Here is a 72,089-nt window from a genome sequence, read left to right as displayed (position 1 = left end):
TGGAATCCTGTCTGTATGGCATGACAGTTGAAAGTCTGGCACACAATCTTGACAGCTGTTTTGAAGCGAAGACTGTGATGTGTGCTGCATCTGGAGGTGCTGAGGTTTGAGTTCAGACAGTGGAAAAGTCCAATTTCTCTTTTGGGATGACTGGGATAGATTTACTATATCTAAGCTATACTATTCAGGAAGGGGACTCCATAAGGATCTACTCAGGCAGATGCCTTTGCAAAATCAAAGCCAAACATTCTATGGCACATTTTGGGATACTGCAAAATAAGTGAAAACAAGCTCAATATTCATTTAGAGGACTCATGGAAATTGCCTATACTATTCTCAAATGGGAGCCAAAAGGCACACGTTTCCTGTTCAATTCTTCTTGTTATTATTATTTTTTTTAAATATGTTTTTGTTTAATTACTGTATGTCATTGTGAAATTGGATTCCAAATTCATAGCAGATTTTATGGACGACTGGAGAATTGCTAAAATTATAATAATATTAATCTCAGTCAAATCAAACCTCCTTAATTAAGATGAGGTGTGTCTTAAAGTAGGAGTGTGGAAGTGAAGTTTTTTTTTTTTTTAACTATCTGTTGAGATTTTTCATGAGATAATGATTATCCTTTATTAATGATTTAATGTCCAGTCCAGTTAAACACTCTTATTTCAAACATTTGTATCATTTAAAATCAGTACATCCTTAGAGTTACAAGAAATCTCTTGAATGAGAAGAAGAAAGAAAGCAAGCACTTGGATGCTTTGGTAATGGTTCACAGAATCACAGAATCACAGAACTGTAGGGGTTGGAAGGGACCTCCAGAGATCATGGAGTCCAACCCCCTGCCAAAGCAGCTCCCTAGCCCAGGTTGCACAGGTAGGCATCAGGTCCTGAATGTGTCCAGAGAAGGAGACTCCACCACCTCTCTGTGCAGCTGTGCCACTGCTCCGTCACTGCACTGTGAAGAAGTTCCCACGCACATTTGTGCACAACTTCCTATCCCTCAGTTTGTGGCCATTTCCCCTCATCTTATCACCACACACTGCTGAGAAGAGTTCAGCCTCATCTCTTTGCCTCCCGCTCCTTAGATATTTATAGATGTGGATCAGATCCCCTCTGAGTGTTCTTTTCTCAAGTCTGAACAGACCCAGATCTCTCAGCCTTTCCTCATAAGGGAGGTGCTTCATGCCCTTTATCATCTTTGATATTATAGAAAACCCAGACTTTTCTTAACTCTTGTACTTTAAGTGATGATTGCTACTGAGTGCTTCATTCTATAGCCATATCTGATCAGACTCCAGTTCAAGCTTTGCTTCATGTTTGTTGTTCACTTCCAGTTTCAAGTCTATATTTTCATTTGATGGCACTATAAATTCAGAAATCTTTGCCAGAATCAGTCAACTAAGAAAAAGGTAGTCATTCGCATAAACTTCCACTCTGGTTGTGTTTCAAAACATTCAGTAGAGCCTTAGATGGCCTTACAACACTACAGCCCTTTGTTGAAGACCCAGTGATGCATAGAAGTACAAAATGTAAGTGTTTGTATTTTTTGGGCAAAATTCTATCCAAATCGTTCCAGTCTAGAGAAACATGCAACCTCAAAAGAAGGAGTTTCTCCATTTGAAATAAAATACTAGAGTTGTTGTTGATGTACTCACTTTCCCCAGGCAAGCTCCATCTTCATATGGTTTTAATTGCGTTCTGACACTCTGTCTAATCAATCCATATTAAAGAAATGGCAAAAGAACTTGAGTTTAGTTTTGTGTATTTTAAAATTGCATATTTAAAGGATCTGAGTATGAGCCACGGAGTGATTTTAAATTAAATGAAAGCTGCTGGTAGGAAAAGAAAATTGAGAAAATCTCAAAGCTGCTCAGTCAGCTTCACTCACAGCACATCTTAAGTAGAAAAGCCTTGTTTATCATAAATTTGATATTCATTATGTGAGAACCCAGGGCATTCCTGGCATGCTATTTTTATGAAATGTTACTTCTTAACATGAGAAATGTCATCAAAACTTCCTAATTACTGTTTTAGCTCTATGAAATGTTCATTTTCTGCTTTCTCTGATCCATAGTAGAAAGACTAAGAGCACATCAGATTTCTAGAAGCTGGAGAGGTTTTACCTGTTGAACCAATGGCCCAGTGACAGTTAGATGGCCTGAAGTCTACTCAGTACCCAGATGATAAATGGTTTCTAGCAACTTTGTGGAAGCAATAGAAAGCAGATATGTTTAGCATGGAATAATAATACAATGAAAGCCTGAATTAAAATTTCCTTGTCATTTACAATGTAATTCTCTACATTTTTAATTATTTATATTTTGTGCACTCATAAATGCATACACTTATTTGTGGCAATCAGAAAGTTTCAGAACTACTGTCTATTCATCATGAATCTCGTGCATGGCCACAGAAAAGTAACTAAATCTTCTATATTTTGTGTAATTTGGATAGTTCTTTTGTGTGGATATACTCATTTGCTCTTACTCATGAAATCAAATAACTGGAGCACAATTGTAAAGAAAATTCCTTAGTTCTCTTGTTTGAAGTATATTCAGCTCTCTCAGTAGCTCTCATGGTCCTTACCAGAATTAAGTCAAGCTGAGTTACAAAGTTTGACAACATCTACCATTTTAAACTTAATCTGAAAGGAAAGCTTATGTCTGGTTAAACAGATAATATCATGATTTGTCAATTGACTCAGACTCACTTTAGTACTGAAGGCACTGTCTTGCAAGTGCTGAGCACTCACCTGTACTCAGACCTGAACGACCATCCTGAATCAGTTCAGGAAACAAGAGTACCTTCGCTATGTCTGATACACTCATACACCACAGCCCAGCACCTCTATCTCAGTAAAAAAAGGAAAAAGGAAACATATCCTCTCTCAGACTCAATATTTATGGTTTTATTCTCTTTTACTCAATACAGTCTACAGTGCAAATCCCAAACCAATAATCCCCTAATTAATCCCTTCACTGACACTTTCAGGGAGCCAACTGCCATTTCTGCCACTGAGTCATAGGTATTAGCCTTTATTAGGCTTGAGTACACATGATGCCTGGCTTGGGGTAGTCACATCTCTGTCATGAAAATTAATGAAAAAGTATTTTTAGATCATTTATTCATTCACTTACTTAACTTATTCACACATACGTTTAAACTTTCTTCATCTTCCATGTGCTGTGTCATTTTCCCTGATTACAAGGAGTGAACCAGAACGGCAGGAATACTGAATTCAATCTTTGGCTCTGATTTTGCACGGCTATCTCTCTGGGTAGGTCATTACGTAGTCCCTTTCCAGAATAAGGGACTTACATACTATAAGTCCTTCCCAGCAGTCCCAAAAGAGAAGTTGTACTTTTCCACTGTCTGTACTCCAACACCACCAGATGTAGCATCCATCATATTCTTAGTTTCAAAACAGCTGTCAGCAGTGTGTACGAGAATCTCCATGCCCTGGCATGGAAATTATATTTCACATGACATCCAAGCAGCAACATCAAATTAAAGGGATAATGGCAGACAGTGCTCCAAAAATATCTGAAGGATTGGTGGACGAATGCACCAGATCAGAGGCATCTTCAGTGACACTCTCTTCCATTTACCAACTCAACTTAAGTACCCATGGCTAGTATGGTCTTCCCCCCCCCACAAACATATTTCCCTTCTCTCATTGTAATTTTTGTATTGTTATACAATCCTTTCCTCTCAGGTCTGGTATGAGATTATGTTTATTCTTTCAATTCCACTTGCAGAAATTGTATCCAGGGTGGAGTTATTTCTTCAGTCATCTCCTAAAATCAGCTTCATTCTGCCTTCCCAGAAACTTACCACGTTGTTTAGAACAGCCACGCTGAGATAACACGCTCGTTCGTTACACAGCTGGAGGGAGACATTTACCATCCAAGGTGTGCCGTTCCAGTACAGCCTTCCAGCCAAAGTGGAAACAAACAACTGAATCAGGTCTAAAGTAGAGTTTGCTACTGAGCAGGAGTTACCTTCAGAATCACAGAATCACAGAACTGTAGGGGTTGGAAGGGACCTCCAGAGATTACGGAGTCCAACCCCCTGCCACAGCAGCTCCCTAGCCCAGGTTGCACAGGTAGGCGTCCAGGCGGGTCTTCAGTGAGATTACTTAAGGAGCTCCTTTGGGGTGTGTTTGCTGTGTTCCTGTTTTATTCATCTGTATAGTTCCTCAAGGGCAGAATCTGTCCTCACACTAAAATTCATTCTTGTTAAGCAAATGTGTATGGGCTACCTTTTCCAAAACAGAGTGGATGAGCCCAACTTTTTTACTAGACAGAGCACAGCACAGCCTATCACATCTCTTTTTGGTTGCTGACCCCTGCTGAATCTTCACAATATGCAAGGTGAAGTTTGCATGTTTCTGTGCAACACCATTTCCGTGTACTCCTTCGGCTGTATGCTTTGGGAGGCAGAAACTGAGGCCAGGAACTGCATTTTGGCAAAGCTATTTATGTGAGCTCTTGGGATCACTGTGCAGAGAGCCAAGCCTCACACCAAAGGTGCAAAATCTGCTCACGGTTCTGAGCTGTTCACTGTGGCCACAGAGAGCAGAGGGCTTGAAGGATGGTTTCCCAGTGAAACACTTAGCAACAAGAAAAATGCTCATTCTCAATAGTGGGATCAAGCACGTCCTTACCATGGGATTATTCAAGAGAAGTTTAAGAACAGCCAGGAAGGTTTCATAAGCAAGTGCTGAAGATGTCCTATATGGAGATTTCCAGCTTTCTTGCTAGACATACTCTTCTCCAGCAATACCCTCCTGAAGGAAGCAGCTACAGGTTCAGAATAACCTACTGACCAGTTTCCAACATTCTTTAATATAATTTTTGGACAGGATAGGCAAGTTTATGGCCCAATATAACCAATGTGGCTGCATTACCCAAGACAGTCTGGTCCTTTCCCATCAAATACTTTATTTTGGGATCCAATATATAATTATGTTCTGTTGTAGCTGCCAGTGGGAGTTGTTATTTTATGATTGCTGGTTGTATTTGCTTTGAAAAAATATCTTAAAAAGACAAATGCCTAAGATAGTTCTGCTGCAGCTGATGGATTTTTGACGGAGTTTCTGAGAACAGAGGGAGGGCCATTTCAGGCCATGGGCCAAAAAATACCTTATCCCCAAAAAATCAGAACAAGAATGGGGAGCAGCAGTGGATGCAATGAGCACACGCTGAGAAAAGTACTTTAAAACCCTTTCTGCAATGAACTGTTTTCTTAACTAGGCCTACTGTGAAAAATTTGCACTTCTTTCTCTTTTTTTGTCCCCTGAGAAAAGCATTACATATGTTTTAAACAGTGATAAATGGCTCAGTTGCCATAATGCCTTAGTCTTGATTGATTGCTATGTATATTGTATGTGGTAAGTTACACGCTATTTTCTGACACTTGTTTCCTGTTATTAGTCAAACTTCATTTCATCCGGAACAATGGCTGAATTGCCAGATGAAAGGTGAGGACTCTGGTAAAAAGGACAGCCCAGTCATGTTTTTGTGTCAGTGCTAATCAGGATGAAATTAATTTTGCACACTAATTAGCCAACATGAAATAAGGGAAGCTCATGGGGGACGTTTCATTAATCAATATTTCTGTTTTCATACTAGCAAGTTCTTCTAATGCTTAGCAAATAAATTCCATCTGATCTTCCACATAGGTTGCAGGGAAATGACAAAGGATGGCACCTGGACCTCTTTTCCCTTTCAGACTGACCCAGCCCGTGATGGCTGTGGTCTGATAATACTACTGGTGGTTGTGATGTCACGGCCACGCTCAGTGCCATCATCCTGTGAGCAATAGCCAATGTTCACAGAAGTCATGGCAAAAAGCACCATGAGCAGATTGTGCCTGATTTGACTGCAGGGCCTCATTTTTCCTGCTTTTTTGGGTTTTTGTTGTTGTTGTTGTTGGTTTCTATCCCATCTGAAAACTATGCTTTAGTTGAAGGATGATGAAAACTAAAGAAATAAATCAGAACCTATGGAACCGGCCAGACTTCATTCAGTCATGCTGAAATCACCTCTTGTAGCAGGTAAAGAAAGACACTGCAGGAAGCTTTTTGAGAGTTGTCTAAGCAACATGTGCCACCATGTAAGGGTTAATGCAGTCTGACACAGCCAGAGCGGTGACTGCAGACAAGGACAATTCTGCTGTGGATGTTGATGGAGTTACTCCTTTCCTGGGGTATGCTGGAAGTCACAAGGCCAAAGGCCAAGTGACTTCACTCTTCTCAGAAGAGACCATGACACATACCCTGGAATGTCACACTGAAATTGCAAAACCATCTGACATGGACTGAGACACCAGTGTGAGCCCTCAGACATTTCTCACTTCCGATCACTGATTTAATAACCTGGCACATCCCTCAGAGTGGTTGGAGATAAGCACTCAGCTATTACTTGTAGATCACGACAATACTATCATATAGTTTTACAACTTACTTAGGCTTTCTTAGGCCATAAGAACAGGCTTTTTTTTACCTGTTCAGATAATTCCAAGTGCCAGACTGTTTCTTGATGCCTTGATAAACACACTCATGTCTTTACCTGAAGGGGGATCCTTTCTTAGAACTGATGTTTTCAGGATTAAGTTACAGAAAAACTGCAGTCCATATGTGCTGTGCAAAGTAACTAAAGCCAAACACAGCCCAAAGTGTAATAACATCAAAAGAGCAGTAATTTGAAATCAGGTGGCTTGTTACAAACTGCAGTCTGTTTGGAGAAGAACTCCAATCCAGATCAATTTCCTCAGCCCTAGGAGGTTCAAAGGTTTCATTGCTTACACTTTGTACAGTGCTGTGAGTTCCTCACGTAGTGCTCTGTCATGCAGCAAGTCTATCTCATCTATCACCACAGAATGATATATCTGAAGGATAAAAGTGAGTAGCTAATGGCAAAGGTAAGAAGGCCACTTAGGAGCTTGGGTATTACTTAGGGACAGCATACAATGAGTACATAGTTATGTCTTTCATAAAGGTTTTGACTTTCAGTGAACACAAAGCACCATACCAAATAATTCAAATTAGCAGTTGCTCCACTTTGCACCAGCAGAGGATGATGCCTGTTTTATCTTTTCACTAAGATGACACACTTCCTTGTGAATTCAAAATCTGACCATTGCTAGGAAAAATAAATGCATTCCGTGATTTGTTTTTCCAAAGTCTTTCAGTCAACATGATGTTGTTGTTACTGAGAACGTAACACGTATCTATCTCCATGAGAAATAGAGAAATAAAGAAACAAAGGAAAGTGGAAGAGTACAAAGCTCCATGAAATCCAGGAGGATCTTCATTATAATAACTGATTAGCTGCAGAAAGCACTGCAATCCGTGCAAATGTAAAGGCCTCTGTAGGCTAAGTTATTGCATTTTCTGTTACGAGATTTTATTCAAAAGATACAGCCTGAATATTCTTCTGATTAGTAGATTAGTTTGTATAAATCCAATTTCTGTTCTGCCTGTGCCAGATGCCTAAATGCTGAGGCACATTTGTTTCACCTTTCTACCAAAACAGCAGCCTACAAGTGAGCAGCTAAAAAAAATCCTCAGCTCCAGCAGGCTGCTATGCCTCTGTGATTTCAGCACAAATATAAGGCAGCTGAGGCTCCCAGATGGCTCTTCTCCTCTGCTCTGCTACTGACTTTGAGTATTGTCAGTGAGTACTGACATTCTCAATTTCTTAATTTATGAAGAACTGGCTGCAGCTGTGCTGACCACCTTGCTCTGCTGTTTGCAGGATTAAGCAGCAGTAGGTGAAATATTCAAACGTCATAGTGGAATAAAGCACTAATAGTCTAGGGCAGTTTTCCTGTGGTATGAAAATGAGCATGTTAACGCTTTGGCTTCAAGTCAGCCTTCCAGTTAGAATGAAAAGAATGTGCACTGCCATCCTTCCTCTGAGGACACTCGAATGTATTCACCTCTGCTTAGAGAAAAGAAGCATGAAATAACCATAAATTGCTTCAGCAAATTACAGTCTAGACTTGCTGATTTGTTTTAACAACATGAGATATCAAACCCATATGCAAGCATTATTGTAAACTGCTGTTCCTAAATGTCTGTAAATGTATTGTCCTGTAGGCTGAGTATCACTGCAGCCAAGTAATTACTTAGATTTAATGTGGAATTTTTAACAGGAAAGGAGTATTCACTGTGTCACTTATAGCAGTCTGTTTTTTTTTCCTCTCCTGACATCTTTAGACGGAGAATTTGAGTCGTCGCTATCATTTGACAGAAATGCAGCTCACAGAAGATGAGAAAGCTGCTTGTGGTTAGATAACACCAACACAGACAATGAGCTGTGTACCTCTGAGAGAAAAATGAAACAGGAGTCAGGCTGCATTTAATTTTATGAATTTTTGTGGTAGTCTAAGTTTATCTTTATAATTCGTAGTACCCACAAGATGCACTCATTTCCTTCAGAACAGCAGCTATGGAGGGCAGGGAGGATTCCCCTTAAGGCTTTCCTACAACGGAGCTTTGCCTTCTTCTAGAAGATGGTGAAAGCTATTGGTGGCTACACGTGATTTCTTTCCTCTGATAGCATGCAGTGTCCAGCCAAGCACACGCACATCATGTACAGTGCAGTCACAAATTCATAACGATTCCCAGTGAAAACAAGATGTGCATGCAACTTCATCTTTCAGTGAGCCATGTTGTTTTACAAACCCCTTCTTTATAAAACAGATCAGTACGGTTACTGTAGCTTTTCACACCTAGGAATCTAAAGCTTACAGCATCTAGTTGGACTATACCTGTGACAGTGGCTTCTTTGACTGCGACTTAATGGTTGCATCACTGACAAGTTAATTTTGGAAATGAGAACTCCTAAATGTATAGAGAAATTACAGTGCTTAATTTCTGTTGTAAATGACTGGCTCACAGAGTTCAGAGACCTCTAAGCAGTGAAGTAAATGCAATACCAAACCAAAACTGATGTCATAGAATCACAGAATCATAGGGGTTGGAAGGGACCTCAAGAGATCATCGAGTCTAACCTCCCTGCCAAAGCAGGTTCCCTACACCAGGGAAGATTGTCTTAGAGACTTAGGTAAGACTGTCACAGAGAAATGTCACAAAATGAAAAATAATGAGTAGATCAGCGCCCTAAAAGTGAAATATAGCACTAGTGCGTTGTACATGTGGAACAACTGAAACTGAAAAATGACATTACGCCTACTGCCACACACTTCCCCTGCAGTGTCATAGATTTTGGACATGTTGCTCTCCTGGAATGCAGATGCAGAGTGAGGAGGATAGGATGAAACCTGCACAGAACCACCTCTCCAAATGCTCCCTGTGTGCCCTTAGCCCCTGTGGGATTTTCCACCCTCTCCCATAGGAAAAGGTAGTGGTTTTTCAGAGAAACTTGGTCTGAGCATTGTACTGCCACTTTCACATTCTTTTTGATACAATTGCTTTTTCAGTTTCAGCTTTCTCAATCTCAGCAGATAAATAATGTATGCTGTTCCCATGTCCTATGTGAGATCATGAGTGAGGAGGTGCTTCTTGACAGATGTCCAGCAAGTATTTTCAGAAGTGATTTTTCGGTCAAATGTAGCTGTTACAGCTGTCTAGTCAATTTAGCAGTGGCATCTCAGTTTTCAAACTTCAGCCAAGTTTCCCCATAGCTGTGACTAAACAAGTTCAGTTAGAACTTCATGAAAGGACATAAGAGCTCTTTTTATCTGCTTAGAATTACTCCAACACAATTTTTTTTGCCTTCAGAAAACACAAAAGTTGCATCGCCACATGGGAAAGAAAAGAAGACAAGAATTTTTTATAGTCTGAAGAGAAGTATGTAAAATGAAGGTAACACTCAGATATAAGTGCAGCGTAGATCTTTGCTTAGAATTACTGCAGGAATGTAGGTACAACTTCTTTTGACATCCCAAATTCCTTTCCTGCAGAAACAAAAGGCATTCGTGTTATAGGAGGAAGATGAAAAATGAGAAGAGCAAGATGATATCAATGGGATATAAATGCATACCACATACAATCTAGATCACTAAACTTTTAGTACAAAACATTAAGTTTCAGTCAAGTTGCTAAGAGTTCCTATCATTAACCATATACAAAAATGCAAGCAGGAAATCCACAGGCATTGCAAAACAAAAGTTACAAATATTTAGCTTGCCACCTCCTGCAGCCTAAGCTGTACATTTTTAAGGAATTTTAGAGATTCATTTAAAAGTTCTGAAAATGTTAATTTTCAGTTGTGATCTCTTCAGTGCACCACTGAATATCAACTATTTCATGAGGTCATACTTTCTTGTTTGTCATTTGATAGCAAAATATTTTAACTAAGCTGTCAGTAAGTATAAACCAAAATAAATTCTAAACTGAGTAAAAGGAAAGATGATACTGAAGCTAATGATAAATTCTGTTCTTCAGTAGAAACTTTCTCTTTCGTTCCAATTTTCAGAAGTGAACTATTTTTCAGGCAGCAGCCTGAACTACTCAGCAAAGAAATGATCCAGTTATAATGCTTTATACATGCTGGGGTTCTCAGTAGCTACTTTTCTTGACAACTTTTGCACATCTTTGTTTCAGAAATAGTGGAATAAGCTCTTGTTCTTTTCCACATAATGACTTTTGGGGTTTTTACCAGTGATACCTTTGAGAAGAATGTTGTGGTTGAAATTTTCAATTCCTGTACTAATCCATCTCTGGTACTCATTGTAGAACTACTGTGCAATTGAGGGAAAGACAGTAACAACTGTTATTTTAGCAGTCATCTATTTGCAAAGCAAAGTGCTGATGACTAAATAATGTTTTGCACATGTACTGATCCAGATTCTGCTTGTCTTTTGCAATCAAAGCTTTCATTGATATCTCTTCAACTGAGACTACAAGCATAGCCAATTCATTCCCCAAACACTGAAGGACAAGTTTTTTATTTTTCTAGAAATGAGTACTTTTCTACCCATTGAGTATGAATGTACTCACTCTGGCAATAATACGTAAAAATCTGTTCTCAGAAAGTGAGCATCTGAATGGCAGTACCCACAGCCATGAGCTTGTTTTACATTACCAGAGATGTACATGAAATTTCAGTAACCCTCTAAATTCTCTCTACCAGGAGTCTTCAACCAGGAAGCTGTCGCACCATGGCAAATGGGCTTGAGTTCACCCATTATTCATTCACTAGAGGAAACTTCACTGCAGAAGTATAACGAAGAATTTTCTCTCCTGATGTCCTGATGGTTGGTATTATATCTAGGGGTTTTGCAAACATTACCTCTCACTTTAGACACTGTGATGCCAGTTCTTTAGGTGTTCAGAGTGTAAATCACAGAATCACAGAATGTTCTGAGGTAGAAGGGACCATCAAGGATCATTGAGTCCGATCTTACACATAGGATCACCCAATACTCAGTATTTCTGAGGGCATTATTCAGATGCTTCTTGAACTCTGTCGGGCTTGTTGCTGCGACCACAGCCCCAAGGGACCTGTTCCCGTGTCTGACCACCCCCGAATGAAGAAACTTCCTAATGTCAAACCCAACCCTCACCTGATACAGCTCCATGCCGTTCCCTCGGGCCCTGTCGCTGTCGCAGAGCAGAGCTCAGCACTGCCCCTCCGCTCCCTATGAGAGCTCCAGCTGCCATCAGGCCTCCCCTCAGCTCCTCTGGACTTAACAAACTGAAGGACATCAGCTGCTTCTCATCCATCTTACCCTCTAGACCCTTCCCCCTCTTTGCAGCCCTCCTTTGGATGCTCTCTAATATTTTTATGTCCTTTTTGTATTGTGGTGTCCAAAACTATTCACAATACTCGACGTGAGGCCGTACCAGCACAAAGCAGGGTGGGACAGTCCCTTCCCTCTCCCAGTGACAGTGCTGGGCCTGATGCTCCCTGGAGTATGGCTGGCCCCTTTGGTGGCCACTGCTGACTCATGTTCAACTTGCTGTCAAAAAATTCCCTTCCATGAGGCTACTCCAAGCCTCTCATCCCCCAGCCTGTAAATTTATCCAAGTTTACTCCATTCCAGGGGCTGAATTCAGCACTTGCTCTTGTTGAACTTTATGAAGTTTGGTTGAACACCAACATATCGCTTGGTGATTTATCAAGATCTCTCTGGAAGGCCTCTCTATCCTCAAAAGAATTAACATCTCTCAGTTTAGTGTCACCTACAAACTTAGTGTACCTTCAAGTTCTGTGTTCAAGTCACTGATGAAAACGCTGAAGGGAACTGGCCCTAAAATGAAACTGTGCTAGTGAATGGCTGCCAGCTTGATGTAACCCCATTTGCTATAACCCTGAAAGTCCAGCCCATTGGGCCGTGCACTCATTGCATTATGTTTTTGTCTACCTAATGCTGGATGTTTTGTCAAGAAGGATACTGTGAGAAACAGTAAATGGTAATGCAGTGTAGTTTCTTCCACTTAACAGGGACTGACAGAATGTATATAATCACTGATTTTTTTCTCGCCTGTGAAACTCTGCTAAAGACATACACACAACTTCCTTGAGTTTCCTCAGTAAGCAATTTCAGCACATAATCTGTGTTCCTCTCTGGTCAGAGTTTCCATCTGCAGCTTACTTTCAGGAGCTGGAAGACAAGCAGTTGTGTCGCAAGGAAGGGCTGTTGACGTCAAAGCTGTGTCTGAGGCAGGTCTGGTGTGCAGCTTGAGATTATAACTTCCCTTCTACTTTGGTCCTTTGAGAAAAGTTGTAGTTAGAAAAAAGCCAGTTGATCATTTTATGCGGTTACAGAAGTGTTTGGATTCTCTACTAAGTCCGACTGCGTAGTCACTGACAATCATCTGGAGATTTTAAGATTTTAGATCTGAAGATGAGAGAAGCAGAAACGAAAAACTGACCATATGCAATTCATATTTGTGTCCTTCAAATATGTTAATTTTCACAGATCTTACACGAGAGTTGTATTTATTATCAACCTCTAAGGACACACCATGCATTTTTACATTCACTCTTGCCTTTTCCAAAACTTGCAGTTTCAAGAAACAGCAAATGAGTGATAACAAATAAGAGGAACTACTTAATTAAAAAAAGACAGCAGAATTTATCACTGGACTTAAAGGAAAAGAACTGCATTTCTTATTTATACTTACAGCACAATCTTATTAAAGCAGAGGGATGTTTTGTTTGTGTACTTGCTTGACCTTCTCCCAGTAACATCAACCTTTTTTTTTTTTTAACTTAGGATACAAAAATAAAAAATAAAACAGCAAGTGTATGAAAATACCTGGTTAGAGGGTATGTCCTTGCATTTCCAAGAAAGTGGATTGCAAATCTATACACTTGAACTTCGTGCTACTGGCCTTTCCCAGGAAGCTAGCAAGAGACAGAAGAACAGAGGACACTAGACACACCTTCAGATATATTTCAGAATAAAAAAAAAACCTTATTAGAAAGCTTGGGAAATATTTCCTCACTCTTATCAGTTTCTAAATGAAAAATGAAAGAGGCATACATCCATTTGCAAAGAAGTGTATATTGAAGTGCACTATATCAGCATCTCACACAATTTGTTCACATTTGCAAGTAAGCTGTTACAAAGTTAGGGCCACTTACAGCCTAGTGAGAAAGGTACAAAGGGCAGAGGTTAATCACGCCACATGTGGGAAGCATGTATGATCTCCTCCATAAGTGAATAGGTAATCCCTCAGCTGTACTAAGGATTAATGCAGGGAAACTGTTGGATACTTGAATGGACCTTGTTGGAAATTGGAAAATGCTTCACTGGAAGTGACAGGAAATTGCTGCATCGTAATGACATGGCCTCACTGTAGAAGAGGCAGGGAATTCAGATCCTGAGATCCATTTTCATAATCAATGGTATGATTACCGCTATTTCTGTTCTTGTGGGAATAAAACCTATGGGACTTTAGATTAGTCAAATGTCAAACTTTTAATTTCCAAAATAACACATTTCTTCTGAAAGCAGGAAACTTTAATTTGGTGAGAATCCTTCAACTAGGAGAACAACAGGTAGAGAGCAGAAAGAGGGAAAGGTGAGGGGTTCTGGTTTTGCTTTCATTTTTCTGGGAAAAGTAAGACAAGGAAAAGACAACAACTATTAAAACAAGGGAGGAAATCTGAAAAATGATAATGACAATATCTGCACATAGTGGTGGGTTGAACATTCAACACGAGTCTGTGTGGACTTGGGTCATGAGGTAGGCCCCAGAGAAGAAAAGATCCAGAAACATGGTCTGGAGTCCACTGTGAAGTTCAGAGTGGGAAGTAATGGAAGAGAGGAAAGGAAAACAATAAGACTGGCAGATACAGAGAAATGAGAAGACATGAAAAACTGATATCTGGATGGGAACAGTAATGCATCATATAGTCGTGGGAAGAAAAATTATTAGCATGTTTGCCTTATGGTGGAATGAAAAGGAGAAACAAAAGACGATACAGAAAGGAGAATCTGGCTCAAGAAAAAGAGAATAAATATGGTGGAGATAGTAAATGACAACAGGTTAATGGAAATTGTGATGATATTTAGGAGATCGTCAAAAAGAACAAAAGGTTGTATGATAATCAGAAAGCTGAAAGAATAGAAAAAATACATCTTAAGACCCACACTAAGAAAAAGCAGGTCTATTTTAGAGTAGCCCTTGGTTGTTATGGATTATTATACGCACAATGGATAAGAACAGAGGAGTAGGATTAACACATAAACAATGTTAATTTCAACCCTGAAAAAAAAAGTAGGTCAGTCAGCAACAGAATTCCTATAGGACAAGAAAAAGTCCAAAATCCATTGTTCACTTGTGGTTAAATGCTATGGCACAGTTCCTGGTACAATAGATGTCAAATAACTCTTATCACCTTAAATAAGAAAATCACAGAAGTGCTGTAAATCAAAGGAAAAAGACTAGTCATGGTATGAAGCAAACAACCACAGATCCATCAGAAGAAACTCCTGGAGTGTGAACCGAATGTTTGTGAGAAAGGCAGATGGTCAGAGAAGCTGAACAACTTTGGGGAATTTTCTAAAATGCTGGAGAGCAGAAGATCTGGAGCACAGTGACCAAAAGTGAGAAATCTTGAAAATACGTCACCCCAAGTGGTCTTCTGTCCCATAGTCAGTACATAAAATCTACCCATTGCTCTAGTATCAAACCACATAGATAGAAAGGCCAGCAAGAGATAATGACCTGAAGGCTACTCATGGCTAGCATCTCTTCTTGAAAAAACATTTTCATAATGAATGCAGCATGCCCTTCCTCCTGTTAGTACAGGTTTGTGATGCTATTTTAAGAGATGTTAACCTCTGAGCAATAAATCCCGAGGTACGGCTTGCAGACAATGTGACTTATCAACTGTGCTGTGGTCATAGAAGATACGAAATACTTGTTATGTGACCTTTCACCAACATAACCAGTGAATAAGTGAATGTAAGAGGTTCTCTAAGAGCATGGAGCAAGCTTATGAGCACCAGCCTGGGAGGCACTGGCAAGATATACATCTGTGTTTAGAGATAAGACACAAAGACCTTTGGAAAAGCTGAGGTCTTTATTCTCTCCCCCTAACAACATTTACAATAGGGTACAGGTGCCTCCTGTTATTTTGGGGATTTCATCAGATTTCCCGTGCCAGGACTTGAGAAGCCAAATAACAAAGTGCATCTACCTGATGCATAGCATTATAGCCCATAACAGCTGCTGGATGGTGGTGCATTATTTATGGGGAAGTCTGGACGTCAGGAGGCATGGTTTCCAGAGTCATTTGGATGTCAATATTACAAACACCATACATACAGTGGTGACCTGCTTTATCTGTTGCAACATATGGGAAAGTGGAGGTAATTTTTTTTATTGGAGTAATACGTGGATACTGATGAACTCATTAGCTGATCTGAAAATCTGGAAAGGGCTCCCCAAAGCAATGCAGGTCCAAGTTCAACAGACTAGGGAAATTAGGAAAGTCAGGCTGGAAATTTATTAGTGTATAATGATTACAAACTTTTCAGGATCACTTCATGGTCAATAGCATTTTTATAGCACCTTTGTTATTGAAATTCTTTACGTTGTTCTTTTTTTTTTTTTTCTGCTTACTTTTTCTGCCTCCACAAAAAAGCATGAGAAGGACAGAAAGTGTTTTACAAAAAGCAACAACACCTGCTTTATTACATGAAATGTAACACATCCAGCTCTTTCTCTTCTGCATATATACACCAAATAAATACAGCCCATATGGCATTCTGAGTATGTATGTGTTCACATTCATGCCACACATAGTTATCCTTTCAAGAAGTCACCTGCTAACTTCAGTGCTATTCCCTAGACTTTATGTACTCCTATCATGGCAGTGCTGTACTGAAGAAGATTCTGATCTGCAAGGCAGATGTTATCTCAGAGAACTTCTAAGTCTCAAAGTACATAAAACATTGATTCTTCTGTTGAATTGGATATTGATATAATTGGAGATTTCTGCCTGCAATTTGGAGATCACGAAACATGATTTCTGAGGCTTGTGTGTATTGCTTGGTGGTTTGTAATATTTCAGTAATGTCTTGAGGCTTTCTGTTTCATCGCAAATGCATTTGCAGCAATAAATAGTTCAACAAACACTGAATTTTATTAAACTGGCAAATACACGTGATAAAGAAAGCTAAACAAGCTCACAGTCAGCTGTGCCAAAAGCAAACAAGTGTTTTCTTTTAAATGCTAAAATAATGTGCAAATGAGATTCAGCACAGCTAAAATGCAGAATAATTCCAAAACTAAAGTGTGTATAAAATTAAACTTCAAGAGGAGAATGGTCACACCATGGAGCTACATTTCCAAACCAGAAGGGATTCATCATTTCACGATTAAGGAAATCCTTAGCCATTTTTTCCTGTCTTTGTCCATAGTGTATTGCTCCTTCAGTGTGTTTGACGTAACAGATAGACCAGAACATTTTGCTCTGAGCCAGACAAAAAGATCCTCCTCTTTTAAAGCTCTTGTTGGTTTATTCTACACCTGACTACAGTAACTGGTTGAGAACCAGCAAACAGTTGCACCAGCACAACTGAAGTGAGGCAGTGTTCTCAGAGATCATAGAATCATAGAGTCACCAAGGTTTGAAAAGACCTACAAGATCATCCAGTCCAACTGTTCACCTGTCACCAATAGCTCTCTATAAACCATGTTCCTCAGCACAACATCTAAATGTTCCTTGAACATCTCAAGGATCGATGACTCCACCACCTCCTTGGGCAGCCCACTCCAGCATCTGACCACTCTTTAGGAAAACGTCCAGCCTGAATCTCCCCTGGCGCAACTTGTGGCCATTCCCTCTTGTCCAATCACTGTTACATGAGAGAAGATGTCAACTCCTAGCTCACTACAACCTCCCTTCAGGTAGTTATAGGGAACTATGAGGTCTCCCCTCAGCCTACTCTTTTCCAGACTGAAAAATCCCAGCTCCCTCAGAGGGCCTCAGAAGATTTGTGTGCCAGACCCCTCAACAGGATCATTGCCCTTCTCTGGACATGCTCCATTGGCTTCAGCCCAGCAATCTAGCCTGTCCAGATCCCTGTATAAGGCCTTCCTAACCCCAGGCAGACTGGTACTTCCCACCAACTTGGCATCATCTGCAAACTTACTGATGGTGCACTCAATGCCCTCATCCAGGTCCTCAATAAAGATGTAGAATAGGACAGTACTGAGATACTGAGGTATAGACATTGAAGATGACTCAATAGATCTGCATGATAACAGGCATCTACGTACATCAGCCTTGCAGTCTAATCTTACACACAGCATAAATATGTTCTCCTCAAAGTGATGCCCTGTATTGTTTTTCCCCTTTGCTTTCTACTTTCCCTTCCCAAAATTTCTGCAGCAAACAATTGCAAAAGAAGAAAACAGCCTTAGTCTTGCAGCTGCTGAGGTTCAGGTCTCACGGAATGAGCACCAAGATAAATCCTCTGGCCATCTGCAGCAGCAATGGCATATTCAAGTTGATCAGCAGGCAGCTCACTCCACAAAACCCCAAGCGCTTCCTGTTAAAAATAAAAATAGCCCACCCTGTTTTTTTATTTTATTTTTTCAAATAACTGAATATTTTTCTCCTCCTTCTCCCTTCTATCCTATCTTCAACATTACAAATCTGCTGTTTGAATTTTATAGGTTTGTCATCTCTACACTTCTCTGTGAAGGGTGATTTCACAGATGAGCACTGGAAGGCAAAGCAACTGCAATCCTATCAGATGGTAAGTTGTATTTTTGTTTTTCATACAGATGGAATAGAAAGTCTCAGAAACATGATATCCACCTAATGTAATCATTCGTATTCTGTCTGGTCTTCTTCCTCTTCAGTGACACACTCCACAGTCCACTCAAGCAGTCTTTTGCTGCACTTAATTAGCTTTACCAGTTTCAACTTGGTGTCCCATCTTGGTGGATAATAATTTTTCTGTAAATGGGACACGGTAATGTCTTACATGAAAGATCTGTTTGAGCAGGGGCTCCGTTGCTCCATTGTTCTCTTTCAAGCTGATCACCTTGTTAGGAACAGAAGTTTTTCCTGGGTTTGGCGGCCCTTTATGCCAGTGAAGAACCTCCTTCAAAGATGTCCTTTTGCAAGTCTGGTGACTGCAAAATATATATATATGAACAATTAGGAATGATTTGTTTGTTTTGCCCAGAGAAACTTTGGATTTCCCATCCCTGGAAGAATATGGAGCTTTGAGCAACCTGGTCTAGTGGGGAGTGTCCCTGCCCATGGCAGGGGGTTTGGTACTAGATTATCCCTTCCAACCCAAATCATACTGTGATTATTGCCTTAACTCATAAATTAGATGTACAAAACTTTGCAAATGTCAACCGTGGTGAAAGAAAGGAAGACCATCACCACTGGAGAAGAGAGAAAACTCACAGGAACTTTGTGTTAAGAACTTTAATGACTCATTCCCTGAGAGAGATAGATGCTAATAGCATTGTTTCGTCTTTCTCATTTTCAATGGCTGTAGCAAGGCTCAAGCAAGGAAAAGAGATACTCCTCTAGGGAGAATTCATCTAACTAAACATAGGCATTTACAATGAAAACATCTGCATTTTGCTAGTCCTCTCTGTTCCCTTTATAGTTAATGGAAAGAACAAGTTGCTTTTAGGCTGTGATTTAGCTTAAGCCTTGCATACCTACTTTAGGATGAGATGCTCCCCACAAATACGTAATTTGCTCCAGTAGTGGATAAGTGGACCCTGAGATAAATAGCTCCTATGCAGACACCTACACTGTATGTACATAAAGTGAAGTGAGATAAACTCTACTGCTGCTGCTATTTAATGTGAATATTTTCCATGAAAGAACTCTCCTGATTTGCAAGCAAAATTATAGCCTTGTTTTGATTACTTTTTTTCTGAAGCTGCAGTCTATTAATACCCATGCAGATTGTAATGATGCATTGTATATTCTTTTCTAAATGTTATACAACAGCTCCAGTGTGTAACAATGTCATGGTAATTAGAATCACAGTTTTGATGATTATAAGGCATTTTCTGCCTGGCTTGTGCTTTTAAAATGCTATTTCTCTCATTTGGCAGCCATACTGCCAAGGATGTGGCAAAGCGGGGGAGATGTTAGGGCAGTGGGAAAGATGTGTAAATCACCTATGGAAGTTTCCATCCCAAATCAAAGCTAGTGACACACCATGAAAACCAGAATCCTCCTTACTTTCTTTTCATTATCAAGTCATGAGAAAACTTGCAGTCATTTTTCTTCTAAAATGAAGGAGGGCAGAAAATGAGATTGCTCTATAGCCAGGGATGCAGCTGAGGCTGCAATGCTGGAAGGGTTTGCAGAGAAACATGTAATGCAGCAGTTTCAAAGCATGTACTTGTGAGAGCCACAGTACTCTGCCATTGCAGTGTCCATGTTCCACTATTGTTCTTCAACGCTCTGTTTCTACCCCCAAAAAGATGCCTCAAGCTGAAGAACTGGATGAAACTATCAGCAGATTAGCATTCAGAGGGCTGGCAAGCAGCTATTGCAGCTCTTTGTAGTAGAGTTTGTAGTCAAGGCATTCTTGGCCCTATAATGAATTTCCTCTGATTTCCTGTTGACTTGTTTCATATGTTCAGTGCACTCATGGCTCTTCAGCTCAGTGGAATAAAAATGCAGCTGGGGAAGCTGCTGCAAGTACTGAAGTGCATTACTGCTGCTTTGACTGCAACAGTGGTGGGCACTATACCTCCTGAGCACTCCCTGTGCTTCAGGTACCGCATAATTCTAACCACTGACTTGTGTGACAGCAAGAGTTTGGGTGGGCTGGTAAAGCAGCAGCTAACTTGTGGTGTAGAAAGTTCATAAACACTGGCCAAGCTGCCCAGAACAGTCTGTCAGGAAAATGAGGAGTTAAATGATGGATAACAAGATACATGCCGCCAGTGTGAGGAGATGCCTCTCTCATGGCATGGCATGGATGTAATTTCTTCTGCTGAAGTCAGAAGAGATTAGTTATCACCATCATTTCTCCAGGTACATATGATAACCAGCCCTCCTTTCAACTCTGTGTTACTTCTCTTTTTAAGGGCAGAAACAGAAACCATTGTATCCATGAATAAAACATGCTGCCCTACAAAGAGATCATTTCCCCTCCAAGGCCAATGATCGTCCTGACAACAGCATCTCAGAAACATTGCAGAAATAATGAGACCTAGCTGAACATAAGGAGAAAACTTGGAAGAAGCAACAGAATTAATAACTAAGGATTGGGAGAAAGCACAGGAGAATTCCTTGTAAGACAGACATGAGGTTCAGAAATGAGAAAATGTTTTAAACGGTCAGGATGTCAGGCGGGTGTTAAAAAAACATTCTGAAGCAGACTTCAGCCCGGGGAGAGCGCTGTAATTCTCTTAACTTCAGTACAATTTATTTCAAGTCAGACAAAGAAGACTCCAAATGTACATGACACACTATTGCAGCTATGAGGAGATGAGTAACTGGGCTGGGAGCTGGAGAGACGAATGCAGGAGGGACCAAATGACCCTCTGCAGCCGCAGGCCTACAGGCATACAGCTGCTGAAGGCCCCACCAGCCTGGACAATGTCTCTGGGACCCGCCCAGCTGCAGATCCCCAAAATGAGCACCTCTGGGCTCTTCCCCACCTGTTCCCACCACAGCCAGCAGCCCCAGGGCACTGAAATATTCCCTGCCCCAGGAGAAGTATTCTCCTGAAGCTGACAAGGAAAGTCTAGCACGTGTCCTTTGTCACCCTGATGGCATTGTGTCCTCTTGTAACTGCAGCACACCGCTCCCTCCCAGCATCTTTCACGGAGAAGCCCAGGGCTCTGCCCATCTCCCAGTTGGGCCGACCCCATTCCTCGTGTTCGTTAGGACCAAAACTAGGGCAGCTGCCCCATGGGGCACGGGCCAGGCCTGCCTTCCAGAGAGCTCCCTCCAGCAGCTACTCATTACTGCAAAATTTTGTTAATTCTAGTTAGAGGAAATAACAGCTCCTAACACCGCCCAACCTAATTTAATCTTCGACTACTTATTATTATTAATGGATTCCTATACTTAATTAATGCCCACAGGATCTAGTTAAGACTGTACAAAAATGCTTAATTAAGCGTGGAGAGAGAAGTCTTTGGGACGGCTGTTTCAAGCCTGTGTATATTGAGCTGGTAAATGCTGAGATTTAAACACGTACTGCCTTATCATCTCAGCACAGAAACTTGGATCTGCAGTGTTCACTGTCATTTTAAAATCAGCCTCAGGAGGCTTTCAGGATATAGTTTAGAGTATCATGTTGTGGAGGAAATACTGTTTGACATGCTTAAGAATGGTTAGTGCTGTCAATTCATCAAGTTGATATATATTTCTTGTTTTCCCCAGTGTTCCTAAGCTGCCTCCTCTTTGCCTTTCTTCATGGCATGCTGAATGATGTAATTCTGGGAGTGTTCTCTACTTGTGACTGTCAATAGCTGGGAAGATTTATCTCTTAAGCATAAAAACCTCTTGTGGCTATTACCTCCTCTTCTCTGTTACGCTGGTAGTTAGAAAGAATTAATTTCAAATTGACTACAAATACAATTGCTGAATGAGAAATTCAAAATGTTACAGTTTTGCTGTTTTCTAAATTGTCCATGCTGGTCAAAATAAGAAAAAAAATGGCAAAATTTTCCAAGATGACAAAAATTCTACTCAAACTTCTCATTTGTGGTGATGCTGTGGTAAAACACAAAAGCAAGCTAAAATGCTTTTCTTTCTATATTGCCCTAGCAAACTTGCAGCAAGATTACTAATTTACTTTCTTACTTATTTTTCTTTCATGTCAGGAAATTCATAACTAGATGTATGGTAGTGTGTAAAGGTTCAAATTTAATACCTTAGTGTATGGCTGGGTTGGGTTCAAAGGCAGCTACATTAAAATAGATTCCTTAATTCATATAATTCAAATATCTTGAATTTCTTGTATTTTTTATCCACTAATTTATCTTCTGGGACTCGTATTTACCATCACTACACAAGTTATTAATATCTTTAAATTCTCAATCTATAATTTTGAACTGCTTTTCAAGAAATGCACCTGAACAAGCACATGAATAACATGGTCGACACAGAATAGAAAGTAAAATATGTACTTTATTAATTCCCAGCTTGCATGGATCCTATGCATGTACATTCATTCTTGCAACACAGATATCTCAGAGATGTTTTTGCTTACCTGCCATCTGCCTCAAGGACACCTCCTCACATTACTAAGTATCCTCAACATTACTGAACTAAAATAGGTTCTATACTTCATTAAGTGATGAGCCCAATCATCTCTGTATGCCTTGTGTCTCATACACCGGGCAAAGATGTCCATGTTTTTTTATATTGATAAGCTGTATATTAAATTGCCGTCTTCTTTCTCCTCAGTCTGTGTCACTTCTCTGAACTGTAATTCTGACTGAATTACCACTGAATTGACTGGTAGGTTTCATAATAAAACAGAAAGGCGACTGAGAAAAATAGAATAAAATAAATAAAGAAGAATATTTGTTTCTTTTTTATTTTCATATATAAAATAAGCTGCGACATCTACAAAATGCTTAGAGTGACTTTTCTACATTTTTTAAACATTCCCCTCAGAAAACCTTGCAATAACACTATGATGTAGAATCTGGAGCACTGCCTTTCCTGTTAGTTCCTGCAGAAGTGGCACAAGAGCAAAACATGACAGATCCAGAAAACAGATTTCACATGACTATTGCCTTTTTAGAGCCTTTTAAGCTTTATTAGCAAAACACTTTCAACTTTGAATTAAATGATGGAGCTGGTTGGCACTAGAAAACAGTTTTCAAAACCACTGTTTTCATTTCCAAGAAGAAAAAGCTTAATACCAAAAACATCTCTGTTTCCAACTATAACAGTATCTGGCACACATGGATATTGTAACAATAATTCCCTGCTCTTAGTGAACGTGGAAGGTTTTCTCTTCCATGGCACAAAGAGAGGAATGCAGTGTAAGGGTCAGTTTTGAGCTTGGCAGAACCCAACATACGTGATTTTAGGCAAGTAGCTGAAGAATAGATCCAAAAAAGGCAGTAGGCAGCACTCAACAGTGCTTAACTTCACGATCCAGACTCCTCTTACAGCGCAGGTAGAGTGCTTCAGGTCTTAGGAAGCAATCAGAAGTAACCGGAGAGCTGCCTAAATCTAACAGAGAGATCAGAATGATCTCTGAGAAGAGCAACTGGACCACATGCTCGTGAGGCACGATTTCCTAAGTCCTGCTGAGACAGAAAGTTTTGGGCAGGTACAGAAGCACAAAGCTCAATGTCCAGGGAACTGAAAGTCAGTACCCCTCCCAAACACTTCAAACACACATTTCTCAAATTTCTGTATATTCAGCATCAGGTGATGGCTGACAGGGCTTTTAGCAGGATCCAAACTTTGGATTTCTGTGCTAAAAGTTTTTTCAGTCTCCACATTAGGCAATACAGCTAGCTCAGCAATCCAGCAGCGTTGCACTCCACAAGCAAATTTCTCATTTTACCTCAGTTATATCTCTATTATATGGTAATGTGTGGAGCAGGTGTGTACTAAATCCTTCACGGACCTGGTGCTTAACCATTTTGTAATCATTCCTTTATCTATAAAACAGGAGCAAGACTCAACTACTCCATGGGAATACTATGGAGAATAAATACATAAAGGTTTTCTGAAGTGTTCAGATAGTACAGATGCTAGCATTCTAGAATTAGTTGGAAGTTGAGTGTTGCTGCACAAGGACTAAATGGTCGTTCTTCCAAACCAGTGACTTAAAAACAATCTTTGAAAAAAGAGAAAGAAGGTAAATGCAGTCTTTCTAGACCACTGTTTGAATTCCATTTTAGGTCTTTTAGCTGTCAAAGGCATTACACGGATTTATCCTAGTAACACTGTAGATTTTATTAATAATTATTTTTTTTTTCTAATTCAGAGTAAGCAACATAAATACAGAAACACTTTTTTTTTTTTTTTTAGTATAGAGGACATTTATTGATGGAGGTGGGAATTGACTTTGAGTAAGGAGTCTGATACCTTTCCCAGAACAGCTCTTCTCAAAGTGAGATAAATTCCTAATTTTTTCCTATATTTTCTTAAAAATTATTATTTTAATGTATCTGAGGTTAAAAACATTACCATTTTCTGAGCACCTTTTAAGTTCACATTGCCCTGGAAAGGAAGGTACAATTATTTCTTACTCTGCAGTGGAATTGAGAGCTTTCTTTAGTGTGAATCTCTTCACCTACATGGCTGTGGCCAGAACAAGTCATGGTGTTAGGAGACCCAGAGGAGACAAAAGTGGCCTGACTATGTGGTCACCTGCAGAGCTCTGGCTGCAGCCTATCTCAGGGTTCCTTGACTCAGCACCTACAATTTGTCATCTTCATGGTTTATAAAGCAACCACTGGTATGAGGAAACTAACAGAAATCAACCACTCCTCATCTTTTCCAAAACAAGCCCTGGAGTGGATAGTAAGCTTCCAAAAAATAAAAGCAGGTGTCTTTGAGACACAGAAAATGGATGCTGAAAACTTGCAGAGATTTAAAAAAAAAAAAAAGGCAAATTCATTCCTAAATGTAGTATCAGATTCAGGATGACCCAGGCTAACGTTTCCTGTAGCCTGGACAGCTCTGCTTTAGAATCATAGAATAGCTTGGATGGAAATGACTTCAAAGATCATCTAGTTCCAAACACTCTGCCATGGGCTTGGTTGCAAACCACTAAATCACAGTAGATCAGGTTGCTCCATCCAACCTGGCCTTGAACTACCCCAGGGATGGAGCATCAACAGCCTTCCTGGGCAACCTGTTACAGTGTTTCACAACACTCTGAAAAATTTCCCTGACATCTAATCTATATCTCCCCTCTTTTAGTTTTAAACCATTTCCCTCTTATCGCTATCTACCTGTTTATTAAGTTGATTTCCTTCCTGCTTATACACTCCCTTCAAGTACTGGAAGGCCTCAATAACATCTCCCTGGAGTCTTCTCTTCTTCAGACTGAACTAGCCCAGTTGCCTCAACCTTTCTTCACAGGAGAGGTGCTCCAGCCCTCTGATCATCATTGTGGCCCTCCTCTGGATCCTCTTCAGCAGCTCCACATCTTACTTGTACTGGGGGCCCCAGACCTGGGTGGAGTACTCCAGATTGGGCCTTACAAGGGCAGAACAGATGGAGACAATTCTCTCCCTCACCCTGCTGGCTACCCCACTTTTGATGCAGTTCAGGATAACTGTTGATCTTCTGGGGTGCAAGTGCACACTGCTGGTTCATGTTAAATCTTCCATCCTTGTTCTCTGGAGACGTTCCAGTCCCGCCTGGATGCCTACCTGAGCAACCTGGGCTAGGGAGCTGCTTTGGCAGGGGGTCAGAACATTTTGCTCTGAGCCAGACAAAAAGATCCTCCTCTTTTAAAGCTCTTGTTGGGTTAATCTTCACCTGACTATAGTAACTGGTTGAGAACCAGCAAACAGTTGCACCAGCACAATTGAAGTGAGGCGGTGTTCTCAGAGATCATAGAATCATAGAATCACCAAGGTTGGAAAAAACCTCCAAGATCATCCAGTCCAACTGTTCACCTGTGCAACCTGGGCTAGGGAGCTGCTCTGGCAGGGGGTTGGACTCCATGATCTCTAGAGGTCCCTTCCAACCCCTACAGTTCTGTGATTCTGTGAATGCTAGCCCTGCCTTATACGCATCTTCCCTTAGCACCAGCTTTGCTCATTGCAGGAAACGAGATTCGGACTGGACGGGCCTCCACTCTGCTCAACGCAGCTGCCTCGTTCACTCAGCTTCCAGCAGCCCGTAGCGGGGAGGGACGGGCTGCGGGCGGTGCCCGTCGGGCGGGCCCTGCGGCGGGAGACCCAATGACGGCCGGGGCCGTCACGGCGCCGTGTCACGCGGGCGGCCGCCAAGATGGCGAAGGTGTCGGAGATGTACGACGTGACGTGGGAAGGTAACGCCGCGGCCAGCAGCCGGCCTGGCTAGGGATGGCCCGGGACGGCCTGGCGTTCCGGTGCGGCGCGGAGCCGCTGCAGCCCGCGCGCTCCGAGTTGCGCTGCGCGCCGTGCCCGAGCGGGACGGAGCCGGTGTAGCCAGGCCGGGTGGTGCGGCGGGGTGACTGCGGCTCCTGCTGGAGCTCGGTCTCCCGCAGCCCTTCGAGGGGAGGGGGCTGGAACAAGGCGTGAGCGTGCATTCGGGTTTCCATTTGCTGACCAAGGGGACTGCAGGTCGCAGCTTGGATATCGGGCTGTTGGTAGTTCGAGGGGCCTGCTGCGGAGACACAGCGGTCTCTGCGGGGATCTGGGCCTCCCCTTGCTGTTTTCATTCAAAATTTGTAGAAACACTAGAAGAAGCATCTTTCCCTGCCATACTTTATGCTGTCTTTCACGCCGTTCTCTGTTTGGTAAGGGTGGCAACTTATTGCTCTAAAATCATACAATGTCTGCAAGTTCTTTTATGTATGTTTAACAGTTGTGAAGTTGTGGCTGGAAATTTGCAGGGAGGAAGACCGTTCATTGACAGTCGGCTGAAAAGGCAATGGCATCTTGGCTTATATCAGAAATACTGCTGCCAGCAGGAGCAGGGATTTGATCGTCCCTCTGTACTCAGCCCTGGTGAGGCCACACCTCCAGTGCTGTGCTCAGTTTTGGGCTACAAAAAAGGCATTGAGGTCCAGGAGTGAATCCAGAGAAGGGCACTGAAGCTGTGAGGGGTCTGGAGCACAAGTCTTACAGGGAGCAGCTGAGGAAACTGGGATTGTCCAGTCTAGAGAACAGGAAGCTGAGGGCAGACTGTATCACTGCAACTCCCTTAAAGGAGGTTGTGGCGAAGTGGTCAGCCTTTTCTCCCACGTAACAGCAGTATGAGAGATGATACCTTAAGTTTCCCCAAGATAGGTTCAGGTTGGATATTGGGAACAATTTTGAATTTGAAAGAGCGATGCCGTACTGGAACAGGCTGCCCAGGGAGGTGGCTGAGGCTTTCAAGAAATGAGTAGATGTGGCACTGAGGGACATGGTCTAGAGCACTCAGGTATAGATTGATGGTTGGACTAGATGATCTTAGTAGTCTTTTCTAACCTTAATGATTTTATGATTCTGTGAAGTAGTAGTGAGGAGGCTGTTGTGTGGGGCATTGCTAGCAGTATTGTTAGGCTTTCCCAAAAGTCTGACGCACATTTGAAAATAATAATTATTTTTTCTGTCATTAGGAAATGTGTAGTAGAGTAAAAGTGAAATTTGTGAACAGACTATACAAAGAGTCTTCACAGAGAAAAAGGCATTTCTCTCTACTTTCACAGGTCCCCAGCACAATGAGGCTTTTTACTAGGGGTCATCCCAGGAGGGTTTGTGAACTGGGCCCTAAGGGAGAACTTGAATGCATCTCTGGGAACTGATTGTAGCATACCTTGAATTTGTCTAAAATGCTTGTTTTTGCAACCAGCTCTCTTGTTGGTATTCATCTGAAAAGTCCATTAGGTGCCAAGTCCTTGATAAACAGGATGGCTTTTACTTAAATATTGCTCAGATATGAAAGGGGGATCAGGGGTTGTTTGAAAATCTGTGGAGCAAGGAAACCATTTCAGAGGCTTGATGAGTGGACTCAGATGGTCTGAATGTGGCCTCAGATTGCTGTTGTATTAAAAAATTATACATTTTATAGTTTACATCTTAGGTAGTGTTGATAATTATGCCATTAAAAGCATCATTATAGTTCCTACCTGCTTAAATATACAAGGATTAAAGTATGAATAAGGATGAGAAATGCTGTGGAGCGACAAAGAGCCCAGAATTGCTGGTCTGACAAAGCAGCACAGTGCTGTAGATTGGGCAGTCAGTACCAACAGGCCATGTGCAGCCTCCTGCAGGAGCTCATAAACAAACAGAACTTGCGGACTGTTCATAAATATTTAATTTTTCAGTGACACATTAAAGATGAACTTGGCCCATAAGTGGCTTTTTTTTGGAAAAGATGCACTCTATATGAAGTTATTTCAAAGACTGATTTTGTAGCACAGAATTTAGCTTGTGCATGCAGGGTTAGCTTGACCTTCAAACAAGAACTGGTCACGATGGTCAAGAACTAATAAAGTAAGAGTTGGCTGTCACGGAACAGCCATCTGACCTGTTGTCAGAATTGAACAAAGCAGTCCAGCTTTTCTTTCTCATCTTTGCACCAAGGCACAATTGCAATAACATCTCAAACCCATCTAACAGGAAGCAGAGACTTCCAGCTAGTGAGATGTGAGCTTTCTGGAGACCTGAAGTGCTGTCTGGACTGTTCTTGTTGCTGTCCATCATTGTGCTCCAATCAAAACCAGAAGACCAAGAGAAAGCTGACATATGCTCTAAACTACATTCATTTCAGTTATTATTTTTGCTTGTTTTCCATTTATAAGATTTTAAATAGCTCTTGTGATGACTGTTATTTAAGCTACTTGGCTTGTCAGGACCACTAAATCAGTGTTAAAAACTGATCTGCTTTGTGGTGGTATACGGAGAGGTTTAGTTATGTGTTCACGTGGAGGCTTTTCAAGGATTCTTAATAATTATTGAAAATAGCAACAAGACTTTAGATAACAGTCTGTGTAGGTGAGGGCTTTTTTTTATTTCAGATGTGTATTGCTGAGCATTATATACACCAAAGAGAAAATCCCAAGTGAATTGTAAGCTGAACACTGACTTCAGCATCTCTACTCATTAAATACATCCACTTTAGATGACAAAATTGCTTCCCTCCTCTGACTTAGATGCTGAATTCACATTTAATCTCTATGGAAAGACTCAAAAATAGAGAACAGTCTAGCGTTTTGTCTCTATCATCTGTTTTCAATTAAATGATGATGAAATGTTTTTGTTGTGTTCTTGTTGCTTCTTTGTATTCCTGTTTTCTGCCAAAACCAAAGGGCAGACCAGTTTACTCTGGATTTTAGGTATAGATTGATGTGATTACAGCAGGCAAAGGTGAGATCCCGAGATTTGAGTTGAGGCTGCTTTGAAAGTGGAGTTGTTGCAGCCAAAGGCAGCATCAGCACTGCCAGTTGGATTTCCTTTGGCTCTTCCTGCAAGCACAGAGTGCTGGTCAGGATGGGGTAAGCACCGGGGCTGGAGGCCTGCCCACAGCTGGAGCCAGGGCCATACTGACCTGGTGGGTGTAGGTGAGCCTGTCCGACAGCAGTGTTGTGGTTGTGGGGGTTTGTTTGGTGTTTCAAGAGGAGAGAGGGGAGCTGAGGTGTGGTGGGAGATGTGGTGTCTGTAACAGAAGTCTGGTGTAAAAATGAGCTCCAGAAGGGCTAGGGACTGACCAGGGCAGTGGGTTTTATGTCAGGGTCACATTTTCCCAAGTGTGAGCCCTTATATAAGGGTTACTTAGTATCTGGTTGCTCAGGCTGTATTACCTGACCCATTAATGACAGCAAAAACAAAATAGGCCTTATTTCCTTTGGCTTCCTGTGGGCTGCTGGGTGTTTTTATGGAACAACAAACATTGTGGCAAGCATGCTTGTTCCTTTGAACTTGACACGTTTTGATTCATATGGGCAGGAGAACCCGGGACTGAAAAGATATATCAAGACCAGCCTGCATTCGTGACAGAAGAATAACTGCAGTTAAAGCCAGGCTGTTCAGAATCCCAAAGTGCTCTTATCCAACCTTGTATTAAATGCTCTTTGTACATTTGTCACCAAGACAAAAAAATAAAGTATTACTGACTTTTTCTGATATCTTCATTAGTAAAAATTGGCACTGTTGTTGAAAACCTTGCTTAAGTTTTACTGTAATCTTTAGCATTTTCTTCTACCTTTCATTTAGCATTCAGCACTTGTAAAACTAACGTGCCATTTGGAGGATTCACATGAATTAGTGCATTTAGTCTTTTCCAGCTCTGTCCCGTTGTGTTTTTTATCCCATTGCTGTAAATCCTGTAACTAGTTGATGAGTGGTAAATGTATATTCTATTAGTATGTAATTCATATGCTATTCTGCTTGGAATTGCACTGAATGGAGACACTGATAATTTCCAAGTAAATGCATAGCTAGCAATCAGATGCCTTATTTATTTTTATGCATTTAGCTTGTCAGTTTTACTGAATGTTTGTGTTCTCTCACATTCTTGCTGTCTGACTTTGAATTTCCAGGGACCATCATGTGTCTAGAACCATTTAACTGTACTCATGCATATGAAACATAACCGTGTGGTGGTTTTGGTTGAATTTCAAAAGGCAAAGTGTAGCACAAAGGCAGTCTTATGAGCGAGCCCAGATTGCTTCAGGTAGATAGAACTAAGTTCAGTGCTTAGTTTTTAACTGTCAGTCATGTTAACTGTATTTGGAAGTGCAAAAAAAGCTTCCAGTGGATACATCTACCATTGCATTTGCTTTCCCAGCTGCTGTAAATTATAAAAAAATAAAAAAGTAGCAGTGGTTTTTACTGTACCTTCATTTTCAGTAGAAGCACTATGTAATAGTGAGAACTTATTTTCCTTTAGTTCTCCAGAGTATGTTCTTGTATATGGGACACATACATGTATACAGATACGTGCATAGAGTCATTCTTAGCAGTTTTCTGATGTGAAGAATGAAGAAACCCTCAGCTAGTTGCTGCTGAGTAGTGCTCTCTGGATCACTTTCAGTGTTCTTACACTCTTAGAAACCTGATTTCTGGTAAACAAACACTTGAAATTGGAAGCAAACAAAAATCCATATGTTAAAAAAAATCTCCTTTTGCATCTTGTGTTACCTAAATGAGCAGTGGTAGCTTTTACCTCTGAGCACTTCTCTGATGTATGTAGAAAGCTTTTCCTTCTGTGTTTGTCCGTCTTGGAGTTATATTGGAATGGAATTCTACACCATTTCTTATACCAATAAAAGTGTAAGAAAAAAGTGTAACTGCTGCTGTGTTCTCAGAAGTATTGTAATGCTCTCTTTGTGAAAATGTATTCACGTGGAACAGAAATAGTTTTGATACTGTTTGTAAATATAAGTGTAAAAGTACTTGAAAGAAAACTCTTGAAGCCTGTTTTTCTCAAAACTGGGCAACATCCATTAGATTTGTTTACTGAGTAACCAGTAGCCTGCAAACCTGGAAGTTGAATTATTTATATTACAGCGCAAGCGAGGCTTGAGTGATACAGTTCCAGAGGTCTACTACATGCACACATCTGTTCTCTACTAGTTTTCTTCTATTAGTAGAAGTTGCTTTTTCAGATCTGTTGCTTTCTAAACTGTGCTTCCTATGCGTATTTTAAGAAATAGAGTCCAAATTCCATTCCTATCTGGATATGTGAATATTTTCTCTTGATTTCTTTTCCCCTTTCCCCTTAGATATGCGTGATAAAATGAGGAAATGGAGGGAAGAAAACTACCGGAACAGTGAGCAGATAGTGGATGTTGGAGAAGAGTTAATTAATGAATATGCATCTAAGCTTGGAGATGACAGTAAGGAATTTTTTTGTCTAAGTATCCATTGCTTTTAGATTTTATTTCATTTATCTGTTGTTTTTCACTTTCTGGCCTCTGTTTTATGCGTCTCTATTGCCTTTGTGTATCTCATTGGTAAACTAGGACTTCAGTCTTAATAGTTGCCAAAATTCCCAGGTTTTATTTCTTTTCAGGCTGCAGTGAAGACAGATGTAGAAATTACTCACAGTTAGTGAGTCCAACTCCCCTGCCAGAGCAGGTTCCCTACACCAGGTCGCACAGGTAGGCGTCCAGGCGGGTCTTGAATATCTCCAGAGAAGGAGAGCCCACAACCCCCCTGTGCAGCTGTGCCACTGCTCCGTCACCCTCACCGTAAAGAAGCTCTTGCATTTTCACTATCCATGAAATTATTATTTTCATGTGACTTTAGCTAACCTAATTTCAGTGGACAGGAGTTTGGCGTTCAGTGTTTCATATTGAAAAAGAATTGTTTGAAAACATGTCATAACCATACAGTAGCACTCTACTATAAGCATGATGTAAAATAAAGTATGTTACAGGTTTGAGTATTAATCTCACACAAGCAGGTTTTCATTTTAATGCTAGATCTTTTTTCTTCATTTTCTTTTTTTATAGTTCTGATAATTTAATGTTGACTTAATGTATTTCTTCTAGTTCTTGAATTTTTATTAATTGGTGTTATATAGAAACGAATGGATTTTTGCAGTCATATTAATGCACTGTATTTGCTAATGTGTTATAGTGTTCTAATAAGTTTGTTTAGCTTTAGTAAGTTAACTTTAATTTTGAATAGCTGACTGTATCTGGTGTTCCAGAATTCACATAGCTATTTCAGAAAAGCAAAGTCATGAAGGGCTTTGGAGGTTCAGCATCTGAAGGCACCATGCTGTGTTCTGAGGGATCTTACACTGTAACTGTGAGCAGTGTGTTTGGTAGTCTGTAAGATGGGCTTAGTGTGGCTACTTACAAAAGAATTGTCAGTGATTCCCTCCAATTTAGAAAAAAACATTTGGGAACTAATCTAGATTTTACTCTCAAGTTGCGCTGTTTGAGAATTATGTGTTGTTAGTAATTTATGAGAATTACATTTTAGTAAGGAGTTGTTGAGGATCTTGTTATTCCTCTCAGATCTTCCCATTTTTATTTTGGAAGACAACATTAGCTTCTGTTTCTGCTCTGTACTGTATGTAAATTAAATCAGGTGCACTTAGTAAGATTAGAGCACTTAGTACTTGCAGTACACGTGTTACATGTTTTCCTCTGCCATAACATATTTTTCTGTAGCTTGTGTAGCTGCTCTGTGAAGTTATTCAAATTGGAGAATTTAGTAGACCTAGAAGGAAACTATTATAATCTGTCACTGATTTAGAGAAATTGTTCTATTCCAGGAAGAGGACCATATAAGACTCATGGCAGGAAACGGTTAAGGGAGATTGGTTTTCATTCTAACCTATGGCTGTTCTCCAGCTCTGATCAGAGAGCATGTCCTAATGGGGATCTGTTTAAAAGTTTGCAGCTATAATGTTAGGAATACATTTGCCTTTCAGTATGTCAGAATGTACTTTATGTTACTGAAAGCAATACAGCTACTTAAATGCATTTTTAATTAATTCCATCAGTTACTTAAAATGTCCGTGGTTCCGTTTTTCTCCACAACAGCAGTGGGGGAAGAAAATATGTGCATAATTCATTGATCTTGTTTTCAGTGTAGGTGTTTCCCATTATCTTAAAAAACAAATAAAATCAATTCTCTCAATTTATATCTCATTTTCTGTTCAGTTTGGATAATATATGAACAGGTGATGATTGCTGCCCTGGACTGCAGTCGAGATGATTTGGCACTGGTAAGTTTTGAAGCTGACTTTTCTCTCAGACCTTAAGTTTTCTTCCTCAGTATCTCTTCTTGATAGCTCTTTGGACAGTTGTAGGGTATTCTGAACTCCTTAACTTGGCCTGGTAGGATATCAAGAAATAGACTGCTGTGAAGAAACTGCTTCCACCCACCTTCTGTGATGTGTTTAAGCAGATCATGTCTCTTCCAAGAGCCTTGAAATTATTTACAGCTACTTTGCTATGGGCTAAATTTCAGAAATACTGATGTTGCCATGTTGTCCAGAAAGTGTTTGTTTAAAAACTTCTGAAAACATACAGTTTTTTAATGTTTTGAGGTAAAAATGCTCTGTCACATATATCAGTACTGTATACCATGCTGTCATTGTTGGCAGCCCTTGACACATTGGAGCAAGTCCAGTTGATGTCTAGCAAGGTGAATAAGGACCTGGGCTATGTAATGTATACTGAAAGACTCAGAGACATGAGTTTGTTAAGCCTTGAGAAGGCAAAGAAAGATCTTTATCTTTGAATCTCTAATTATAGATTTGTAATGTGTTGTAAAGTTATAAAGAAAGTGGAGATGGACTTTTGTAGGTGTGCAACAAAGGACAAGTGTGAGAAGGGGCAGCAAAGAAAATTCCACTTTCCAGCATTAGGAAAAAAAAGGTTTGAACAGTGACAACAGTGGACACTTTGGGATGCATAGCACTGAAATGTAGTGGTGTTCCCTGCAGATTCTGAGAAACATATTGCTGTGTGGCCCTGAATCACCTTCATTAAGTTGGAAACTGACTTTATTCGGAGTGAGGATTTGATGCAGGTGACCTCCGAGGGCCCATTCTTTGGTGGGGCCTTCTGATCCAAGTTATTCAATGGTTCTTAACATAAATACTGTTAATGATTATTTGGTTTTAGTAATTTTGTGTGCAGGTTTGTCTGAATTACTTTTGTAAATCAAATAAAATGAACCTGTTTTGAACTCTTACTCATGAGATTAAAAACAAAACTTTCAAAGGTTCAACTCCTTCATGGGAATTACTTTTCCAGTGTCTTGTTCTCTTGTTCTGCAGACAGTAAGCCACCATGTAAAGTCTTTGAGCTTCATGTGGTGTCATTTGGGTGAAACTTAATGGTCTGTGATATACAAGGGTCAGACTAGAGATTGTAATTGGGAGAAGGGCAGTTTGAAAGCAGGCAGAAACAGACAGGTTTATTTTGAGTTTCATATATATATTTTACAATGGAGTACTGGAAAATAGAGGACAACACACTGAACTCCTTGTGAACCTGGTGAACTTCCCTTTTTTGTGATTTGAAAGAAGGCACTGTTGTGGTATAGTTGTCTGTTTAAAGAAAAACAAACTTACTGTATAAATAAATGTATTTCTGTGTTCTGTTTTTTATCTAAATCATTTTTTCGAATTTATTTTCAGTCTTTTCAGGAAGACTTTCATGGAGTTGTTGAGGTAGTGCTGAAAGATCAGTTGTGAAACACTAATTTTACTAACCATGTCAGGGATTTTGAGTTTGTTTCTGTGCTCTCTAAGAGATATTGCTGGAGGTGAGGCAGTGCAGCATTTTATATGCAGCTCAGGAGGAGGTTAAAAGTTCAGAGGGAAACAGACATTATTATTATTTGATTGATTTATAATGAAGAAATAGTTAATTCAAGCAAGTTGGCATCATATGTGACTTTCCCCTACAACTGTAGCCCCAAAGTAGGTTTTTTAGCAGAGAGCTTTTGATGTTTGTGCTTAGAGGAATGGATCTTATCTTCTCCAAATGGGGAGGCTGAGATAGTTTTCACAGTAATTTATCTGGCTTTTTTTTTGTTGTTTTTTTTCCATCTGGTGAAAGTGCATATTGCTGGCAGGCACCTGCATTACCAGTTCATGTTTAAGTTCAGATTTATCTTTCTTTACCTTTTGTCATACCTTTAAAATTGTGAAGTAGGTAGCTGAGTAGCTGAAAAAATCAGATTAACTGTTTCACACATAAATGAGATCTACCATTGTATCTGCAGAGTTTCTTAGATAAACTGGAAAGTAGATGATTGACACTGTGTTGAAACAGTCCTCTCTGGGAACTGATAGAGTCTCTTGTTAACTAATGCAGCATTTAAGAAATGCATCATCATAAATGACTACAGGGAGTACAAGTTAAATTTAAGAAGAATGACTCTCAGTACTGCTGAGATGAGAACAGCCAGAAGATATACACAGTCTATCTTATCACAAAGAGGGCTTCTTTTGGTTTGTTTTGAAAAGTATTACAGCAAGTTGTTTAGAATAATCTCACAACTTTTCATGTCAGATTATTTCTTCTGGTTTCTTAATCTACAGGGGTTCATTTTGGTCTCCCAGCTTCTGTACTCAACTGGACAGTGACGTAAATGGATTTGTGATGAGCGGTTCTACTCTCACTGGACTCCTGTGTTGTAGGGCATCAGCAATTCTTGTGTTGCTGATGGTTTTTTTGTCTGGATGAAAGTCCATCTGCAGATTGTGGGATCCAACATTATGACAAACAATTTCTGTCAGTTTTTTAATGAGTACTGGAGAAAAGCAGTGAAGGTTGTTATATTTCTCCAGCAGCTCTTCATCTACAGACACAGAGAGGGAACTTACTGATTTTTACTGATCTACTTATTTGTTTGTATTTTTTTTTTTCCAAATATAGAGAAATCTGTCTGTGTTGAATTCCTGTTATCCTGCCCAGATGTCTCATTGATTTCAGGAGTTAGAAAAGTTTTACCTCCTCTGCCAAGAAGCTCTGTTCAAGCCAATGACAAACATTTTCTTTGGTTTCAAAGTTTTATTTAAAAAATAAACACAGAACACAGAATTAGCATCATTCGTTCCATTATAAGATATCCATTTATTAAGGAAGTATCACAGAAGTTCTTACTGTCTTTATTTTTCTTAACTGTTTTGTGTTATTATGAGGAAACCAAGTAGACTTCAATGTTTCATAGCATCAGAACTGTTTTAGTAAATGAGTTTACTTTTCAGAGCAAGTAACTATTTCCAGGAAGCCTTGATGATCTAAAATCTAAAAAACTACATAAAATATTTATTAAAATTAGTCTTCTAGCAGACAGAGTTTCAGTTTCTGAACTTATCTTTATCAATACATTTTATTGCTTATTTCAAAAATGGGTGTTTACTTTTGATCCGAGGTCACATCTCAGGCTGTTGAATTTATCAGCCAAGGACTTTTTTTCCCTTCTTCTGTATTTACTATTCTTGATTCTATTTGTACAGTTTTGTCTTCAAGAGCTAAGGAGGCAGTTTCCTGGGAGCCACAGAGTTAAGCGATTAACTGGAATGAGATTTGAAGCTATGGAAAGGTAAAACTTTATTTATTTTTTTTTTTAATGCATTTTCTATCTGGAAAGGTGCATGCTATTTCTTAAAAATAAATTTGGGCATAATAAAAGCATGTCAAAACAACGTTATCATGTTTCTATAAAGAGAATAATGGTGTGCATGATCATGTTATGTTTAGACTTCTTTTTAATTATGTTTTTGCTTGTACTATACAGTGTTACATTTTTGCAATGTTCTGTCAGACTTCATAGATTGAAAAGATCTCTTACTTGACAGTCTAAGTTGTTATACAGTAAAACACGAGGCACTTCTGTGGCAAGGTGTGTGAGGTATACATTGAATCTTGTAGACCTAGAGCAGAAGGTGAAAATAACTGACAGATTTCTTTTGCTTCACTGTACTTCTCTTCTGGTCACTTCAAAATGGAGCTCTTTTTCTTTGTTTTCCAAGTGTTTATAAGTCTGGTTGAACTTAATATGAATTACTGTAGAGTTCTTCATAGAAGCAATTCAAAAATGGCAGAAAGTAAGAGGAAATGTTTTAAAATATCCTTAAATGTTTATAACATACCAAATGTAATATGAATTATTAAGTAATAAATAGTTGAGAACTTACTTTTTTAAAAGGTATACCCTTTGTTTCATGCCGTACAGAGTTAATGGGATTTTGACCCTTTGACCCATCATTAATAAAGGAACTGGAGTTTAGAAGTGGATGCCTAAATACTCCATTATATTTTATCTATTTAGTAGATGTTCTTTATCCATTTCCTTGCAAAATTAAATTTGAAAATATAGTTTGCTATGAGCCATGAATGAAAATCCTTTGCTTGAAACATAAAAAGAGAGGATAACTGTGTTCTGCTAGCACAGGCACAGTCTTAGTGCAGGTAGAAGTTCCACATTCACACTCTTTACGTGTTCCTGAGAAATTTCTGTTATTGTATTCCTACTCTACATCAGCAGAAGACTCTTGTGGGAACTTAGCAGCATGTCTTCTCCCTTTTCCCAAGACCTGTCTGATAGTGCAAAAGATCGTTAATTCTGCTCGGGTCTATTTGTCTAACTGAAGATGTTACTGCATGGAAGCAGATCCCTGTTGGAGATAATGGCCCCCCAAACTGTGTGTTGTTTCAGCAAAGAGGTGGCACTGAGCTTCAGCTTTTCAGAGATGTTTTTAGAAAACGTTGTGATATTGTGGTCAGTTTTAATGCTTGAGACTGGACTATGAGGGGAGCAGTACAATAGAAGGCCAGATTTTGTGTCAGTGGGTTTTCCCTAGAAGTTGGAGGTGGAGGAGGGGCTTTAGGTATGGGTTGTCATGTACACAAGCCCACTTGTAAGTATTCTGAACTGTGCCCTAGGAAGGCTTGCCTCTTTCTGCTGGCTGTAATTGAAGCCTAAGGAGACCTTGTCTGGGGTGATCACATGCTTCATAGAAGCGTACTTCTCATTAAATTTCAGGTGCCTGCAGGAGCTGTTAAAATCCTGTCCTCCTTACCAGAAGGGGGAAATAATGAGGAACATCCTCATAGACACTTGCTGATCAAGAGAATTCTCTTCTAGAACTTGACTTAGTTAACCTGGGGTTATGGGCATTGTGTTTAGCCTTGTGAAATACATAGGATAAAGTAGCAACTAATAGGGAACACAAATATGGCATTTAATGGCATTTTTGTTCAGGTTGGCCTGTAGCAGTCACCTTCTACTCATTACTGCTCATTCACGTTTGTGCTTATACCTTACGGTAACTGGATTGGAAAGCTGAGCTGTGCATGTTGTGGCAGTGCTCAGAAAGCAGTGAGAGCATGTAGTGGGTGTCTAAGGTGAGAAGGGGATGCGTAGCAACAAAATCAGCAGTACCTTGGAAAAGCTGCTTGTCCATCTACTTGCGAAGAGAGGTAGTGTGCCCTATTTGTGTGGTGATGGTGCAGTAGCTATGTAGCCCAATGTATTTTAAGTCGAATTGTTTGAGTTGTCCAGTGTGGGTTCTGCACGTGGCTGACTAAACACATAAACCTGCTTCCCAGAAGATGTAAAGTGTTCATAGCAACTGGAGTAACCTTTTTTGAGCAAACTTCATGTAGCAGTATTAATCAATAAAACCTATGTCTTGGTCATGGAAAACAGTTTCCATTCATTTATGGTAAAGTCTAAGGGGTTGTTCTGTCAATACGAGTCCCTGCAGCTTACAGTTTGCAGCTTAAATTTATAAAATAAATTCTAGAATAGAAGAGAGATGTGGAATTTTAAATTGCAGTAATGAAGTGAAAAGTCATTTTGAATGGCCTTTCAAATTTTGGGGTTTCTGCTTCTTGGGAAGGAAAGAGATTTGGGTTGTTATGATTGGAACTATTGGGTAGAGAAGAAAAGAACAGAAGGAGGGAGTTTGATAAGTTTGGTGTAAAATGTGTAAGTTGTTGAAATGTTATTCCATGAATGAATTGCCATTTATTTTATTTAACTTGATTTAACTGCATTCATGCAGACAGCATAATTATATTCAGTATAAAAAGTATAGTAGTGTTGTTAACTATTGCTAAGACATTTTTGCTAAAACAGAGCTCTGACTATTTGACTAAATGTGAATGCTTTCTTTAAACAGGTATGATGATGCCATCCAATTATATGATAGAATTTTACAAGAGGATGCAACCAATACAGTAAGTTTTTAAAGGTTTTTCTTAACTGCAGTAGTTTATTTGAAACTGACGATGTTTTGTGGGTTTCGCTGTGGAAAAAATGTTTGTCAGTGTTATCGTATTTGTTTCTTTTACCTCCTAGTATAATAACTGTGTGTTACCTTTGTTATAGCAAATAAAATTCTTTTCGGGAAGAGGTGATGTGGTTTAATACTTGGTTAAACACTGAATTTAGAAGACAGGATTATAGCTGTTAACCTTTCCAGTAATACTTAGTAAGACTTAGATCGATGTCGATCTATAATGATTATGTTCAATTGTCTGTTTGAAGTATGTTTGTCTGTTACTGATTTTGAGGAACTGGGTCTCAGTAATGGTTAGACTTCCATGCAAATAAAATGCTTAGACTATTGTAGACATCTCTTGTAAACTGACACTGTTATTTTTTGAACCTCTGGCTTTCTCTGCTTGTTTTATTTGTTGTAGTCTGTTATTCAGGAGTGAATGGATTATGGGGTTAGCAAGGCTAGTGCAAGCACTTACATGTAGTAAACCATTAACAGAGAAGGGATGGAGACAGATAATTTTTAGGGCAACACATCTTGAAATAATACCAAGCCAATCTCTCAGACAATGTCAATAGATTAAAGTCAAGCATTTAGCATTGATTTAAGTCAACAGTTCTTCGGTGTGTAGGCAGGAAGAGCTATTTCCGTTCTTCACTCTGTTTTCCCTTTCCCTAAAGTAGTCTGTCTCGAACCTTTTTTTTTGCAAGGCAAATGTAGGTGACCTTCTTACTAAGTCTGTAATGTCTGTGACAAAAAGTTTGAACGCGAGGTGTGTAGATTACTGTCATGAATTTTCACAGATCTTAGCAGTGTGTGATCCAGAAATACACTAAGTCTTCAAAGTCACGTTACAATGAGAAGGAAACCATCTACAGTGAAGCCACAAGGAGCAGTCATTTAGGTGCATATTTTATGGCTTTCTGCTAAAGCCTGTGGAAAATGAAGCACGATATTACAGTGACATCTGTAGACCACAGATCTTTGAAGAATGTTTTTTTGACTGTTCATTTTTTTAGCTGTCTCAACATAGTTAATATCATCCAAGTAAGGTGCTTGTTGGATAGTTTTCTGGAACAACATAGCATGTTTAAGTAAGTAGTATGCCTCATTTGGATTTTCTGTGTGAGAAAATCATTAAGATCCATAAAACATTAATATTTAGAAACATAAGATGTAAATTTTATAACAGTTCCATCATTTATTGGATTTCTGAAACTAGAATTGAAGAGCATAAAATGCAGAGCAGAAGTTTGTTGCTATATACCCATTGGATGAATTGGCTCAGCCTTGCCTGTGAAAAGTGAAAATCGAACATAAAGTTTGGATAAATTGACATATGTAGGTTTCTTTGTGTCTTTTATTTGTTAATTATTTCCATGCACACATGTGACTGCTGTTGGAAAATAATCGAGTTTTTTAAGAAGAAGCTGTTGCTCAGTTTGTGTTGGCAGTCACCTTACTTATAACAATTTCTTCTGATGTGTGGACAGATGGACTTGGTTATATATATTGAACAGTTTGGCAAGTGCTGTGAGTGAGACAGTTGTTCACACAAATAGTATAAAAAATCATCCATTGCATCAACTGACAGTTTCAACTGGAGAGAAGCGCGGGAGGAGCATTTAAATAAAATCTTTTATTTTAAATACCTGACAAGCTTTTCCATTTTGATAAGTGAGCCTTGAACTCAGACCATGTGATGGGCACTTACACTTTTGGATGAGGTTTTGTTGCAAGCTTTGAAATCTTAAGTTAACACTAATTATTATATTTCAGGATATAATTCAAAGTAGTTTTCTTAAAATATGATAATCTCCACATTTCTCAACCATCTTGATTCACAATATCTCTGAACCTTCAACCCTCACTCTAGACTTTCTTTATTGAAGAAGATTATTTGTGTAACAGCGGAGCAAAGCTAGTTTTGTCATTTTGGAAATGATGTTTCATTTTCCAAAGCTTGTAGGCATTAGGAGTCAGTCTCTTTAAGGAGGTTAACATCACTGAATGAAACGTGACTTCTGTGAAAAGCACAACTTGTGTGCAATTCAATGCAATTAGCATGGCAGCCTTTTTCTTTCTTGTCCATTTCAGCTGAAATACAAGCAAATTAGTGCTGTAGTTGGCAGATTACTATGTTATTAAAGCTGCATAACATTTTCCATTGCAGGTCCTTTTTTATTAATTAAAATTTAATTTAGTGTCCAGTTGAAAGTCTTTATACTGATGCCAAGCAGTGGCCAAGTTATTTGTAGACCAGTATACTTATCCTGTTTCTCAGAACAAAATAAGGGAGACGTTGTTTTTTAGAAGGATTGGAAGAAAGGACTTTGTTGCTTGTTTTTTGACGTTAATTTATTTTATTGGGAAGATCTCATCCTGTTGCACTTTGGAGTAAAACCTTGGATACCAACAGGAAAAGAACTCTTAGTAGAACGCAACTTTTATTATACTATGAAGAAAAACACCCAAATTGGCTAAATTACAGGTATTTGAAAGTGTTCATTTTGTGATCTCAGTAGAGACTGCTGGAATTTTTATTAAATACTTCTTCTAAATGTATTGAGCATGATCTATCCCAGGCTGCAGAGAGAAAACAGAACTTCTAGCAATTGTTCCTCATGGCTGTAGTGCTGTGAGAAAGGGTCAGAAAGCAGGGAGGCTTCATTCTTTCATGAGTTGCACCCAAATGGTGAGCAGGGGAGAGGAAGAACATCCAGGAGGAACAGCGTGAAAAGGGAATAACGAGGCCCAAAGAGAGGGGCAGGAACAGGAAGGTTAGATGGTTAGCTAACAGATGTTCATGTAGCGGAACAGGTGGTTTGAAGGGTAGCTGGGAGATCAGAATAGAGCAATTTGTATTAGTGTTTGAGTCTTGTTTATTTGTTTGCTTTCTTTTTTTTAATAAAAACAGCTCTTTACTTTGAGGCACTTATTATAAAAAGCTTTGAGACCTACTGGTGTAAGCTGTCTCATTCCCTATAGTACCTGGTATGTGTTAGTTCTGTCAGTAACTGTTCAGGCTCTAATAATGAACACATACATCAAACAAGTGGCTCTGCAGTTCTGTTATTTCACTAAAGAAAGCACAGGTTTACTTTGTATAATAATGATGATAATGCTGAAGGCTCAGGTAAACTACTTAAAAAATGCCAGAATATGCACACTCTTAAAATTCTAGTAGTCTTTTTGCTTATTAGATACTGTTGAGGTGTATTGATTAAGGCTAAAACTTTATATACTTTCATAATAAGAGAGTTAAAGGCACATTTAATCAATAGTCATTTTTAATTGGTAAGCTGGTCTTCACAGTGTTTCCAGCATCTTCATTAGCAGTTCTGATTCTACAGTAGCAATTATATTTTGGATAAATGGCTTTTGTAAAATGTAATGGGAAATCTGCTTGGAAATGTTATGTCTATGTTTTTCTATTTGATACTTGAGACCTAATTTCTTGGATGAGGTTCTTACATAAGAATTTTACAAATGGAAATAGTATCTTGAGTGGAATTCTATTTCTTGCTTATCTACAGTATCCATGTGAAATGAAACAGTACTTCCATTTTACATGTGGAGAGCAGATGAAAACACAGCTCCACTGAAATACTTAGGACCCAGTTTCAAAGTAGACGACTTTCCAATTTTGCCATTGATTTCAATTTTATACTGACTTTAAATGATAATATATTTTTTAAACTGTGCGTGTGTGTTTGTATCAAATTAAGTGGAATGCATTTTTGCATTAGTGTACCCTGGCAAAGGTTTTTTGCTTTTGGGGAGTAATTTGTACAAGCACGTGTCTATTTTGATAAAATAGTTAAGTTTTTATGTGAATTGAGCCCTTCTTTAGATGTTCTGTCCAGAAGTGCAAAGAAGACTAATGGTGATAGGGAAACTAAGATCAAATGTCCAAGTCTTGTCTTGGTGTCTAAACCACTCCGCTGTCATCCTACTACAGCTGTAGTTTGTCTTCATACTACAGCTCAACCATCAAGAAGATTGCAGAGCACTTAGTCAAGAAAAGGGGAAAGTGAGATAAGACCCTCAGTTCTGCCTTAATTCTAATCCCCAGAAAATCTGATGTCTTTATTGGCATGATTCTTGCTACTTTTTCAACTAAGCTTTTAATACAAGAAGACACTGTATATGCTTGCTTAGCTTAGAGTATGTGGATAATCTCGTTACTGTCATGGTCTAGTAAAATAATTGTGGCTCACTGAATGGAGAATTAAAAGCAGGGTTTAAAGAACAAGACAGTAAATTACTTAAGAACCCATAAAGACCGTGGCTTCACCCAGAACACTAACAGCTCTGTTTCCAGGAATGAACAACAAGAAGTATATTTATAGGATCACATGAATTAACACTTTTCTGTGGTATTTTGAGATTCTTTTACTAGACAAGCTCTCTTGAGATCACTGAAGACATACTGGAGTCCAGTCAGTAGAAAAAATCTTAGGACTGTTTATCATGTGAGAAGGCAGGAATTATATATCATCAGTACCTTTCTAGCATTTTTTTATCATTGTGTATTACTACCACCTTGACTATATAGGTAACTTATGTTTTTCCAGTTCCTTATCTTTTTTGAACAAGGTAAGAATAATGAGTGCTGATATTTATTTATCATTTGAACAGTGATAATTGTTTACAGCTCCTGCAGTTCCTATGCATTTATTTTGCATAGAGACCTCCACTGAAGTTCTTGGAGATCTGTATGTTTGTCTGCTGGAGGCTTTTCGGTTTCAAAAAGGAAATCTGCTTACCAAATGAAATACCTGCTAATAGAGGGAATTTTGTGAAGTGATGCATAGGTTTCATTATAGATGATGAAGGCCCTGCTGGGAAAGATGCAACTAGTCCTAAGATTAGGTTTGTATGGTGGTAGGTTTAAGGGGAGTTGAAGAAGCAAGTTTGGCACTGTGCCTGACACAGGATGGAGTTCATGAGAGATATGAAGAGCTGCAGCTGCTTCTTTGGATAGTCCCCAAGGAGGTCTGGTGATTAAACCTGGGGTGCAGAACAGGGATCCTGAAGAAATGTCTTCATATTCTGACAGTTGGAGCATCATCTGCCTTTGTGAAAGTTGTTTTCCTTCTTGTTAAATCACAGCACACTGAGATAAGGGAGTGCATTCCAGCAATTTTCCCCATGTTTTCCTTTTGTGAGTGTAGCTCTTGTTTTTAATTTTTTTTTTGTAGACATTGGTGGAGAGTTTGTTCCTTGAAATAAAATATTAGAAGACATAAGAACAGCTATACTGAATTTGTGCCAGAAGTGCATTTAGCTTGTCTTGTTTTGACAGTGACCAATAGCAGATGCTGGAGGAACTGGGCAATCATACAGTATGCTCTAGTTTGCTCTGCCAGTTTCTATTAATCTTCATGTTATGGTTTTCCTGTGCCAGAAGTGGTAACCATATATTTTATGGCCCTTTGTGAAATTTCTGCGTTGATATTTTTTTTACCTGCCTTTTGAACTTGTCTAAATTTGTAATAAGTTTGGTGTGTTTCTGTCTACAGTATCATTCAGCAGTGAAATTTCATCATTTATTCACAGATGGAGCAAATTTCTTTATTTTTTTCATCCCTCTGACTTGTCTGTTAAGATCAGCAGTTCTTTTCTGTTCATTTGATTCATTCTTATTAATGATGTGATGGTTCTTTTGTGTTTTTCTTTCCTCTAAACTGAGAAATCCTAACCTGTCTAGCAGTTCTTGTTACCAATTTGTGCCCTGAAATCCCACTCCTCTCCTTGTGTCCTTTTTACTTGATTATTTACATGAGGAAGGAGAGCACAGATCTGCAGGTAGTATTAAAAAGCAAGAGCATTGTGGAATTCTTCAACAGAAAAATGATGCACTGCATTCTTTTCTGATAATTCCAGCATCACTGGGGGTTTGGTTTTTAAGGGAGGATGTTCTGTTTTAAGACATCTCCTGAACACTGAACTGGTGTTTTGTAGAACTGTTTATGGCAATTCCAGCATCATTCCTAATCCAAATTCAGAGAGCTTTGCTGAGTCCATTAAATCAGTATTGTTTTACCCTTTATGTGTTGCATCCCTTTATCTGGATTGAATTTCAGGAGCTAGCTTTTCGTGCTAGCATTCACTCTCTTGAATGTTATTCTTTGCAATTGTTTTTTATTCTTTAGACTTGAGTAGCTCAGTACCATCAATTGTGTAAATCTCTGCTAGATCACTTAAAATGATGCTGAACACCTGACTCTAGGATTCTCTGTGCAGAGAACTAATGTTTCTGTGTTTGATAACTTTTAGCTATTTATGTACCACACAGAGAACTTCCCTGCTTACTCCAGGGCAGATTCCTCTAGAACTGTTGTGAGAGATCCTGTTGAAGTTGTTTTTGAAATCAAAGCTCACTTCTAAATGGATCTTTAGGAATCCAAGCCATTAGTGACTTCTTTGAAGGACTCCAGTATATCTGAGAAGACGCTTAGACTAACGCACCTGTTCTAAGTTGTTAAATCATTAAAATAAAGACAAATTATTATTAATAATAATAAGTTGCAAAATATAATGTTTCTCATTAGGAAATAGTTATTTTCTTAGAGGTGCCAGTCCTTGAGAATTCTCCTCCTGGTACTTAATTTTCAGCCATGACATTTAGAAGAACCTTAGACTCTCTGGCATGGTTTACTAATCAAATGCAGAAGTTGATAAATGTTCAAATCTTCACTTTGCTTTGAGACTACTTAATGCTAATGAAAAGGAATCATGACAAATGGGAGATTAGTACTTGTGCCAGGTATGGGGATTATTAGTCTTTAAAAGAAATAGCTTGGAAAGGTTTGTGGTTTCATAAATGTGACATACTAAAGTACCTTAGTCCAGATGATACTGATTATGGTATAAGTGTTTCTTTGAGGTGGCATATAGCTTTCCACTGGGAAGGCTGAATTTACAGAATTGGCCAACAAGCATTCCAGCATTTTGTTTTAAACTCTGGAAAATGGTTAGGGGGAGTTCTCTATCAGAGGTTCCATGCAAGTCAAGCATTGCATATCTTGTTCCAGCACAGAAATTTGTCTTTTCTTTGTTTGGTTTTTTTTTTTTTTCATTTAACATGGAAGGAGATTCAATTTGGTTTTGTATCAGACTAGTTCTTAAAAATCATACTTTTGTGATGCGCTGGGGCATAAGATGTGTGTCATTTTTCTCTCTTTTTTTTTAACATAGTTGTTACAGCTGTTCTGGTATGCTCTGTAAGTTTCAAAATAATCTCAAATCAGGTTGTTGAACATAATTTTACTGATACTAAGTCAGGAAATAAATTACATGTATAAAATATGCCAGGTAAATCATAGAGTCGTGGGATGGCCTGGATTGAAAAGGACCTCAAAGATCATGTAGTTTCAACCCCCCTGCCATGGGCAGGATCACCAACCACTAGAGCAGTCTGCCCAGAGCCCCATCCAGCCTTGCCTTGAATGACTCCAGGGATGGGGCATCCACAACCTCTCAGGGCAGCCTGCTCCAGTGCATCCCCACCCTCTGAGTGAAAAACTTCCTCCTAACATCTAACCTAAATCTCCTCTGCCTCAGTTTAGTATGAGTGACAATCTGCCTTTTTTCTTACCGGTTTTTGTCTGGTACAGTGTCTGTCAGCAGTGGTGGCAGTTCTCCTCAGTAAAGCAGTTTGTTTAATTTGATAGAAGTAAAGAAGATGGCACTCTGTGTGCCATTACTTACTCCACTCCCTTCAAGATGCTCAGGACGCAGCCTGGACTTAAAAAAAAAAAAACAAAAACCTGATACTTTTATGGTATTTAAAGGAGAGCTAGATAGTGTGATGGGAGAGCAGTCTGTGAACACAGCTAAAGCAATGCTGTTTTGCTTCCAGGTCTTTATTTTTCCATCAGTCCTAGGACTCCTTGGGATCATGGATCTGAATAATCTGGATCTCTTCTACTGAACACCTGCCTACATGTATGACTCTTGGCAGTGTGTTCAGAATGTTTTTGTTACAATTTTATTTGTGATTGAAAAATGATGTAAATTAACTACAAATTGCAACTACAAAAAAAAAAAAAAAAAAAAAAGGCAGCCCCACGTGTCAATTCCCAGCAATTTTCAGTACTTATAAAAAGTTCTGTGCCAGTTGAAAACATTTTGTGCCAGATTTTCCTTTGGATTGTAGCACTAGTTTGAATGTCTTTGTCAAATAAGAGTTGTCTGTAAATAAGCTAAATTATCCCAGCTGTCTGCAGAGTGTGCATGAACATGAGGAGAGTGTAGATTTCAAGCCCAGGTGCTGTTTTAATTTTGATAAGGGGATTGAAATAGGAAGTTCTAATCACTGCTTTTCTTAAATATAAAACTAAATGTGTTATTTTGAAGAAATTTTCTGTGCAGTTTAGGAACAAACTCCATCAAACGTATGTATAATTTGTCTTAAGTGTCACCATCAGAACTTGGTCATTATGTCTATCCCTTTTACCCTTGATACTTGACTAAATTACCTGACACGTTTGTTATAGGTAAACATCAGTTGATATTTGTAATGCGGAATAGTTGAAGCTTGTCCTTAATTAATGTCTTAATGTTACAGTGATTTATGTTATTTGGGAGTACTGTGGTTAAGAAATGAAACAGCCATGGAGAAAATCTGTTTGCAGGCGCTTTTGGAAGACTTTCTTTGCATGCAATTGAAAGATTTATGTTAGAAATGAAATAGGAAGATGGCTCATTTGTAGAGTGTTCCTGTTTGTCATTGCAAATTAAGTTGTCAGATGCATGGATTGATTTTATATATTAAACAGATGATTTCAGTACTCAGCTTATTTTTAACCAGTCTCTTGATGGCTCTTTTTTCCCCTTAAAATTTTGAAAACTGAACTTTCAATCCAAAAGTTGCATTTTAAAGTATGTAGTCTATCACCTGGAAAAAACCTGCCTTTGTAAGCCGTAATTGTAGGCTGTGCTGCTTTGGCTTTCTACATGGTTATCCACTCCCTTTTCTTTGGGGTTTCCTGCTCAGCAAGCTGTGGGTAATCCCAGCCCTGGGCAGGCAGTTCAACACTGCCACAGCACTTCCCCCACGGCAAGGGTAATGATCAGCTTTATGAAATGCTTTTCATAAAATGTGATAGGGAGCCACTGAGTTGGTGTTTCTGGGTTTGGGCTTTGGTTGTTTTTTTTTTGTTTAGTAATAGTAGCAGTTTGATAAACGTGTTATCTGAATCTTGTCACACTTAAAATAAATAAATCATTAAAAAAAATAAAGTTTAATGATGCTGTTATCTCTCTTTTAAAAGCTCCCTAATAAAATAAACAGCGTATATCATTGCTGTGGTGATAAATATGGTCAGCAGTTAAAACTTCCCAAGTCAGTTTTGGATTTTAGCCAAATGTCCCTCAGTAAATGTAGAAAGATGAATTGTCATTTCACAGGTTGCAGTTTGACAAAAACACTGTGGATAACAAAGTGACTGTGGGTAAAAACACCATGCTGCCTGGATCCTAATTCTTCTCATCGTTTTTAGGGATTTTCTCTCTACCTCTGCTTTCTGTTTAAAATGAAGAGTTAAATGTTTTTCCTTGAATTATTTTCACTGAATTTGCAATAAATATATGAGCTTGAATGAGGTGAAGAGGACAAACTGAAAACAAAGAATAAACCTACAGTTAGCATTAAAAACATTTCCGGTTATGCTGGTTTCTTATGTTACTAACCAGCTTGAAGCATTTTACATAAATGATGCATGCACTGCAGTGTTCTTCCAGGAGAAGTGAATTTTGTCAAATGATGCTTAAGGATAAGAAATTATTTAAAAGAACAGACTTATTTAAAACACGGTAAAAATACACAAATTCTTTCAGGGTATATGCAAGTGTAATCTTAGGATGGTTCATCTTGAAGAAAATAATGTGTGCACTATCTGTTTCTGTGCAGTCAGGGCTTCTGTAAGACTATACCAACTGAGTAACCTCTGTAAGGAATGAAGTGGGCTGAGAGTTATGAGGGGAATAAGCAGTGGGACTATATTACAGGAACAGTGTACAAGTTTGTCATGAATATTATTATCTCATGGAGAAAAGACATCTAAATGTGTGTACATGGAGATACATCATGCAAAGCAGACCATCTGTCTTCTCGTGTCTGACTGAAGCAGTTGTGATCACCCAGGGAGCAGAGCTTACCAGCACAGCATTTGTCCCACTGAGCTCTTTCTTTGAGGCACGTTATGCTGGAATTTGTTTTTACTCTTGTTCTGTCAGATTCCAGATACGATGGCTTTCAGACTGGTGAAGGTGTATTGCTGTTTGCTCCAAGCTCTGTCAGACTACTGGGAAGATGCATGTTGGTTTGAATTACACCTTAAGTACATAAAACTGCTAAAGGTCAGGAGACTGTTTGGAGAACTGCAACCAGTGTATTTTGGAGACTGGACTATAATAGTTGGCTATTAAAACACTGTGTATATCTTTTCCTGCTAGTCCGTAACAAGTGTAACGGAGTTCAAAATTTTAATACAGTATAATTCTGAAGTCTTTTGTTTTTATATTGTTTAGTTGAAATACATTTTTCTGCCCACGTACTGAAGTACTGTTTGCTTTTGCCATCAGAACAGCTATTTTATATTCCGTTTACATTGAAAGGCCTACTTTGTGAAGCTTGTTTATATCAACAGCAATTAAAGATGGCATTCAGCACTTAGACACGAATCTTTCAAAATGGCTGAAAGCCATATTTATACAGTGGCAACCGAGTTGTGCCTGTGGGATTCTCTGAAACTCAGCCACCACATCTCCTCTACAGTTGTGGACCTTGTGAATGACAAGGTGGTGGGGGTCTTTGGAATGGCTGAAGATTAGCATCTCCTGCTGGTTTGTAATTATCAGTATCTGGACAGTCATTTATTTGAATGAAATAACGCATACAGTTTGTGCCTCCAAAGAACAGCGTACGTAATGTGATTGTAAGGAAAGGTTTTCAGTCTCTCAGTGGGATGTCATAGGGTATGTTTATAAACTCCAACCTAGCAGTTGTTCTGCAGTGGAATTCCACTGGTACTGAGATAATAATTTGCACAGTCAAATTGCTTTCTTTACAAAACCCAGGGAATTATGAGACCCTAATCCTTTATTAATGTCAACCCATAGGCAGCAAGAAAGCGTAAGATTGCCATTCGAAAAGCCCAGGGGAAAAATCTTGAGGCCATCCGAGAGCTGAATGAGTATCTGGAACAGTGAGTGTCTCACAAGAATACAGATTGTGTTTTGCTATTCCGATAAATCTTTTTAATTAAAATGGAATTTGCATTTGATTTACGCTTTTCCTTCCATGCTGGTCATTTACAGAATCCCTCTACACATTCTTTCTTTTTGCCTTTTTTCTTCTCTTGTCTTTTCTGTACAGATTTGTTGGAGACCAGGAAGCTTGGCATGAACTTGCAGAACTTTACATCAATGAACATGAGTAAGTTGTTTGCTAAGTCCATACGAAAATCTTAACTTGAAATATACTCTGTGCAAGTCAAAGACCTCAGTGTTTGTTTTGAAGGACTAATGCTGGGAAGTATGAAGTCTCATTTTCAGTATAACAAACTTTTCTTTCAAGTCATGTTTTTTACTGGGTATGGATTTTAAATTCTTTGCCTCTAAAAACAGTTGATTGCATCAAACTGTGTGTGATACTCTTATTTTCAATTAGCCTACCTCTGCAGGAACTTCTAGTAACCTTTAATAAATAAATAAATAAATAAATAAAGCATGGATCCAAAGTTAGAGGAATTTGGTCGCCTGGGTACAAAACCCAGTGCAATAAGAATGCTGAATGTTGTAGTAACTTGCTTATTGGATATTTAATGTTTTTGTTAGCTTTTTTTATTGCTGCAGTGACAGGAGGAAATCCCAGTGTGAGAGGATTAGCTCAAAGCCTTAGTGCAAGTTTTCTAATATCACAGTATTAATTCTAACCTCCACCCAAAGGCGAATCTTTTTCCCTCACTTCTTTAGCTCTTCAGCCCAGCCTGAATTATACCACATTGTTTCCTTCCTTCCTTTCTAGCAGTGAAAGAAGCAGATTCTCCAGAAAAAAATAGCCATTCTCACTGTGATGAAAAAATTCTCCCTCACTGCCTTTCCTTCCACACCATTTTTAAAGAAAGTATCTGCTAAAATGTTTCAAATGCTGAATTAAGGAATAATTAAATATATGTATAAGGTTAGAAATGTATTCAGGCAGTGAAATCTGTTGGTGCATGATGCAATGGAGCAAACATACGTGTTCCATTAGAATTTTTTCTTCCTTTTTTTTTTTGTTTTTGCTATAGTCTTTATTACAAAATCGTGTAATAAAACTTGAGAAAGAAATTGGTTTTGCTTGTATTTGCCTTGGGCTGTAATTGAAAAAAATAAAAAAAAGTTGAACTTTCTCCAGTTCACTGAAAAAATTGACTGTGCTCACTATTACTCTTATGAGCATCATTTAGTCTTATATTTGATGTTGATAAAAGAAACTGAATCCTGTCTTGAAAATACAACTAATTGCTAATTGAAAATTAAAAAAAATATATCAGTTGTTCAGCAGTATCACGGATTCTGTCTTACTGGTGAGTTCACCATGGTGTTACTACTGTTCATAAACAAGCCTAAGTTAACAATATTCATGTAATCCTCAGTTCCACATTTCCTTCTGATTTAAGAAGTGAGGCTTCTGCTTCTGGAGAGTCAAATCATTGTCCTATCTCCAAATTAACATTTGAGATATATACCTGTTACAAAAAAATCAGTGTGTGCTTATTTTAGGAAATAAGATTTGAGTGTGAGGTTTAATATTCTTATCGTTGCTTTATTGCTTTTGCTTTGATCATATCTACCAACACTGGCACTGTAAACTTTCTCTCTGAATTTTAGCATCATGTCATTTAAGCTTTGAGCATCAGTGATATCACATATCTGTAATATCCTGCAAATTCTACAGGAAACCCTGTTAGTTGAAAGATTGTGAAGCTAGGCTTTTTAATAACCTAAACAAATTTATGAAATTATCTTTGTAAGTTTTTTTCAGAGAGCTTTCATTTAAAGAATGAGTACTATAATTTATTTTTACAATGATAAAATATTGCTATTTGGACTGGGATATACATATATATGAAAATAACACAGACTTTTACTATTCTCAGTGGTTTTTGACCACATTTCTGTGGTTGAGTCTGAGTAGATAGCTGACTGACAGTGCTAACTGTGTTCTGATATATAGTTTGGTGTATGGCTCACCATGGAGCTGAATATTCTTGTAGGAAAAAAGAATTTGGAGAGTGTTTTCTAGTAACAGTGCTTACTTCCATTAATAGGAAATGCCACTTTATTAATAGGAGAAGCTAAATTTTATGCTTTCCATATATCCCCAGACTGCTACATTTTGTGAATTTTTCACTGTTTTTAATGTAAAAAAATAGTGATTTCTGGTTTCAAACCTCACTTAGAAATAAAACCTTTCTTTAGATGTGACAGTCATGGCAAATAAGACTCCTTTTGTTCTGCTGTAAAGAAACTGAAGTAAGCTGTGTACTGTTTCATTTCTATGTCACTGTTATTTTCCTCAGCTATGCAAAAGCAGCCTTCTGCTTAGAGGAGCTTATGATGACTAATCCACACAACCACTTATACTGTCAGCAATATGCTGAAGTAAGTATTTTCTGAAAACATCAGTTCTGTTTGAATACGTATTGTTTTTTCTTTGTTACTGAAGTGGTGAAAATGGAATAAAAATTGTTTCTTTAATTTTTCCCTAGGAGATTTTAGACAGTTACATGTTAAACTTACCTGTTAAGAAAACTGTTTTGTTACTCATTGTGACTTAACTATAAATAAGAGTAAAGTCAGGAATTAGTGAAGACAAAAATTCCCTTTAAACAGGCTATTCTTGTTGAAGTGTTTATGCACTTTTCAAATTAAGTGCATTAGAAGTTAATTTTTTCTGCAGTAGTTGAAGACTATATCTCATAACTGTGAAGCTACCATGTATTATGTTATTATCTATTGTTGTGGAGACAGATCTTGGAATCCTTCACATAGGAAATTTTGCCTGAAGGAGCACTAACTGGGTGAAGAGAGGATCCTCTAAAGTCATAGCTCCAGGATTTTAGCCATTTGTAACCATTTTTCAGAAGCGTGATATTTTTTTCCCTAAACTATGCTTTAACTGCATGAAATGGATTTAATTTGTTTTGTTAAGATGGATAAAATTGAATTAACATCAAAACTTGAGAGTCTAAATACCCTTGTAGTAGAAAAACTACTAAGCATGTCGTCTAATTGTTCTCTCTTTTTGTTGCTCTAATAGCAGTCAAAATAAATAGAAAAATAAAGGAGCGATCTTTAAATGTTGTGTACTATTCTTCACTTAAATAGCTAATGAAAGGCATTGTGTTGTGTGCTTTTGTAATGCTATGCTGAAGGAATCTGAGTTATTACAGATTTCTAACAGATAGAATTTAGATTAAGATTGAAAGTCCATTGTAATTTCATAAGAGACTATTTCAAGTTTATGGTATTGAAAGTGCAAAATAATCACTTTCTATTTTTATAGCAGCTGATTTAAATTAATGCTGGCTTTTCCCCATAGTTAAATATTTTTACATTAATTCACTGAAAAGAGTCCAAGTTTTTCCTAAGCCAGTGTTTGGCCTTTGGTACAACTCACCTGGAACATCACATCAAACAGACCTGACGAGAAGTTTCATAATGTCTTTGAATCAAGAGTGAATGCCTGAAAATGTGGATGATGTGCAACCTTCAGGAGCCTGTTGTTTTTACAGGTTAAATATACTCAAGGGGGGCTTGAAAACCTAGAGCTATCAAGAAAGTATTTTGCACAAGCGCTGAAACTTAACAACAGAAATATGAGAGCTTTGTTTGGGCTTTACATGGTGAGTTTGTTTTGTATTTTGGCTTTTTTCTGTGTTAGACTTTTGAATGGTTAAATGTATGTATATCATCCTTTGGCATTTGGTAGATTTCATTCCTTCTGATTAAACTTAGATTAACATTGTTATTTAATATTAAAGTATTGAATATGAACAGCATTATGTCAGTGATGGAAAGTAGTAAAAAGATGTTAAAGTTGGTTTCCATATTCCAGTATGTGTATCTTGGTTCTCAATCCCAGGTGGGGTAATGATACTTTATTAAACCAGATTTCAAAGAAAAGTTTACTCTGTAATTGGCAGTTGCTTTTGAAAATGCATTCCTGTGGAAGCAGTCGTTCCTTCCTTTCCATATATAAACTCAAACACTTTTTTTATTTTTACTTCTTGTTCTGCATATCTTTGTTCACATAATTTGGTCACTGATTGAGGTCATCATCTTCCACGTTTAACTATCTTAAGCTATCAAACCATCATAGTCAATTTCATTCAGATCATTCACTTTTAAATATTTTAAATATTCATTTTTAAATATTTTATTAGTCATCATTATTATTTGTAAGAATTCTCATTTCTGTCAAGCCCTTTTGGGCTTTAGTACTCCCAAAGGCTTCAGCTGCACAATGCTGGTAGGTAACTTAGGCTAATCTGTCTTCATCCGCCTTAGGTGGCTGTAAATCCCCATGTTTATGAATTCACTTGTGCCCCAGTGTAATTTCATCACCAGGTACCATCTCACTTTTGTTATCTGTATAGTGTAATGCCTTACTGACAAGCATAGTATATGCTAGTTCTTTTGTACTTACTGGACAGGATCTCTAGTTTGCAGCAAAATTTCCTCAGCATTCTGCTCACACAGTATCAACCAATGAAATTTGAGTTAATTTCTGTGCCATTGTTGGAGATAAATACACATCTGTACATATTTTTTGAAAGTTGTGAGGCCTGTGTGTGTTCCTCCTCTCTTCCTTACCAGTCTCCTCAGGAATTGACCCTTCTGATTTCTGTGCATATTCTACATTGCATAACCCTACGCCAATCACTGGAGCACTCAACATTAATGTAGAAACACATTGAGAGTAGACATTTTCTGTGCCTTGAAGAAACTAATCTATGAATTTGTTGTCTGTCTACTTAGTTGAACTGCTGTTAAGCTGTATGTCTTGCCCATTTTTCCACAGAGTTATAACCATTAACAAGTGAAGGTAACTTCTTGAAAGGGATTTAAAATCATATGCTTATTTGCAGGATGGTGTACCTCTGAAGAGTACCATCACACTATATATACTGCTGTTTTGGGGTTTTTTTTTTTCCAAATGTTGCAGAGGAAAATGGCAATTGGACACATGGACAATGAATTTTATGTCTTCTCTGATAAAACATCAAATGGGAAAAAATAGTTTGTAACTTTTAGTTAGGAATTTAGCAGATTGTGTCCAGATTCTGTTCATAACTCACTACATAATTGGACTTAACATTAGCTTAGCAATTTAGAACAAAAAATAGTTTAAATAGTTTAGGTAGTTCTTAATTGGATGCTGTCTACCAGTTAGTAGTTTTTAATTAATTATTTGTTTTCATGAACATGTATTTTGTTATACTGTTTTTCTGCTTTTTTTTGATAGTCTGCGAGCCATATTGCTTCCAATCCAAAAGCAAGTGCAAAAATGAAAAAAGATAATATGAAATATGCCAGCTGGGCAGCTAATCAAATAAATAGAGCCTACCAGGTTAGTATTTAATTATTTTCTGATACTCTTAATTTTCTGTAGTCCTTTCCTGCACTTTTATTAACTGCTGTTAAGTGGGTTAATTATGATAGGTGTACATCGGTGTAATTTGTTTGGGTTTCTTGTATTCTGCTTATTTATCTTCCTATAAGGCTTAATTAATAAAAGGTTGATACTTTACAGTTATTAATTTGTATTACTTACTGGCTTTAACCATTTCTTTTTTAATTAAATAATTACTGAATGTACGTGCTTGTAATGCTGATTTCCAAGACTCAATTCTAAAATTATATATATGTTTTAGTAAAATTTAGTATGTCCCAGTTCTTAAAATTACTTGGCTATCTACTTTTTTTTTTTAAGTGAAATCAAATTAAAATTTTAGAATTTTTGTTTCTTTTAATTTATTATAGAAATAGTTCAGTTGAAATGGGCTTTCAAAGATGATCCATTTCTGCTGCCTAACCGAAAGTTAAAGCACATTTTGTGAGGGCATTGCCAAATGCCTCCTGATTCGGGTTGGATGTTAGGAAACACTCCCGAAGACCCTCCCAGAGAGTGGTCAGGTGCTGGAACGGGCTGCCCAGGGAGGTGGTGGAGTCACTGACCCTGGAGGTGTTCAAGGGATGTTTAGACGTTTTGTTGAGGGACATGGAGAGAGAACGATTGGTAACAGGTGGACAGTTGGACTTGGGTGATCTTGTAGGTCTTTTCCAACCTTGGTGATTCTGTGTTCCTAATACTTACCTTAGGAGCTGTGATTGAAGCTTGGTTTACCTGTAAAACTGTGAAAATGTAGACTTCTAAAGCAACATTCAGAGCTTACTTAAGTCATTAGGAGTCTTTCTTAGGTATTTGAGAAGTTAAATATAATTGTTCAGATTTACTTTTGTATTATAAGCCTCTTTTTTTTCCTCTGTGTCAATGAAAACACATTTTAGCTAATAGGTTCTTCTGTCCTTCCAACCCAAGCACAGTATGTCTGTTCAACTCCCTTCAGATATTCTCAGTGATATAGCATTCAAAGCTTATGTTTGTGTGCTTTAGCATCTGTAACAGATGATTTAGTTCTCTCTTTCTGAGCAAAAATGTTGGGTTTAAATGAAGAGACTTTACTTGCAAGCATTGTTCATTTCTCTCTGTAGTATTTCACAATCAGAATCCAATAGTTCTTTTACTGCTACTGTTCAAAGTTAATGCTGCCAAGTGGCTTTTTGATCAGCTTCATCTATTACAGAATTAAATTAGGATTTTCCTTTACAGCCAGTGCAGTTTTCTTAATATATATTGTGTCAATCCACTGCCAAAAGTGCAACTTTTGTGGCTGATGTTTTCTTGAAGTATTATAATTCTAAAGTAGTTTTCACTTCTCCTGATTAAGCCTATAGTTTCTGACTGTACTTTGCAGCAAAGAATACTTCTTTGGAAGCAGTTTTGTAGGAAATAAATTGTGTCTCTGAGGATGTAATCAAGATTTTTCTACTTGAATGCATAAGCTTTCTTTCTCTGTTTTAGTGTTTAAATGACTTTTTACTCTTGATTAATACACTGTCTACCTGTTCGTGACATTAAGGTGTGTAAAAATTAGAAACTTTAGTCTTATTTCTCATAAATAAGCAGGACTTCTTTTGACTTCAGTTTGTCTAATATTCTAGTAAGCACATCATTGATGGAAAACATAAGTATTGCAAGATTTATGAGAGAAAACCAAATGAAAAATTGAAGAGCAAAATAAATGCTGGATTTCTCATTGACAGGATAAGACAAGTTTTCACTTAAAATTCAGACATCTCTTAAAACTATTATTCCATGTTTTACATCTTAATCAAACAATCTGCTTAGATTAGAGCGATTTTGAACATAGTTTTAAGGGAGTATTATGGCTAAAATTTCTGGTTGAAAGCATGAGTAGACTCCCCTTAGCTCTTCTGGGAAATAGCCTCCTTCAGGGTACATCAGAATGAGAATATAAAGTCAGTGTTGGCTGTAGCAAGATTAAGACCTGGAAATGCATTTCCATATTCTTGTTATAATGAAAGTGTAAATGATAGTTTGAAGTTATTTGACTCAGGATGAAATAAGCTTTTTTTTTTTATTCTTCCACACAGCTTTCTGTTAGCATCACAGTCTCTAGGGAAATATGAATCTTTGTGTTGTTCTTCTTATTTTTTACTGGAAAGCATACTTTCAGTGTTTCTGTGAAGTTATTTTGGAATATGTTAAGAATATTTGGTTGATGCTTAGCAGCACGGGTCGCGTTAAGAAAACTAGCACACTAAAACATGTGTAAGTTCTTTGACTTCATACTTTTGTGATGCACTGCATAGTTTAGCTGTTCATTTTAGCTGTTTGGAACATAAAGTGACAAACACCATATCCAACTGGAATTACAGGGAGAGTTTATGCAGAAAATTGTATCTGTTCAGCCTAGGATTTAGTGAATAACTGGTGTGGACATGCCCTTTATCTTCAGAGTACCACGAGAAGCTCTAGTGACTGCTGCTGGACAGGACTACCTCAGCCCAGCCCTACTGAGCTTGTTGCTCTAACATGACTGCAAAGGGCTTGGCCACTCCAGTTTTTACATCAGCATCCAACTGCTATGCCAGACAGTGTTTGGTGATGTAGTAGGTGGCAGTTTCCTCTGTGAGTCAGTACTGTTGTGTTTCTCCCCTAGTTTGTTGAGTGGTTGGAAGTTGTCATCTTTCAGGTGTAGGGATGAAGCCTTTGTGGCTTTTGCCAGTGAAAGCCCTCACAGCCTCCTTCCATTAGTGAAGGATTGCCTAGCCAGTTTTAAGCTAGATACTTAAATTGTCTCTATAAACTCTCCCCACTTTTCCTTGCGTTACCCGAAGCTCTCTGCAAAGTGAAGTGAGACCTAAAGAGCCTGTTGAGTTTGGCATCAATTTGTTTTATTAGTTGGACCTTCTTACGCTGTTCAATGCAGTTTTTCCTTTAGTCATGTTCTAGAAGATGAGATGCGTTTAGAATCCGGACATGGGTGCCATGTCCAATGTACGTGCATTTGTGTCTTTAAAATCTGTCAGTATTCAGAAAGTTACTTTCAAGCAATTGCATTGAGATTTTTCCCCATTTTGAGTTCAGCTTTTATACTTGAAGCACCAGTACACGCAGTAATTTTGAAAACCTGCTTTATTTATTTATTTATTTATTTTCAAATTCAGCACTGGCTATAGTAGCATTTTCTTTTTTGTTTTGTGGTTTTTTCTTTCTTTTTTTTTTTTTTTTTTTTGCTTTTCATACCACTTGTTTGAAATATTTTTGCTGGTCCCCTCATTTTAGTTTATTCTGTGACAGGTAGTTTCCTTTGGCACTTGCTTTTTGCTTTTCCTGTGCATTCTTATTTGAAATCTGAGGAACGCTTTAGTTTATTATCATTTTAAAATCGATATTTGTGTGTTAAAAGAAAATGATACTTTTACCTGTGCCAGACTATAAAACAGTGTTTTTACAGAAAAATGTGATAAAAATAGTTAAGGTTATTTTTCTTTGGCTTTGGGTTGTGTTGTTAGCTTTCTGGTTTCTGAAGAGCATTGAATATCTGTGCTTCATGTGGTTAGCATTTTGATGTTATGTGTGTAACCATCCATGCTGGCTTCTGTTTCTCATCTATGCCTAACTTGAGAGATGAAGAAGCCAGGAAGGTTTTGTAGCTAGGGCTGCTACTTGCAGCTGGAATTGCTGTGTGCTAACACTGTCATTCTCTAGGCCATTTATGTTGAACTGAGTGAAAATAAAGATAAAAAATGCAGAAATAGTGATTATTTATTTTGTTATAAATTCAAGCTTAGTTTTGCCTTGCTTTATCACGGGAAAACTCTGAATTATTCAGTTTGTGCTGATCCTGTGAAGAATCCTTGTGACTGAGAACATGAGTGCCACTGTTATTTTAACGTTGGAACAAACTGTGGCTACCTCTAGTGCTCTTTAATTAAGTAATTAGTTTAACATGTCCTCTGGTAGAAGCATTTCAGCAGAGGCAGGAAAGTTTGATGAATGCTCACAGAAATCTTAGAGGTGATACTTGTGGTAGTTTTTCAGATATATTCTGCTTCAGTACGTGGCTAAATTCTTCTGTGTTAGCAATGCACGTGGTATTTATGGTTGGAGAGGTGATTTTGTTACAAACCATTTGGGAAACAGAAAATTAAATCTTGATTTTAAGAAATGGATTCCGGCTCAATCAGTCAAATTGCTGTGTAATGGCAGAATAGACAAAATAATTGTTCGTCAGGGTAAATTTGAAGTGATTAGATGTCCAAGTATACTTCTGTTTGTTATGATGCAGAGTTTGATTTTACTTGTTCAGTTTAAAGTATATGTCAGTATCATGAAGGCAGCCACTCCTGAAACTAACAAGTAGTGTTTTTAAGCTAATGACTTATGTCAGTTTTGTTTTCAGTGTCTTTCAAAGAGGAGTAAATACAATTCTTATTTTCAAGCTCTCCTGTGCCTGCTTCCTGTATGTCCTGCCAAACGTGATGTTTCAGGTTCCTGTGCTTCTTCATTTTGTCTTGGAAGTGCTCTGAATTTGAAACAATTCTTCTGTCGAGGATTTTGTGTTCTGGTTTTACATTTGCTTGTTTTGATGAGAGGGCTTGGACCTCCCCAAGTATCAGCTTAGGACTGTTCTTGTTTCTTTTGAAGAAAAAGAGGGTATTGCATTAAGTTCAGATTAAAACAAAAATTTTTTCTCTCACCTGGGAGAGGCTAAAGAAAGCTTTGCTTTTCCTCTAAGGCTGATTATTGCAGGTCATTATGAAAACTTTGCAACCTGGAAAATGGTACATACTGCTGGAGTAAAAACAGGGAATGTCAGTTCATCTTCTGGAAACACAAAATATGAAAATGTGGATTTTTCAGTATGTCCCTTAACTATGACGTATTGTCACAATAACTAAATTTCATGCTCCTATTTAATGTGAAATATCTTGTCTTTTACTGTACTGAAGCTGCTTCTTCAAGATCAGTACTGATGCGGGGTCCCGATGTTAAATTGTAGGCTGGGGGTCAAAAGCAGGTTAACAGGTCCTGCAGCTTGTTGCTGGTGTGATTTTACCTGGGTCTGATGACTTAATCTTTCTTAACAGGTCATGAAGAGTTTGGTAAATTAAGTTAATTACAAGAGAGAAGGGGCACATTATAAATCAAGGACTAACTATGCAAGACAGTGGTATTTGAAATTAAAAAAACCATAATATTGAAAATTTATTGAGTGTTTAGATGTTAACAGGCAAATAACAGGCCATTTTACTAAATGCTAGTTACAGTGACTGCTTCCATAGTTTCTTTACCACCCCAGCCTCAAATGCAAAACTTTTTTAATGAAGGTGTATTAAAAACGATTGAGAGTTTTGTTTGACTGAAGACCAGCATAGTCAATAAATCCACAGTGCTCAGTGTGGCTGATGAGTGATGGGAGCCATCACTGCAGTTGGAATACTCCTTTTGAAGTCAGCATGGGGTAATCAGCAACTCCTTGCCTTCTTAGCCTTCCTTTCCCATACTTGGCTGTATGTATATTAGAGAATCTAAAGCCATAACACTGGAAAATAGTGTCTATAAAGCTGTATTTTCCCTTGTTATCAAGACACTTCAAATGCTCTCTGAAATTGCTCTTGTAACTGTGGCTGACAATCACACACAAGATCATTACTTCAGTTACTTCGAATCACAACGTAATTATTGGATGACTGTATTGTTATGTAGTAGATTTTGATAAGTAGAACTTTCTCTGTCGTGCTGTAACTAAAATAAAAAATAGATTGTTTTTGTAATTTAAAGTAGCAAGATTTGGGCTTGGAACTTAAGCTAATCTATTTTCAATCACATCAAAAATTACGTCAAATAAAATTCATGTGGAAGGTTACAGAGCAGATAAACCTACAGGAAGATCTCTGTCATTAGTGAAATGTTGGCTTTCAAAATGGAATATTTGTTAGTACTCAGTGTGTAAATTCAGAGCAAATGATTGAAATTCAGGCTTCTGTTACTTTTTCATTACATACTAGAGGAAGGATGATATAGCTTTTGTTCCACTAAAAGTGATGAATTTTAGTGAAGCTTTAAAGAGTCTGTGCTTTTGAGTTTGTAGTAAACACAGTTAAATAATTTTTAGGGCTTTTTTTTGTCCTCTTAAATGTTTATAATCTTTCCTTGCATAAAAGTTATGCACAGGACTTTTTTTTTTTTAATGAAGTAAACTTATTTATTTGTTTTTTAGTTTGCAGGTCGCAGTAAGAAAGAAACTAAGTACTCCCTGAAAGCAGTGGAAGACATGTTGGAGACACTGCAAATCACTCAGTCTTAGGTTGGCACAAAGAGATCCCATGTTAAACTTTTCAGATTCCCTGATCAAACTTTAGTAACTTACAGATTGTTACTCCAGTTCTGTTAAAGATTAATTTTTTATTGATTAATGTGGCTATCTAAAATAATGGCATCTTACTTCTCAGATAACTATTTATTGCTGCTACCTGAAATGTGATGAATGCCCACTGAAACGAGTAACTTATCAAGGAGGATGACATAAAGAAGTGTAATATGTTGCACAACAGTCTCTTTAGATTTTGTATGTACAATACCTGCTCTTAAGCCATAATTTGTAGAAATAAACTTGTTAAATGACTAAAAGGAATTACAGTGATTTATTGGGCTTGTCAATGGAAGCTACAAATGTATATGTGGAGATTAATAACATATGTCAGAGATTTTTATCTTTCCTGAATATTTAAGAGTTAAAGCATGCTACAAATCTATACTTTGTTAACTTTACTGTAGGAGAAGAGATTATTTTGCATGATACACTTTATTAGAGGAAAACATTAATAATTTTTTGAACTAATTGATATCTGGTATTGTAGAAATGCAGAAAACTTTTTTGTATACTTTTCTTCAGAGGATCTCTTGTACTGGCTTAAGGCCAAAGACATTTGTCTCTGTGGCTTTGCGAGCAAATGCTTCCATGTCCACTTAGTTCTCCAATCAGTAAATACAGTGCACTTTTTTTTTCACTCTTTCTGTGTGTCCTTTGTTGTACACGTGTTCCACATCATGAATTTAAAAACCATCTGAATACAGGGACTGCCTGCTGGTCTGTACCAATTCTGTGCCTACAGTGGTGCTGCAAGCTATGGCATATGAGCTTCTCTGCAGTAACCAGATATTAACTGTGCTGTAAGGATGAGACACTTTGTTCTACTGCCTTATACTTACTGGAGAATGCAAGTATTTTTACAGCCACAAGCATGAAGGATCTAGTGCACTGTAAACATGTGTTGTATTTGACTTTTAGGAACTGGTTTGTTTACTCAGATAACTATCCAACTGTAATCCATGGATCTGGCTGTTCTAGTAATTTTGACTAGTGTTCATGCTGTGGCACATCTATCATTTATCACAGATTCAGTCATGTTACATAACAGCAATGTACATTTGATAGATTCTAATAAAAATAACGTTGGTGTCATTTTCCTGATTGTTGCTAGCACCCAAGATGATTAGATCTCGAAGTTTACACTTCCTCCTCTATATAGATGCATAGGTTAAAGTCTGTGCATTGAAATGTCCATTTTATGGTTTTGGAATTGGAGTGATAAAGCTGAGCTCTTGCTTAAAAACAAAGCATCAACAAAAACTTCCCATGTGGGTTCAAAACTTGAAAATGGTTATAACTGATGGTTGCACGTATCCATGCCTTTAGGAAATGTAAGATCTCCTTCTTTGTACCTGTGGGATATGTTATAAGCAGTGAACACAATGGTGTGACAGGATGGGTGCTGTGCTCAGAGTAAATTGGATGTAGAATCTTAAATTAACTTGACTCAGTCCTTAGGAATTACAGAACTGCTAGTGCTGTCCTGTATTACTATTAAATTACCCAGTTCAAACCTGGGGAAATGATACAGATCCTTTTGTAGCATTATTTTCAGGTCAGTTAGTGAAATAACGTTTGCAGATTACTTGTATTTCAGGTGGAAAACCAGGTAAATCTCATGTGAGCCTACATGCATTTGTGTTCAGATTTGTAGTCTTTTACTGTATGAGTGTGCCATCTAGAGTTTTAAGTCCTCAGTAGTCTTGTGTTTATTTTACCTATATTTCCAATAGTTTGATTGCATTCTAAAATGAAACGTGGTGGGAAGCTGTGCTGTAGAAACTGCTTAGACAAGGAACAGTTCAGTAACCAGTATTCAGTATGATTGGTATTTAGTCTTGTAATGTGTTCCCTTCCAAAGTGTGAATCTGTGGTTTCTATTGAAAGTGCTACAGTAGATACTGTAGCACAGAGAAGCTTAAGTTGATCTTCTGAGTTTGCAGCACAGTAGAAGAGATTATAACATTATAAGGCTTCACCTTCAGAATTGTCACGCTAATTTGTAGAAAGTGATTAATACTGCTGAAGTATGGAATTTGTGTGGAATTTGTAATGGTGAACAGCTCACATAGACACAATGAATTTGAATGATGCAGCTGAGGTTTAGGAGATTTTTAACTCCCCAAATACTGAAAAAATAAAACAGCAGTGCCAAATTATTGCGGAGAGGGCAAATGTAGTGCTGGAAGTGCTGCATCTAACGCTTTACTCAGAGGCAGCTTGTAACAAGGAACTTAAATGCAAGACTTAAGCATCCTGTGAAGATGTTTGCCCCTTGTGGTGTTTCCAGAGGTTTGGTGACAAGTGTTATCTAGTTGATCACTTTGTAACTTCTGATTACTGCTTAGCATCCTTTTCTAGCACCCTAATTTGCGCTTGTGTTTTGGTATAACTCCTGCATAGTAGGGTTTACAAACTGCCCTAGCAAATAGTTATGATGTATTTATATTTATTTCTGAAGTAAAAGAAATTAATCTTGTGGAAAAAAAATTGCTTGGGCAGTCTTCCGTGTGACTGTTGAGTTGCAGCAATGGAAATACAGGGGTTTTTTTCTGTATTCAAATGAAAAAAGCAAACCCTGGATTTCTGTGTCTGCAGAGGAAAGAAATGTGAAATGCCCTGTGTTCCCAGCAACAAAAGAGCACAGAAATGAAACTGATAGACTGTGATCTTTATAGAATTAATTTTCCAGTCCTGCTGAATGATTTTGTAACTTGCTGCTGACGCTGTCCTGCGTTAAAGAATGTGTTCAGAGAATGGGTTACTTAGGGGACATAATCAAGTTCATTTGTAAACTATCGTGCTCTGACAGCAACAAATGCTGCATATTGTCAAGTACACAGTCTCCTCTTTCCCAAAATAGTGCATTGTTTTGGTTAACAGAAAAGAACGTGAGGCCTTTGAATGTGTAGCAATGATTTGAGTCTTTACGTTGCGCATCCCTACTTTAATAACAGGCGTGATGTGGGGGGCAAAGTGTTACCTGTTGAAGTAAAGTCACTGAAGAGCTAGCAAAAGCTTTGTAGTGCATTTGTAAAACAAATTACCAGTGACTTCTACAAAATCTTCCAGACTAAATGGTATATGGTTCATATTCTCTAGTTGCAAAAAGTACATCATGTTTAGAATATCTCCCTAAATCTCTGAAGTTCGGTGCCCAGAATATCTCGCAGTTGCTATTGGAAACTCTGTTATTAGTCAACGGAGGACTTCCTCTTGGCAGCGCTGTATTTGTGATGGCATCCATGTTTGCTAGTCACTGCATTTACAGTGGAACTTATATTTCAGCCAGCTCTAGAAGGGAGGGGGAAAGGAAAGCAAATTAAACTTGACTTACTGGCATGAAATTGCTAGCTTCTTGTTACTCGCAGCCTCATCTTCCAAGAACACCAACTGTAGCTGTAGTCAGGTTTGCAATAATAATTCTTCTTGCAACTCAAGAGCTTCCATATACTCAGCTGTAAAACCAATGCTCCATCAAAATCTAAAATATAGCACTGTTTAACTGAAATTGGTTGTGCACTTATGTGGAATTCAGAGACAGAGCAGAACAGTTCTCTCACCCTCACCCATGTTGGTGTTGGAGTAGGGGAGCATCAGAACAGTTGTTTAATGTTGGGACTTTTTCCTCTAGGAAACTAATACTACTCTAAACAGTCTTTCAAGACATAACATTGCTCACATTGCTGAGTGCTGGAACAGAATTCTAGCACTAACTATTATTTAATTTCAGATATTTGAGTCTTTATGGAGAATAAAGTACGTGATATTAGTCTTACCTGGAGTGACTCTGGACCCAGAGAGACCTCTATCTTCTCAATAGGCACCAGCTGGGGTTTAGAGTTAACCCCAAAGCTGGTTTTCAGAAACAGACAGTAATCTACCTGCTTCTTCACAAGCAAAAAATAAAAATAAAAAAAAATCACACCAAAACACACAAAAAAACCCACATCTGGTAAAGAGTTGTTTTTCAGATTCTGAATAAGAAATAGAAGACCTTTATCAGAAACTTAATAGGTCAATTTAATTTAATTTGTTCTCCTGTTAGGAAGGAGGAAGATTTAGATTAGACCTGAGGAAGCATTTTTTCTCTGAAAGAGTGGTCAGGCACTGGAATGGCCTGCCTAGGGAGGTGGTTGAGGCACCATCCCTAGCGCTGTTCAAGAAGCATTTAGATGAGGTGCTAAGGGATTTGATTTAGTAGTTGGGTAGGGACAGTGATAGGAGGATGGTTGGACTAGATGATCTTGTAGGTCCTTTCCAACTTAATGAACCTATGAAGCCCTCTCTTCAGTATAAAGCAGTGTGAACCTCTGAATGCTTGTCTAAATGTAGAAGGGCTAGAGAGAGCAGTGCAAGGACTTGTTCAGCCTGTATGCCATACCAGAACTTCATGTCTGAAAGAAAATGCCATTCATCTGCACTTAGGATCCCACAGGTGAGTAGTCCTGGTGTGCAGGCACTGTGTTGGCTGAAAAGAGCTGAATGAGACCAGCCCAGAGTCTGCGGGGTGGGAAGCTGCAGCCCCAGCTCCTGAATCTCCACCCAGCCATTTCCAGGAACGCACATCGCCATCAATCTGCCTGCAGGATTCTGCCTTTCTAGAGATCTTTGTTGGTATTTCATCCCTCTTGGCCTGTGCTCAGTAGGATTCTTGCAGATGATTTATGCTGATGTGCAAACCCTACGAGTTTCACTGGGAGCTGCAGAGGTGTGAGGGTAGAGTTGAACTGCTTTGCCAAACAGATCCTGGATCTTTAAAGATTTTGCACTTTCTCAACTTTAGTGCACTGAGCTATTAGTGCACACCTCAGGGTCAGAACAGAACTGTTTACCTGGGACTGAAAGGACATCAAGCAGCAAGACCCATCCGTTAAACATCTGCAGTCTGCTTAGCTCGTTGTGGATGATTGACCAAGTGGATTTTATCATGCCAAACGATGTGCAAATGTATAGCGGGATCTGTTACTTGTGGTGTCTGTAGTTTAGTACTTGCAGTCACTGGACTGTCCTCTGTGTGCGAGAGAGCATGGAGTGAAAAGTCAGTGAAAACATTTCCAGATGGGAGAGGCCCTTTGTCCGAGGTCAGAACACTGAATGGATGAAGGGGCACCTTTTCAGTTTGCACAAGTCACAGTAGATCCAGTAGTTCCCCTCCCTGTAAAAGATCACAAGGAGTGCTACATTTTTGTATTGCGTAAATAATACGCGTGTAAGACTGCAGTTCTGAAAAACATGATTGTACTTCTCTGTAGCTGTTTTCAGTGTGACCAGCTGATGTTAGGGTTTGTCATGCCATTTGGCCAGCACATAGCCATCCGCCTCAGGGCTGCCAGTGCAGAAAGACACAGTTAGAGTGACTGCTCCCTTGGGAAAAGTCATTGATGGGCTTCCATCATTGCAGGTCACAATCTATTCGCATTGGCAGTAGAAGCGCTGCTTGCCCCATAGTCAGTACGTGCTTAAATAAGATTCCTCTTAGAATTAAGGCCAGTTTTCCCCAAAGAATGAAGGATCTTTTCCTCAAATGTATACGGTTGTTTTCTGTAGCAAGATTTCAGTTTTTGGACGTGGTGTTTGGAAGTGAAACTTTAAACCAGGCAGATGTAGTCCTCCAGGGAAGAGGCTGCAAAAATCAGCGCTGAAGCAATTTCAGAAAAGTGAGCAGCAAGTAAAATTAACCATTACTTGTGTTTATTTAAGTAATTGAGCTTTGACACAGTGGTGTGTCTGACAAGTTGGTTTGTGTTTTTTACTCCATTAAATACAGATATGACACTTGAAGCTGTCACTGGCCATCTGAGACAGATTGCTTCAGTTTAGACTCTGGAAATCAGTAAATGTGAATAGATGACGAGGTGGGCAGCAGCGTGACCAGAACACTGTCTCTTTCCTTGGGCAGCTATTGGAGTATGTTTTGTTTCTTAGAATCAAGAATGAAAAACATGAAAAAGATATTCATAGGTCAATTGGAAGTCAGTGAATGCTGTGTCCTTTTTACACATCTACATTTCCTTCACTGAACAATTACTGTTTGAGCATTATTTCTTGTCATGCTTTGTCGTAAGCTGGCAATATAGTTGAAAGGTTCAGAGGGAGAATAAAAAATCTGAAAATAATGTCACTTAACTTGCTGACTGAAATTGAGATGAATTGTTTGTAAGATGAAGGCAGAATTTCTGTTTCAAGCATATTAAGAACATTTAGTGAATCATAACAATGTTCTAATTGTAGCCATGCCAAGCTTTTTTTATCAAAACTTCCCAGAAATGTGAAGTCTGTGTAGAGCCAAAAACTCCAATAAGCTTTTAAGTAAACTTTGATGTAGTTAAGTGTAGACCCCACCCAGCATAAGGAAGAAGCTTTTGCTAATATGGATATTTTACTCTTCTGGGGAAGCTCCCATATTCAAGTAATATTGAGCCTGATCAGTGGTATGAAAGGAAGGCATACACCTATTATCAGCGTAGTTTCGAGGAACATCAAGGTTTTCCAAACGCAGACCGTATTCTTAGTAAAGCAGAGATACAGATGTGGTCATTTGGGAACAAATTTAAGAGAGCAAATGGATAGATGATGCCATCACTTTGTAAGGGAATTGGATGAAGAAGTGGAGCAGGAGATTTATGTCTGTTTTCCCTCAGGCCCCTTTATGTAAAGTCCGCTGGAGAAAAAGCCCTCTGCAGAGAAAGCTGAAATGCAGCCAACCTAAATGAACTATGTAACTACTTCACAGAAAGTGATTTTTGACAACTGCTGTTCCAGCAGGCTGACGAGCAGCTGATACTGCACGACTCGGATCCCGTTTGGGTTCCAAACTGAGAGCACCTGGGCCATCTGTACCTGGGTGCTGGGGCTTGCCACCTGATCCTAACATCTGCCTTTAGGACGTGAGCAACCTTTTACATGTCCTTTCAGTGCCTACTTGTGGTGTTCAATCTTCTGAATGCCTTTATAATACGAATAGTGCGTTTAAAATAATGCTAGTGATTTGCCAGTTCAGAAGGGATCAATAATCTGATTTATTCACACCAGCTCTAGGCAGTGTGCATGCGAACATTATTTTTATTCTTTACAGTGAGCTCAGGGGCCCTATTTCTGAAGTATTATTTAGAAAACCAAGTAAAGGATTGAATTCTTGAAGTCATCAGCTTCCATTTGGCCTTGCTGGCATATTTTTTATTCCAGTTTTGTTTTTTTTTTTAATCAGACCACATATTTAAGTGCTTAAGTGCTTAGACATGGATTTGATTTTTAATTTTAGGCACCAGCTATTTTTTTTTCCTAATCTTTAATTCGCCAGACTGTTAAATGGAAGCAGAATGGATAGTTTTCTAAGAGTTCCTGGCTGTGTATTTGTAAGCTATTGAAAAATATCTTTCTTTATATGGTCATATACATCAATCTTTTGAATCGCAGGAAGAAAGCAGCAGGTGTGATTGGTGATTGCTGCAGTAAGAACAACATTTGGACCAAATTAATGTAAGGACAGCTGCAAAGACTGGAATGATAGATGTTAATGAGGTAAAAATTCTGCTTGAAATACAGAGGTAATAGAGACTGTGCTGTGATGGGTCCACGTGGTCATTTCTTCACGCTCCTTCATTGCTGCAGCCTCTTTCCTGTTGTCTCTCACTGGTGACATCTTTTGCTGTGTTTTGTTTTCCCACAGAATCAGGATTGTAGGTGTTGGAAGGGACCTCCAGAGATCATGGAGCCCAACCCCCTGCCAAAGCAGCTCCCTAGCCCAGGTAGCACAGGTAGGCGTCCAGGCGGGTCTGGAACGTCTCCAGAGAAGGAGACTCCACCACATCTCTGTGCAGCTGTGCCACTGCTCCATCACTGCGCTGCGGAGGGGGCAGGATGTCTGTTATTACACTGTGGCCATCCATGACATACCCAAGAACTGAGAGATGACATCTAGCCACTCCACAGTGATTGTTTTCCCTGTTGTTTTGTTTTGTTTCCATTTCAGTGGTGAGTGAGGACTCAGGGCATATTCTTTGGCAGTGAACAAAAGAATGTCAGAAGGCTGCCAGATGTTGGCTATCTTCACCTATTTCTGATCACTTCAACTAAATGAAACAAAGGGACAGAAGGCATCAGGAGGATGCCTGTCTGCTGTCAGATCCCAGGTGGTCTGCAGAAGGTATTGGAGCTGACTTGTCAGTTCTACCTCAGGGCTGGAAGGGAGGGGAGCGGATCTTCTCAGTTTGATCTCTGAATAAAGATGACTATTTAAATGGGAAATTATATTGATAAGGACTGGCCAGAATGCAGGAATTTTGTCTTACAACAAAATTGAGGCTCGCCTTTTGTTTTTGTTAGACATCAGAGAAAAAAAATATAAAAAATAAAAATCAAAAAGCAGACACCTTTTCACTGCAGAAACAGCCATACCCACAAGGATGAAATCTTCACAGGATTGCCAGTAACCTAATGGCTGAGTCATTCCCCGGGGCTGTAGAGGATGGAGATTTACGTGTAGTTGCCTACCTGATTAAGAGAATCTTTGAACTTGAATTTCTCTTTTTCCCGGCAAGTGACCTAACCATCATGTTGCTGAGTCAGCCTCTCTCCCAACTGGTGGTTGGAAAAATGGAAGAACTCAATAGGAGAGATTACTTTTTGATAGCTGTGTTTCTCTCTCGCTCAAGTTTTCTAAAATAAACTTGACTTCGAGAAAGCTTCAGTGAAACAAATACTTTATTGTGAAAAGCATCTGGCTTTTATGAGTTCTAATGACAGCACTATTAAACTGTGGTCTTTCTCGACCAGAATACGGACTTCACCGTGTCTTTAATTTACAGTGGCTCTGTGGCATTAAAAACAGACAATAATTTACATCTTTTTCAGCTAACAAATCTGGAACTGTACAGAGAAATTAAAACTGAGAATATCTGTTGTCTATGCTCGTGCCCTTTCTTTGCTTGGTAATGTACTTTGTTCGGTGTGGATGTGAATGAGTCTGCAGAGCTTTGAGGCAGCTCCAGACAGCAGGGAGAGCTGGAGGTTGCCAGGGATATAAATTTTTATGGAGCTGTACTTGTGTCTGAAAAGGCAGAGGTGGGCTGTTTTATCCTGAGCAGCCTGTATGCCTTCTCTGTGTGCAGTTTTCTATTCCTTCATTTGCTAGGGATCAGGGTTTGTGTGTGGATTTGGGCAGCTCTGATTCCTACACACTTTTCCCTTCTTTTTAGCTCACTGTAAGTGCAGCACCCAACTAATGGTCCTGACCATCTTCTTCTCCCTTTCAGTCCTAAAGATCAAGTGATGGAGAAAACAG

The 72,089-nt window shown here is 38.6% G+C and overlaps 1 protein-coding gene across 1 annotated transcript; it reads left to right on the top strand.

Moving 5' to 3' along the window:
* The first annotated feature begins 26,339 nt into the window (after positions 1-26,339).
* On the top strand, positions 26,340-63,440 carry EMC2 (ER membrane protein complex subunit 2). Its single transcript, XM_065751849.1, has 11 exons — positions 26,340-26,424; positions 31,792-31,905; positions 33,688-33,752; positions 37,005-37,090; positions 39,675-39,732; positions 50,907-50,992; positions 51,163-51,222; positions 53,354-53,435; positions 54,569-54,679; positions 56,302-56,406; positions 62,651-63,440. Exons 1-11 carry the CDS (start codon positions 26,385-26,387, stop codon positions 62,735-62,737), a joined length of 894 nt encoding a protein of 297 aa, XP_065607921.1. The 5' UTR covers positions 26,340-26,384; the 3' UTR covers positions 62,738-63,440.
* The last annotated feature ends 8,649 nt before the right edge of the window (positions 63,441-72,089 follow it).

Source organism: Cyrtonyx montezumae, unplaced genomic scaffold (assembly GCF_038088225.1).
Source record: "Cyrtonyx montezumae isolate F1298 unplaced genomic scaffold, pur_monq_1.0 scaffold_8, whole genome shotgun sequence".
In the NCBI taxonomy this organism is placed as follows: Eukaryota; Metazoa; Chordata; class Aves; order Galliformes; family Odontophoridae; genus Cyrtonyx; species Cyrtonyx montezumae.
Note: the sequence above shows the minus strand (reverse complement) of the source record. Positions and strands in the feature narration are given on the sequence as shown.

What these genes read in the sequence shown, in the direction of transcription:
- EMC2 (XM_065751849.1), top strand. Translation starts at nt 26,385, where the DNA reads ATGGCGAAGGTGTCGGAGATGTACGACGTGACGTGGGAAG. An exon ending in CTTTACATCAATGAACATGA is followed by an intron (nt 51,223 to 53,353) that starts GTAAGTTGTTTG and finishes TATTTTCCTCAG; the next exon opens with CTATGCAAAAGCAGCCTTCT. An exon ending in AAATAAATAGAGCCTACCAG is followed by an intron (nt 56,407 to 62,650) that starts GTTAGTATTTAA and finishes TTTGTTTTTTAG; the next exon opens with TTTGCAGGTCGCAGTAAGAA.